Here is a 60948-nt window from a genome sequence, read left to right as displayed (position 1 = left end):
GTATTGGTTATAGCCCAAAAGTTTTAACTGACTCACGCAGTCAATCGTCAAAAAGATTTAGCAGAAATTATTCAAATGGCTACTCCAATTACTATAACAGCAAGCCAATTCAGAAAAGATATCTGCTGAACAATCAGTTGAACAAAGCTAAATCACATGTTGTCTCATCTGCACACTACACACAAAACACACACAAATCAAGAAAGACCATCTGGAATACAGCAACTGGACAGTCAGTCAGACTAATCCAAGTCTGGGTTCCTAAAAGACTAATCAGTTTAGGACCCAAATAAAAAGGGGTACCAAAATTATATCTTGTGTAATTGCAAGTAACAGGTACAAGCAAGGTGTTCTAAGAAGGACATTTGAAAATTGATATCTTAAAATGTATTTTAAGATGGTATTTAAAATGGTTTTCAAAACCCTTTTAAAAATTTTATATATCATGCGTTTATTGGAGAAGAGTGGATTGGCTCTGCAAGTAACATCGTAGCCACTTAACTCGACTCCGTAATTTTGCTGTTTGAGCAGCTTGCAGGGTTTTGAGTTCAACTGACAGCAGTTCAGCAAAACTGATCTGTAGACAAGACTTCAATTGCCAATCTACCAGTCCAACTGATCTGCAGAAGAAACCCAACTACCAGCTGAAACTGATGAGTTAAGTGGAGCTTAGTCATCAGAAGTGCCGCCGCTTCATTGCCATATCAGATCAAAAGAGATGATCAATGCGGTTCAGCAATCAGTTGAGTCCAGTTTGCATCAGTTAGACCAGTTAGCCATCACAGAAGTCAAGCTCATAGCAGCTAGCTGTTCATCTGGCAAAGAAATTCAAGACTATGCAGTATATCAAGCATTCAAGGTGACCAGTAGTTGGTACATTTAGTTCTACTATGTGTAAACTGATTGATAACTGATGTTGTTTAAAATTCAGCTAAGTGTAATAGCATTTTTCCATTACATAACCGATGCGCTTGATTATAATACAAGGGAAGTTTATTTGATTAAATAAACATCGTGTTATCCAGTTAGTTTAAATATAACTGAACTAATATTTCCAGTTTTTTGTAACCTTAACTGCTTGAATGATAAATGCTACTGAAAATATTTTAAAATCGCGTGACTGATTATATTTTTAAAGGGGAGTTTTTGATTCAGTTCTTGAGGGGGAGTTTTCTTTTCCCTCGAACTGAAAAATGTCTTTAAAATGTTTTCAACACGCTTTTAAATTCAGTTTTTGAGGGGGGGTTTTTTTAAACTGATTTTAATTATGTCATCCCTCAAACTGAAATTTCTTTTATTTCTTTTAAGTTTTTCTCGTTTTAACTGTTCAAGTTTTGTAAGCATCAAAAAGGGGATATTGTTGAAACTTTTCAAGTTCGCAATCTTTGCTTAATTTTGATGTTAACAAAACTTGTTATTTTGTTTCTAATAATCTACATTAAGTGCGCAGCAACTGTAATAGTCGAAACTGAAGCGATCGAGATGCTAACTGAAATCGCTAACCGATCGCACGAACTGACCAGTTAAACTGATGAATCGTAAAAGCAGTTCAACTGATAAAGAGTCTAGCTGACCAGTTCAACTGAATCAGTGAAATCAGTTAAGCTGAAGAACCAACTGATTTCACCTCACCACAACAAGACCAGTTCAGAACTTCAGTTAGGAGCAATCAGTTGCAGATCACGACAAGCTTACTTAATGGATTACAGCTGTGCGGAAAGGTACAAAAGCAATTGTACTATCACAGTACAATCATGAACGTTGTATCAGAAGCTTAAAGCCAAAAATTCCGAAATGGATTACAAAGAACAAATTCAAAATGCAACGGATACAATAATTGAGTCTCACTGTACGATCAAGCTTCACGCCTATAAATAGAAGATCAGTAAAGACTCAGACATAAAACGAAATACAGTGTTGTTAAAAGAGAGAACAAAAGAAAAGAAGAGAGGACACGCATATTGCATATCAGCTTTCAAGAAGCAATCAATCTAGTTGTGAGGGAACACTTCAAAGTTATATCAGCTTAGATTAGAAGCTTATTTTCCTCAGTTTGTGAGAACATTTTTTGGTAGTGTTCATTGTTCAGTTCTCACACACACGCACACATCACCACCCAAATTACAGTCTTGCACAAAGACAATAAACTTGTGTATGTAGTCTTTGACACATAGACGTTAAACAAGTGTTGGCTGCCTTCAGTCTAGACTAGGAGTTCAGTTAGGCAGTGGGTAAATCCTAAGCTGCATAGGATTTGTACAAGGTGTTGTATAAATCTAACTCTTCTAGTGTATCCTACCCGTGGAGGTAGAAGGGATGACGTAGGAGCAGTTGAAGTCTCCGAACATCCATAAACATATCATGTGTCTTTTAACAATTTAACTGCTTGTTTTATTCTTAACTGATTTGATCAGTTCAGTTGATATCAGTTCAGTTCTGTCCATAACTGAACTGATATAAGCTCTAACTGATTTTCCCGTAAATTCAGTTCTTCAGTTGTACAGTGTCTAAAACATATCAGTTTTCTTAACGAAAGATTATTTCAAGTGTTTTCTGCTTGGTTTAATACCAAACTTGCTCTAATTCATTGATGTATACATTCTTAGAACACGAGCTATTGCAGCTCATTGATTTATTGTGTTGAAACACCCCTAAGGTGCCGAGCACACGATCCGTCAAATCTTAATAAAATTATGGAAATTATATTTAAGCTCAAATAATTATTAGAAGTCTAAGTTTTTAATTTGGGAATTTTATGATAAGTTTTGGTTTAATTCGTGATTAAAACGCATTAATATGTTATATTTAAAGAATAATTTAAAAGTCATCGATTTAAGCCAAATAAAAATATGAGAAAATTCATGTAGGTTTAAATAATTATTTGGGACATATTAGAGTCAATGGAATTAAGAAAATGTCAAAAAACATGAAATTTTACGTCTAGGGGCAAAACGGTAATTTTGGGTTTCCAGGGGCGAAATGGTCATTTTGCACCTAGGGTGAGATTTTGGTCTTGGCAGCGCCCTTAGCCCAATTTTACTATATTTTAAATGTTTATGCATAATGATCACGTTTTTTAAGATTTTATGAAAATATACGTTGCATGCTTGGAATTAAGGAAAATTACTTATATGCATGATTTTTATAAGTAATGAAAATGATAATGTTTTAAATGACGGGAATTAGTTGTGGCTATGGAAGTATATGTAAATGTTTAAGACGTATGTCTAAATGCTGATGATGAGGACTAGGCACAGTGGATGGGTAATCCTGTCACTGATGTCCGACAGCCGTCGGGTATCGCGGTTCCCTGTTTGATGGATCCATCGTAAATAATGAATGATGTACGATAGTCACCTCTAATGAACTGAATTCACCAATGATAAATGATGAATAATAAATGATGAATAATGAATAATGAACGATAAATGATAAACGATGAATGATAAATGATGAATGATGATTAACAATGAGCTGTTTTGACACGTTATGATTTTACACGACACGTTTATGTTACGTTTTTAAAGTTCATGAAAGGTATGTTGAGTATGATGTTTTTCACTGTTGTGTGCTATGTATATGTATTTGCTATTAACGGTGCAGGTGTGTTGAGTCTTTAGACTCACTAGGCGTGTGTGATGCAGGTGAGCTTAATGATGAGGGGACTGGAGGTGCCGAACTCTGAGTAGACAGACATGATGCGGTGACACGAACCGAGAACCGCATATTTTCCGCATTATAATTTATGAGATTGAGTGGAGATGAATATTTTTCTATGTTGATGATTTTTAAGATTTTGACTGGTTCATGTTTACATATGATTTTCGGATGAGTTTGGTTATTTTAAACTGTACTATTTTTACTGTCAAATATTTAAGATCATTTTTAAATGTTATATTTTTCTGTACAGCGCATGCATGCGAAAATTTTAAATGTTATCTCGAAAATGGGAGCTTTAAAAAAAATATTTCCGCTCTTTTAAAAACGAGTAGACGTTACAATAGTAACCCAAATAAATATTTTCAATAAAATATAAATTTTAAAATGAAACATATGTGTGTGTGTGTCTCTCTCTCTATACACGCGCGCGCACACACACACACACACACAAGTATCATTTATCGGAAACTTATTAAACTAAATGGTAGCATTCCTCGTAAAGATATATATATTTTAATTACTCGAGTAGCTCGTGACATAGTCGATGAGATACAATTAAAACTCGAATTCAACTCGACTGAGAGATCAAACTACTCGAACTTGACTCGAGCTAAGTCAAATCAAGCTCGAGTCATTTGCTTTCAGCAATTTAATTTCTACAAACTTACTTAAGTATTTATCTATTGTCATTTGCTTACATTTATTTTGTTAAGCCGTCAAACTCTAACTCATAGCATTTCCGTATCACTTTGAAAGCTTAATCACATAAACTTAGATAAAATATATTCGAAGTTTAACAACCAAAAATCACCTTTGGTCTAAATAATTTTAAGTTGAACAAAATTTAAAAATAGTTTATTCACATAATCTAAACCAAATTTCTTATTTATTCAATCCTAACAAATAAACTTCCTCACTTTTCCATGACATCACAATCTCACCCACATGCTACATCTCTTCCTTTTAGATGCACACATCTCATTGTTGGTCAATGAAGCAAAGATTTTGTAACCTAATTTTTAGAATCCATAAAATTATGGGGTAAATATTATTTTTTACATAATGTCAGATAATGTTTATATTGCATGCACATATAATGTAACACTAGTTATTATGCACACGCGATGCGTGTGTACAATTTTTTTATTATTATCGATAAACTAAAGTGAAATTTGACAAATTATAGAGGGACTAAATTGATATTTGAATTGCTGAAATAAAAATAAAAGTGTGTGTTCAAATTAAAACAAAAAAAAACAAAAGTGTAATATTAATATCATATAAGGGTAAAATTGGAAAAAAAGTTGGTGTCCTCTCTAGATAGTTATTATCATGCCTTCACACTTAATATAATAGTATAGATATGTGATCTGAACACAGGTTCTTATAATCTAACATATTCAACTCTTAATTTTTAAAATTCATCGACTAAATCACCTTAATTTTGTCCATAAAGTAATGATTATCATATATTTATTTAGTCAGCTCGTAACATTTATGCATAATGCAATTGATATGCCATATATTATCACTATTTCAAAATAATATAAAGTAATTAAATATTTCCATACTTACCTATATATTGGTAACAATAAAATATTTAAAATAGAGTAAATCGGTGATAAATACCTAATTAAAACACTGAATTTGTGATCAATACCCACGTCATAAAAGTTTATTCTGCAGTTCCTCCATCCAATCTATTTTTTTAATTACTCCCCGACTCACTCTTGACCCATTTTATGGTTTATATTTGGGATTTCTTATCATTAAAATATTTGACTTTTAATTTATTTCCTGTTCCCGTCAGTCATGTCCCGAAACCTCCATTCCTAAAGTAAACGATGAAGAAGCCAAAACCTCCATTCCTAAAGTAAACGATGAAGACGCCAGCTTCACACTTCTTCATTGATCGGAGGCAGCCATCTTGACTCAAATCCTAAACTCACGTCAAAGAAACCCATCGATTTTCAAAGAAACAATCTCTTGGAGCTTCTTATTCCATCCCCGATTTTTGAAGAAACAAAACCCTTTTTTTTTGCGTAATCAAGATTCCAGTGCAGAAATTGAGCGAGAAAGCCGAAGAAAGTCGAAAAAAACATGGGTTCAAGATTCCATTGCAGAGATTGAGCGAGAAAGTGTAAGAAAACAAAATTCCACTGCAGAAATTGATAAGGTGCGTTTAAACATGCTTATAAGGGGTGTTTGTCGGTTCAATTATGTACTTTTTCGACCACACAACAATAAAGATATCGGTAAAGATAAATGAGCACGTATCGTTGCGTTGGTATTTTGAGTAGATAATATTATCTTGTGATTTTGTATCTGTAGCTTGTCGGTGTTTTGAATAGATAATAATATTACCTTGTTATTTTGTAACTTTACATTGAAGAAGGAATGTTTAATTAAATATTGAAGTTGTAATTACATCGAAGCTATTTTGCCAAGTTCCAACAGTGGCTTGTTGTTTAAAACCACGATTCTCGGTTCTGCACAGCATTATAAATGTAGACTGTATTTTCTTACAAAAATGGTAAATTTCAGCATATTTTGTATGAATTTCAGCCTTCATTGTATTAATTTGAGTATATATATGATTAATGCGAAGCATACTTCCTGAATGACAGTAGGATGAGATAAATGCAAACTGCCATGACAAATTGATGGGTGTGAGTTGGGAATCTATTTCCTTACAATGAATCTCGTCCACCCAACAATCGTTTTTTTCATTATAATTTTCAACCACTCATGAAACATAACGTTGTGTTCGATTTCTTGTAGAAATGGAATCTGGATCTGGATCAACAAATTTATCATTTCTGGGTAGCTGCGAGTATAAAGATGACCTCTATATGATTTCAATTTCTGATGGCTTCAGTGTAATGGAGCTGTTTCTCAATCTTGGAAGAAAATGTGAGGAAATTTCTCCACAAAATGTGACCTTGCAGTATCTAGCCCCTCATATGAAGAAGTATGTGACGTTGAATGAAGATGATGACGTCCGTATTATGACTCATCTACATGCCTCTATGAAACATACTATAATTACTATGAAGGCAATAATCAAAGAACCAATGGGATCCCACGATGTCGAGAGGTAATAACTTATAGCTTGATTTTTGATTTACTTATGAATTTTGTTGATGTTAATTATTATGTAGGCCTTTGTTCTGTTGGGTAAGTCATTTGTTGTGTGTATGTTTCTTTTGAATATTGATCGTGTGTAAGTTATATCTTTCAAATCATTAATCATTTGAATTGTTAAACATCACCTGAGTATATTCATTTGTGCCACATCAATAATTTTGTACTATGTTAAAAATGAACTGTAATAAAATTTTCGATTGATTATAATAGGGTTGAATGTGAAGATGGTACGCTGACTATTAATGATGCTCGTCTCGAAGTTGGTTTGTCAATAAATTCCATATACGCGTGGAGTAATTGCATCCGTGGGGCTGCTCAGATCTTCAAAGATGTTGTAGAATTTCGAACATTTGCTAAAAATTATGCAATTGCTACGAGACGATCCTTTTTGTATAAAAAGAATGATAGTCAGAAGGTTATTATGGTCTGTAGTGCAAACAGTTGTTCTTGGAGAATTTATGCTTCAAGACACAAATCTGACAATCTTTTTGGAATCAGAAAATGTAATCTAATACATACGTGTGGTGATGACAATCTTCGTAGTAGAGGACATCCTAAAGCTGATGCTGCATGGGTTTCCAATGTTGTGATGGAGAGATTAAGGGGAGAACCATCATATCGACCACGTATGATGTTGAAAGATATCCAAAGAGATTATGGGGTCGAGCTCAATTACCACAAGGTTTGGAAAGGTAAGGAATTGGCTATGCATGCCATTCATGGTGCAGAGGATGAGTCTTATGATAGACTGAGATGGTATTGTGGTGCTATCAAAGAAACTAATCCCGGAAATATTGTTGAGTGTGAAATTGATCATTGCAGTAATAAATTTAAACGGCTATTCATCTGTTTCAATGCATGTGCAACTGGTTTTATCCGTGGATGTAGGCCCTTAGTTTTCTTGGATGGCACTCACATAAAGAATAAATACAAGGGAAATATTTTGGTTGTTGTTGCTAAGGATGCTAACGATGATCTTTTAACATTAGCATATTCAGTCGTGGATGCTGAAAATGATGATAATTGGGGGTGGTTTTGTTTCCAACTTAAAGGTGTTTTGCTTTCGCATCACTGTACCAGATTTGACCAGTTCACCTTTTTCTCAGATAGGCATATCGGGATAATCAAGGCTGTTGAGTTAATGTTCCTAAGTAGTTATCATGCTTACTGTCTGCGTCATTTGGTAGATAATTTTGTGAATAAGGTTTGTTACATAATTGTATAATTGTGGTATTAATTTTTTTTTTGAAAAATATTACTATATGTATTGTTTTATAATATTTTTTTATGTAATCTGAATGTAGGTCATGCGGAAATACCCATTTCACAACAAGAAGTATTGGTCATCGGTTTTCAAGAAAGCCACATATGCCCCATCAAAACAGGAGTTTGAACAACATATTAACAATATAATAAAGTCAATGCCAATTGCTAGAGACTTCATAGTGAGATCGTCTCCATAAAGTTGGGCAAATGCATGGTTTCCGGGAAATCGATGGGGTGTTATAAATAATAACATAGCCGAGTGTTGGAACAATTGGGTTAAAGCAGCACGATTTCTTCCTATTGTTGCCATGGTGGACCAGATCCGCATTCAAATTATGGACATTATGCACAGGAGACGTGAAGCGTCAATGGGGATGATTAAGATATTGAGTCCATCAAAGGAGAATGTTCTTGCAAAAACATATGCAGAATCTTGTAGTTTGAAAGTGTTGAAAGCATGTTCTTGGAGTTTTGAGGTTGTGGATGGAGATAAATCATTTGCTGTTGATTTGTGTGCTACGACTTGTTCGTGCAAAGCCTGACAGCTTAAAGGCTTCCTTGCAAACATGCATGTGCAGCAATAGAGTCAAAAGCATTGTCTTTATATGATTTTTGTGATATATACTTTAAGACGATTCATATCATGAAACTTATAGATGAATTCTAAATCCGATTTCTACATTTGAGATGTATGAGCCCAATCCCGATCACCCAATTATGATCAATCCTCTCGATGTTCGTAGCCAACCAGGCCGAAGAAGAACACAAAGGATAGCATCTCAAGTTCTACGTGTGTCAAAGTGTGGCCAGTGTCATAAGCAAGGCCACAATCGACGCAGTTGCAAAGAACCCATTAGCTAGCTTTGCATAATGTTTTGTTGAATAAGTTTTTGACCTATTTGCTTGCAAGTAAATATCTTATACTCACTCATGTATTTGTGTCTTACAATATTATGATTGATGTCAAAACAACTAACATGTTTTCTAATACACAGAAAAATGAAGATAGTAGAACGAAGAATTTTTTATGGAACATCTACAAAAAGATGTACATGATCCAGTGGAAGTATTAGTGGGGAATCATGAAACTGATATTCATGTTATTTTATAACATATTTTTTTTGCTGAGTTATGTTTTGTGTCTTACAATATTATGAAAACTACTAATGTATTTATATCAAATTAACAGAAAAATGAAGATTGTAGAATGAAGAATTTTTGATGGAACATCTACAAAAAGGTATACTTGATTCAGTGGAATTATTAGTGGGGAATCATGAAATTGATATTCATGTTATTTTATAATTTTTTTTGCTGAGTTATGTTTTGTGTCTTACAATATTATGAAAATTACTAATGTATTTATCTCAAATTAACAGAAAAATGAAGATGGTAGAACGAAGAATTTTTGATGGAACATCTACAAAAAGGTATACTTGATTCAGTGGAATTATTAGTGGGGAATCATGAAATTGATAGTCATGTTATTTTATAATTTTTTTTGCTGAGTTATGTTTAGTTTCTTACAATATTATGAAAACTACTAATGTATTTATATCAAATTAACAGAGAAATGAAGATTGTAGAATGAAGAATTTTTGAAGGAACATCTACAAAAAGGTATACTTGATTCAGTGGAATTATTAGTGGGGAATCATGAAATTGATATTCATTTTATTTTATAATTTTTTTTGCTGAGTTATGTTTAGTTTCTTACAATATTATGAAAACTACTAATGTATTTATATCAAATTAACAGAGAAATGAAGATTGTAGAATGAAGAATTTTTGAAGGAACATCTACAAAAAGGTATACTTGATTCAGTGGAATTATTAGTGGGGAATCATGAAATTGATATTCATGTTATTTTATCATTTTTTTTGCTGCGTTCTGTTTTGTGTCTTACAATATTATGAAAACTACTAATGTATTTATATCAAATTAACAGAGAAATGAAGATTGTAGAATGAAGAATTTTTGAAGGAACATCTACAAAAAGGTATACTTGATTCAGTGGAATTATTAGTGGGGAATCATGAAATTGATATTCATGTTATTTTATCATTTTTTTTGCTGCGTTCTGTTTTGTGTCTTACAATATTATGAAAACTACTAATGTATTTATATCAAATTAACAGAAAAATAAAGATTGTAGAATGAAGAATTTTTGAAGGAACATCTACAAAAAGGTATACTTGATTCAGTGGAATTATTAGTGGGGAATCATGAAATTGATAGTCATGTTATTTTATAATTTTTTTTTCTGAGTTATGTTTTGTGTCTTACAATATTATGAAAATTACTAATGTATTTATCTCAAATTAACAGAAAAATGAAGATGGTAGAACGAATAATTTTTTATGGAACATCTACAAAAAAAGGTATACTTGATTCAGTGGAATTATTAGTGGGGAATCATGAAATTGATATTCATGTTATTTTATAATTTTTTTTTCTGAGTTATGTTTTGTGTCTTACAATATTATGAAAATTACTAATGTATTTATCTCAAATTAACAGAAAAATGAAGATGGTAGAACGAAGAATTTTTGATGGAACATCTACAAAAAGGTATACTTGATTCAGTGGAATTATTAGTGGGAAATCATGAAATTGACGTTCATGTTATTTTATCATATTGCTAATGTTGAGATCTATTTTTGTTTCTGAGATATATTGCTAATATGTTATTTTATCATATTGCTAATGTTGAGATCTATTTTTGTTTCTGAGATATATTGCTAATATGTTATTTTATCATATTGCTAATGTTGAGATCTATTTTTGTTTCTGAGATCTATTGCTAATGTTTGTTTAACTCTATTTTGTGTTGCTGGAACTATTTTTAGGTGTTCTACCATTCCACTTAAGATTTCTCAGCAAAACAATTTTTGTTTTGCTGAGATATGTGGTTGTTATATGAGTTTGCATTTTGTGGTTGTATTCTGGATTTAACATCTTTTATGCAGGAAATATACTACAGATTTATCAATTGTGTAAATGTCAATTGTTGTGCAGACTTGGTTCATTGTAATGAAATAGATTCCCAACGCTGAACCATGTAATAGAAGACAAGTTTGTATTTTTATTTAATTTTTTCTACTAAGGAATTATGCCCAAATTATGGAGATATGTACTCAAATTAATACGATGTACTCTGATATTCGTACTAAATATGTTGGAATTAAACATTTGTGTACCAGAAATCCTTATGTAAGTGTCAATTGTTGTGCAGACTTGGTTCATTGTAATGAAATAGATTCCCAACGCTGCACCATGTAATAGAAGACAAGTTTGCATCTTTATTTAATTTTTTCTACTCAGGAATTATACCCAAATTATGGATATATGTACTCAAATTAATCCAATGTACGCTGATATTCATACTAAATATATTGTAATTAAACATTTGTGTACCCGAAATCCTTATGTAAATGTCAATTGTTGTGCAGACTTGGTTCATGGTAATAAAATAGATTCTCAACGCTGACCCATGTAATAGAAGACAAGTTTGCATTTTTATTTCATTTTTTCTACTCAGGAATCATGCCCAAATTATGGATATATGTACTCAAATTAATACAATGTACGCTGATATTCATACTAAATCTGTTGTAATTAAACATTTGTGTACCAGAAATCCTTATGTAAATGTCAATTGTTGTGCAGACTTGGTTCATGGTAATAAAATAGATTCTCAACGCTGACCCATGTAATAGAAGACAAGTTTGCATTTTTATTTAATTTTTTCTACTCAGGAATTATGCCCAAATTATGGATATATGTACTCAAATTAATACAATGTACGCTGATATTCATACTAAATATGTTGTAATTAAACATTTGTGTACCAGAAATCCTTATGTAAGTGTCAATTGTTGTGCAGACTTGGTTCATTGTAATGAAATAGATTCTCAACGCTGACCCATGTAATAGAAGACAAGTTAGCATTTTTATTTTCATTTTTTCTACTCAGGAATTAAGCTCAAACTATTGATATATGTACTCAAATTAATACAATGTATGCTAATATTCATACTAAATATGTTGTAATTAATCATAGGGGTTTGCATTTATCTCGTAGTAGTGTCCACTCAGGAAAGTATGTTCGAATTCTCGATTTATATACTCGAATTGATACAATGTATGCTGAAATTCATATGAAATATGATGAAATATATTGTTTTTGTGCCAAAAATAGTGGCGTAAAAGACGATTGTTGGGTGGACTCGAATCATTGTAATTGTAAAGAAATAAATTCTGAACTCTCACCCATCAATTTGACATAGGAGTTTGCATTTATCTCGTAGTAGTGTCCACTCAAAAAAGAATGCTCGAATTCTCGAATTATGTACTCGAATTGATACAATGTATGCTGAAATTCATATGAAATATGATGAAATATATTGTTTTTGTGCCAAAAATAGTGGCGTAAAAGACGATTGTTGGGTGGACTCGAATCATTGTAATTGTAAAGAAATAAATTCCAAACTCTCACCCATCAATTTGACATAGGAGTTTGCATTTATCTCGTAGTAATGTCCACTCAAAAACGTATGCTCGAATTCTCGAATTATGTACTCGAATTGATACAATGTATGCTGAAATTCATATAAAATATGCTGAAATATAGTGTTTTTGTGCCAAAATAGTGGCGTAAAAGATGATTGTTGGGTGGACTCGAATCATTGTAATTGTAAAGAAATAAATTCCGAACTCTCACCCATCAATTTGACATAGGAGTTTGCATTTATCTCGTAGTAGTGTCCACTCAAAAAAGTATGCTCGAATTCTCGATTTATGTTCTCGAATTGATACAATGTATGCTAAAATTAATATAAAATATGCTGAAATATATTGTTTTTGTACCAAAAATAGTGGCGTAAAAGACGATCGTCCGGTGGACTCGAATCGTTGTAAAGAAATAAATTCTCAACTCTCACCCATCAATTTGCCATATGAGTTTGAATTTATCTCGTAGTAGTGTCCACTAAAAAAATTATGCTCGAATTCTCAAGTTATGTACTCGAATTGATACAATGTATGCTGAAATTAATATAAAATATGCTGAAATATATTGTTTTTGTACCAAAAATAGTGGCGTAAAAGACGATTGTCGGGTGGACTCGAATCGTTGTAAAGAAATAAATTCCCAACTCTTACCCATCAATTTGCCATATGAGTTTGCATTTATCTCGTAATAGTGTCCACTCAAAAAAGTATGCTCGAATTCTCGAATTATGTACTTGAATTGATACAATGTATGCTGAAATTCATATAAAATATGATGAAATATAGTGTTTTTGTACCCAAAAAATGGCGTAAAAGACAATTGTTGGGTGGAATCGAATCATTTTGTAAAGAAATAAATTCTCAACTCACAGCCATCAATTTGTCATGGCAGTTTGCATTTATCTCATCTTACTATCATTCGGAAAGTATGCTCGAAATCACCATATATGTACTCAAATTAATACCATGTATGCTGAAATTCATACCAAATAGGTTGAAATTTACCATTTTTGTACCAGAAATGGTGATGCAAAAACGAATGTTGGGTAGACGAGATTCATTGTAAGGAAATAGATTCCCAACTCACGGCCATCAATTTGTCATGGCATTTTGCATTTATCCTATCCTACTGTCATTCAGGATGTATGCTCGAATTAACCATATATGTACTCAAATTAATACAATGAAAGCTGAAATTCATACAAAATATGCTGAAATTTACCATTTTTGTACCAAAAATGGCAGTCTGCATTTATAATGCTGTGCAGAAACGAGAATCGTGGTTTTAAACAACAAGCCACTGTTGGAACTTGGCAAAATAGCTTCAATGTAACTACAACTTCAATATTTAATTAAACATTCCTTCTTCAATGTAAAGTTACAAAATAACACGATAATATTATCTATTCAAAACACCAACAAGCTATAGATACAAAATCAGAAGATAATATTATCTACTCAAAATACCAACGCAGAGATACGTGCTCATTTATCTTTACCGAACAATCCATTATCGTCAGATAGAATGGTTGCAGCAATACGTGCTCTGAAACTGTTGATTGTACATACCTTTTCATAGTTCCAAGCTTCATCGTCATCACGAGCATAACACTCCGCCCACAAACATGTGTAAATACCACAATTCAAATCAGCACCTTGTTGTCGGCAGAAAACGTGGTTCACCTTTTTATCCATTCTGTAATTGAACATTATCCTCATATACCCAACTAAGAAAGTAGCCTAACAATAACAAAAAACAATCAGTTAATATGAACAACATGCTCGTAATTAAATAACTATTTAAATATCAACTTACATAAGATCTTGCTGTTCCAAGTGACATGGATGTGTATATCGAGTTTCTAAATTTAAACTCTCTTTTCTCAGTTACGTATACAAGTAAGAACCAGTGATATTTAATGTTAATTGGGAACAACAAATATCTACAACGATCCTTCAACTTTCTATTTAGTTGTTCTAATTTTCCCCTCGAATCATTTGTCAAATTTGATAAAAAAAAAAATCACAATAGCCATCATCATTCAACTTCCGTTTTCTGTTCAATCTCTGTAACGCACCCAATACCTCATCTTAAGCATATAAAATAACAAATCATTACATTTACATTGAATATATACAAACAAATTATTCACTCTATTTTTATGTAAGAAAATACGAACCTGGACTGTCGTATCCATGCAGAATATTTCAAAACCATTTCTTACATTATACAAACTCACAATTTTCATATAGCAATCGATGATATTGCCTTTCAATGCATTACCAAAAATCAAATCACAGAAATCAATGCCAAATATTTTGAATCTTTCTCCCTCCCACACGCTGCCACTAAAAAAACAAGATTATGGTTAAATATCATAAAAAAATAATAAATAAATATAAAAAATACTGTGAATTGTACCTTAATATTTCCCCCGTAAGATAATTCATTATTACATTGCGCTCCTTCTCGGATACTTCTTCACAACCACAAAAATCTTCTCTACCCCTGAAATTTTTAAGTTTTAGCTCATCTTTATCAGCTGATATCTTCTCGTCTTCTATGTTTGTGCCCCCTATGGAACAACAATATTGAAACAAAATTTAAAATAAATGAAATAATTCTAAACAAACCATAACATAAATCATAACAATTAATGTACATGATACCTCATCACTAAGTACAGTGTACTCTTTGCATTCTACAATGGCCTTTGTTTTGCGTCTTGAGTGGAACTTGGAGGAGTGACAAACATGTCTGGCTTTCTCTTTTTCACACGATTAGTTCTTGTAAGTACAATCTTCACAATTGAAGATATAACATTACTAACTGTGTCATTTTGTGAGCCAGATACACAATTAACATCATTACTTTCATCTATTATCTCTCTCGAAGACTCCTCGGTGTGAACCTTATTTACTTCAACATCCACCTCAGTTAAACCAACACCGTCGCCTTTAATCACATTTTGAACGACATCAACATCATGGAATCCATTGTATCCACCTAAATCGATGTCAAAATCTTCAAACGAAACATTCTTATCGTCTTTTTTTCGAACATTCACCTCACAATCTACCCGACCACCAACAACATTCTTTTTCACCATTCCATCAGATTGACAACACATTTGTTTAAGCATTTGAATCTCGTTTAATTGGTCTTCAACAAGTTTTTCCAATCTTTTAATTTTGTATATTGTTTCTGCATCCTTCATTTTAGACGACACCTGAAAATTCAACACCTAAATAAATCAACACTGATTCTTAATACATCCTAAAATACATTTGGTGAATATATTTATATACCTTTATATTTTCCTCCTTCTGATCAAATAGTTCCAATTCCTCACCAAATAGAATGATGTCAAACACCTTTCAGATATTAAAAAAGAAAAATTATCAACTTTGAAATACTCAAAAATTATCTGAAAACAAAATACCTTCGTACAAGTGATTCTTTTGAGCAAAGCCTCCGCTTCTTCAACTTTTAACGGAATCTTGCTTTCACACCACTTGAACAAACGGGGATATGTACTCGGGGATCCGGATACTACTCCTAAGGAAGGAACTTTTTCGTACACCCAAGCATACATAAATAATGATAAAATAAAAATTATGATACAAAATATTTATATAAAAGTTGTTACAAAAAATAATACAAACTCACCATCAGCCCGACAACACAACCATCCAAGTATGTTTTCCTTCCAGATGCTCCTTCCGAATTCACAATATGTCCAGAAATTTTATCGCATAGAAATCTATGCGCAACATCTCCCCATGAATATCCAAAGAAATTGGTCAAATCATCAATGTAAGAAAATACAAACCGGGGAGTCAAATAGGTACTCAGCGGAAATACTATGCAATTAAACGCAAACAAGATAAACATTCTAACAAAATCATCCAAATGTGAGTCATCTTCAGATTTTCAGAAATCGACTTCTTCGTGGCTTTGATAAGCTTCCATGCAAAATAACGTGACAAAAAATCCGACTTTGTTCCGAGCTCTTGGTTTACAGGTTGGCCTCCATGAGGTAGACCAATGACGATAGAAAATTCGAATGATGTGAAAGGGACGACGATGCCCTTTCCAAAGATAAAAGAGAGTGAGTCAATGTTGAAACTCCTTAATACAACATCAAATCGGGTACTGTAGATAGACAATTTAGGCATCTTCAACCATTTACCAAAAGGAGTACTAATGATCCTTGCTCGTTGCCTCTCATTCAGTTTTGGTTCAAGTTTGTTTATTACTTTTCTAAAATAAGTACAAGAACATCGTGACATTGCATCTTTTCTGCTCTGCATATGAGCATCATTTTCATCAACTTTCTTTTTAACCATTTCTACATAAAAGACAAAAAATAACAATATCAATATACAGAATTAAAAACAACATAAACTTCTAAAATTAGTCCACATTTTTTGTACCATAAAATTTAGTAAAATAAAAAACAAGGCAAACAAAAACAGAAACACTGCCTTCCTATCAAAAAAGATGAAAAAACAATGAGATGGTGGTACATGATCGACAAAAATAATGGTTGTACAACCGACCGAAATAACTTATTTTGAAAATACAATCAAAGTTAATTTTGGAATTGAAATCATAATTGTATACATGACCACATATTATTTCAAACAGTCAAATTACAGCAAATACGAATCAATAATTCTGTACATGACCATAGATTTTTTGCATCTCTTTTGGTTATTGTGACAAGACGGAACCAACTAGGCCATCCAAAATAATACAAAAAATCATCCTATTTCTTGAAGCATTCATTTATAAGTTTTGTTTTGACCTTTATACATCCACTTCTTGTGAGGTCCACAAGATATATTTAATGTAAAAGTCTTTTACTACACTTTTTAGAACATTGTATTTATATCCACAAAATCAGATGGTAAAATGGAGAATTAAACTACGGAAAATATCAATTTTTTTTTGCACTTGAGCACAATCTATTAATTTATCATCATCCCCAGCCTTATAACATCGTGATACACGTACCTCTATATTTGAAATTCACACCAAACAAAGCCACTAAACTAGAAAAATAATCAATTAATAAAGAAAGGGAGAAAACTCCCCCAACAAAAATCAAACCATAGATTAATTTATGGCATTACATGACGTAAATAACATATATTTTTTTAAAATATGAATCACTAATCTAGAGACATACCTGCAACAGTCGGCGAGAAGGATGATGAATGAGGCAACGAGGGCAGATTCCTTCACAGCAGTCCAAACAAAGAAAATTTTTCTCGTTCTTACAAATCGACAGAACACGCAAATAATTTTAAAAAAATGGAAAAACTTACAGTTCTCGAAGATCAATGAAAATAACTTCTCCAATGAATAAACTACAAAAAATCGACAACAAACGTTGTAAGATCCACAAAAAACCACAAAAACATAAAAAAATTTCGAAAATGAAAAATCGGAGAAACTCACGGACTTTCTCACTTGATTCTGTTTGTTACCTCGTGCGCCTTACTAATGGTTCTCCGTCGTTGTCAGAAGACCCTTTCGGCCGATGGGTTTCTCCGATCAGTGAAGAAAGCGGCTGGGTTTTCTCAAACGAGGGTCGATTTCGTGGGTTGGGGGAAGGAGGGTTTTATCACACGAACAGAGGAGAGAAAATAGAAAAGGAATAATGGAGAAGTCCGGTCCAAACAAATCCTAATAATAGAAGTCTGGTCTACATATATTACTTAAATATTAGCTGGAAAAAAAAATTAAAGAGAAATTTAATTAATAATTGATTTAGGGACTCAAAACAAAATAAAATTGGATATAGGGAGTGCAGCATATGATTTTATTAATTGGAGACTGAGCACACATTTTAAGTTTTCATGAGGTATTTTTCAACAATCCTCCTTTTAAAATAACAAACTGAATTAGAAATTTATATATCTAATGATCATTTAAAAGAGGTATGCGAAATTTTAATTTTAAAAGTCCAAAAAAAATTATTTTTAAAAGTTTAATTTAATAATAATAATAATAATAAAATTTTAAAAGTCCAAAAAAAAAAATTATTTTTAAAAGTTTAATTTAATAATAATAATAATAATAATAATAACCAATAAAAATGAAATGAAATACGGTAATAGCGTGGCTCTGTAAAACCCATTGGTGTTTATTCAAAGGAGAAAAAAAGAAACCCTTTGGGGTGTGTGTGTTTTTCAAACCCTCCCGCGAAGCAATTTTTTCCCTTCTAGATTCCCACAAAACTTCGATAATTCCAATTATTTGAGAATAATTCGAGGGTTTGTATTCACGTACAGTTGGGTTTATTTGGTTCAAATCTTTTTGTTCGTTTCGATTGATCTTCGATTTGGTTGTTGGATTGGATAGATCTGATTTTTTTTTTGGCTCTTTTTTTCTCCCCTTTGATTCGTGTACTTTGGTTAAAATTGGTTGGGTTCCATGGAAGAAACGAATCGGCAGAGCCTCGATCGATTCGCCCCCATCTCATCTCCTGGTTCGTTGTTATTCACTCATCTGTTTTTATGTGATTATTTCTATGTTCTTGTATGTCTCAAATTTTATTTATTTTTTACTCCTTTAGAACTGAATTTAGATTGCATGTTTATTTGTCGAAGTCTTAGGTTTTTGGCGTGGGTTCGTGAACGAATGTTTTGATTTGAGGATTTCTTGCATGCACTGTGTAAACCGGATTTGAGACGTAAAGCCCAGAACTACTCATAAATTAGGGAAATTTGAGCATAATTTGTAATTGTTAGTTCTTATGTTTGCTTTTCTGCGTTTGATTTTTGCTTTTTGTTTAAATTNGCACTGCCACGTTATTAACTGGGCTCAGGTGTGCAAACCAAAAGACAAAGGAGGTTTGGGTTTGGGTAACATCCGCCTAAGGAATAGGGCTCTTCTTGGGAAATGGTGGTGGAGAAATGCGGTAGAGAAATATCCTTTGTGGAAAAGAGTTGTGGGTAGCATTTACGGGTTTCAAGATAACGGCTGGGATTTAAGAGTGGCAAGAAACTCAACTTTCAAAAGCCCATGGAAGTTTATCTCTCGGACCCATCCACTTTGTCAGCACTTGATTGGCTCGGTACTTAAGGGTGGGAATATTATTCGGTTCTGGGAGGATAGATGGGTGGGTTTGTGTCCTTTTAAAGAGTGTTTTCCTCGTCTTTTTCTTATCTCTGAGTCTACTAATAAACCAATTAATCATTTCTTCTCGGTCTCTAATAGTCAAGGTCTTTCAGTCGTTCAGTGGGATGTGCGCTTCAGAAAAGGGTTGAACAATACTGAGTTAGGAGAATTCACATCTCTAACTGGGGTTTTAGATTCAGTATCTTTGAGTGCGGGGGTAGGGGACGCCAGGGTTTGGTTAGGGGACTCTTCGGGGGTATTCTCTGTTAACTCGTTCTATTCTACTTTTTTTCACAATGTTTCTGATCCATCTTTCCCTTTCTCTTCTCAAATCTGGAAAGTACCGATCCCACATAAGGTGAAAGTGTTCTCTTGGATCGTTGCACTGGGAAAATTGCAGACGAGTGACAGAGTGCAGAAAAGATATCCGAATTATGCCTTATGCCCTCAGTGGTGCGTTTTGTGTAAGAACAATGAGGAAAACCAAGATCACCTCTTGATTCACTGCTCTTTTACAAGACGTTTATGGATTAATGTTATGCAACACTTGGGATTTGAATGGACCTTTCCTCTCAACTCAAGAGACATGTTCGTTATGGAGCACAGTTACCTCAAGGGAAAGGGCCTCAGAAACTTTTGGTCANGAATTACTATTTTGGAGGTTAGTGGTTTGATTTATTTCTATTGCGATGTACTATGTAGGCAGTATGTACGGAAACATTCACATTCAATGATAAAATAGGTAATTAGTCCTGTTCGTGCAAGGATGAGAGTTTTATTCTCATATTCACTGATGCTTACTGACCACTTATAGTAAGATAATTGTCTAGGCATTTCGTGAATAATGAAAAACATGATTTCTAGTGCATGTAATGCATCACAGTGTCACTGTTACTCACATAGAAAATTGGGGACTTAAAATCTTCCATCGATGAACTTCTATGTCGGTATTTGAGACTTCCATCAATTGACATTTACAGTGGGAAACACATCTTTCCACAGTTGTGGTCATAGTTATCTAAGGCGCAAATGTGTCCTGGAGCCTTAGGCACAAGACGCAAGGTGAAGTGTGCACCCCTTAGCAAAGTAAGGCACATCAAACATTTTCCTAGGCTATATTTTCATAACTTGACAATTTTAGTTGCAGGATAAAGTACTCGAGGGTTGGAGTGATTTTGGAATTGGAATTTTAGTATTTCAAACTGTGCAATCTGGTTGTCAATATGTAATGTTTTCAAATAGTGTGTAAAGAACTAACAACTTGAATTGGGGAAGGAAGAGATCAATTAATCTGGAAAAAAAATTAGAATGTCGTGGTAATAGAGAAAGATGATGCGCCTAGAGTTTAGGGAGGAGCCTCAACTTTAATCGCATATTTTAGGGAGGAAATCACACACGTTTTGGGATGGCTTACTGGGCCAGAGTTTTTTCGCACATAATTAAGTACAGTATTTGGGCTGGGCTTTAGGGTTTTCTTTTTCCTTTTTTTTTTTTAATTTGAGAAGAAGCATGGCTAGGGTTTTTTTTCCTTTTCTCTGTAAAGCGCGCTTCAGGCACGAGGGGGTCACACCTTTAAATGTGATTCATGTTGAACCTGGAGACTTGAATTTGGTTTCGTCTCAGTTTTTGAAAAAGAAAATAGGTAGAAAATCTTTTTGGGCTGTTATACTTGGAAACTATATTCATTTATTGGTGCCAACATGACTACATATTTCAAAATAGGAGGTACGAAATATAGAGGAAAAGCCAGTCAGTCAGGTGCTGCAGAGTGAGCACCATTATGTTTTTATATTTCTTGTATTGTTCCTGCATCTTCTTTGTGTGGCTTAGGTTTACAATCAACTTTCTCTTTTTACAGGTTTTGACAATGGCAGTGGTAGCTGGGACAACGCCAACAACTTGCAAATCATACCCACGGTGGGTGCAAATAATTTTGTTGAGTCAATATTTTTTTTACTGAAACATAAAACAGTCAGATGCTAAAATGTGTTTCATCATGTTTAAGGCAATGTACAACGAAAATTCTTCCCTCTTCTACCCTCCGGGCTATGGCTTTGACTCCTCGATGGCATATGGACAGTTTCCCCCATTGCCTAGCCCTCTATCGACAATAATGATAGATGGTCAGCTGTTTTCTCCACACCAAATGCCTGTGAATCCGCCCTACTATCCGCCAGCTGTTTCACCTGGCCCACCACATGCTACGTCGGTGCATTCAGTTCCACAGGCTGAGTTGATGCCCGCAGGAAGTAGCAGTCAAGAAAATCTGATTGACAGCACATTTTTTGGGCCAGCATCAGGTTATTATCTACCTTTTGGATCTTTTGGTGGAGGGGATATATCTGGAAATAGCGCACTTGGTCTTTACAAATTTCCTGGGGAGTTTGGATCCAGTGAACCATTGCCAAGTCGTTCCAGTTCTGTAGATACTAGCAGGTTCATGTCTCCATTAAGTTCTGGAACTGTATACCCTCAACCAATTGGCATTCTTGGATCATATGAGCAAAATGTTGCACAGGTTTGTCTCTAATTTCTTACAACACACATTCTTTTTATAGTGTAAAAATAAAAATTACTATACAGAAATGCATTCGAGAGTGTGCAGCCTTCACAATTGAGACAAATTATAATTATGAACTTTGTGTCTTTCTATTGTCATTGCTTTTCATTATCGATTGAGGCTGAGTAGATGATTTTTGCTAGGAACTTCAAATAAATTTTGACCGACCTGTTAAGCTATAAACTGTTAGCAGAACGGACACAACTTTCACTAAAGTATGTAGTATGTACCAAATATGTCATTCTTCATGTGTACCAGATCTGTTTATTTTTGGCATAAAGGTGATTGATTTGACTTTCCTGATAAGTTGCAGTATACTGCTTGCTTTGTAGTAACATTCTGTCAACCAAATGCCTTGTGATAGTCACTCTATGTGAAGCTTTGATCTTGTACCATTTTGCACAGAAAAATGGTCTGTTACTTTCCACACAGCAATTTATAGTGCTAACTATCATAAAATGTGATGAATTTTTTTTGGAGTATCGAATGCTAGTATGAGTTACCGATGCTTAGAACATGTTAATGGAAATTTAATATAGTCTGTAAGCCATTTGAGGCAAACCTATTTAAAGACGTGACTCTTTCTTGATTTCTAATATTTTATTGTCAGGCATTTCAGGGTTTTGGAGTTACGCCAAACTCCTCATCCAGACATTATGCTCATGGCAGTTCATACCAAAGTGGTTTTGGGTCTGGTTTTAGCCGAAATCGGTTTGCTATTGACAAAGGTGGAAGACGCGAAAGAGATCGTGACACTATCAATACTTCTGCTGATACACTAGGTATTTCAACTGACCGGAATCGTGGGCCAAGGGCGTTGAAGGCAAAAGACAAGAGTTCCCCTGACGAGGGGTCTGCATCAGGCACTAAAGATGTTGAATCGACTTCTGGGTTTCAAGTCAATGAGTTTAACTCCCCAGATTTCATAATCGACTATGAAATTGCCAAATTTTTTGTCATCAAGTCTTTCAGCGAAGATAATATCCATAAAAGTATAAAATATGGTGTTTGGTCCAGTACCCCTCTAGGAAACAGGAAGCTGGATGCTGCATACGGTGATACAGAGAAAATAGAAGGCAGTTGTCCTCTCTTTCTCTTTTTCTCAGTAAGTTGACAAAACTTTTCTGTTAATACCCTTTTATTTTTACTTGCATTCACTCTGACTGCGGAGTGCGGAGTACTCATTTCAGAATAAAAGGTTTGAAACTACGTATTGTGTGAACAATAGTCCACTTGGTGCAAGAAGAGTGAATACTATTTAGATTGGTTGTCTGATTTTCCTGGACATGATATGTATTTGCAGATTTTTTCCAAAGATGTGCATCTGAATTGTTTCCGCTAAGAATAATTGGCTTTTACTTTGCACTTAATCCTATGTTGTCTTAGTTTATTGCACTTTCACAAATTAATAGTTTTGGTTGAACAGTGTTATGTGCCTTTCTGGATTTCTACTAGATCTATGGTGCCACATTAGACAGTTTGGTCATCTGTTTGACTTTGTCTTAAGTAAATATTTTCCAGAAATAAAAGTCCCTCTCTGCATCACTAGTTGCTATTGACAAAGTACGACATTGCAATGCATGTTGGTGAATGGGTGTTACTTCCGGTTGCTCTTTCTTGATTTCTAATATTGTATTGTCAGGCATTTGAGGCAGACCTATTTAAAGACGTGCCTCTCTAGTGAATTGTTCAGATGGGGTTAGGATACTGAGCAAACCCCTCTTAAAGTTATTGTTTGAGTTGGTAGGCTCTCTTAGTCTGATTGCTCTAGGGCTTTCGACTTCGCTTCTGGGTTGTCAGTGTACCAAGATGTGGACTACCAATCACCTTATTGTTTAAAATTTTAATCATGTGGGCCTGTGGCTTTGCTTTGAGATTTTGTTTCCTCTGTTTTAACCAGAAATTGTTTGATCTTGCATAAATTTTTGGTGGCAGGTTACACATGTTAGTTTTGCCATTGATAATTAGCGTATTAACTCTTTTAAATGGCTGCGTAATTACTGCAGGTTAATGCCAGTGGGCAGTTTTGTGGTGTAGCTGAGATGGTAGGACGTGTTGACTTTGAGAATGATGCTGATTATTGGCAACAGGAGAGATGGAGTGGGCGATTTCCTGTCAAATGGCACATCATAAAAGATGTACCCAACAGTCTCTTCCGCCACATACTTCTTGAAAATAATGATAACAAGCCTGTTACTCACAGTCGAGATTCACAAGAGGTATTGCTGTGTTCTGAATTTTTTTTCTGATTTAAAAAGGTTTGTCATGTTTTCCAGATTTTGGTAACTTATAGTAATCCATCCAGAGATCCTTAAGCTATTCGAAAAAGTTCTGACTCAAATTATCGTCGTCGTCAATTGGTTTAAAGACTTGAGAAGTGCTAGGTTCCGTTCTCTGATATTTTCAGCTGTCTTCTAGATTTTTTATTTTGTTTTAAACTGATATTTATTGTTGGATAGATGGGAGGAATGAGAATTTTCCATTGTCTGAGGTGAGTGTCCCGAGAATATACTCCAGCGAAGAAGTCGGAATTTCATTTAGGATGTCGGTAATGATATATAGTTAATATGAATGCAATTATGTTTGACTTAGAACGAAATCGGAGTGCTGATTTTATTTCTAATTTTTCAAGAATTGATTCGGAACGCATGGTAGATGATCCAAGGTTACTTTTCACGAAGTTTATTGAATTTACTGGGACTTGTGCTAAAAGTTAGATAGCTTCTTGTCATTAGCAGTTCCTTAACCTTAACTGCATCATGGCAGATTATAGTACTTGTTAGAGAAAGGAAGTGTAGAAAACACTTGCTTTGATTTTTTCCTCTCTTATCCAAACTGCATGGACTAGCTGGATAATTGGCACACGCAAACACTTCTGTCATTAATTATGCATGTTTAATTGTAATAGACAGGGGGCACTGTGTTATGATGGTGGATTAGATTGGTGAGTGGACTTCTTTGGCTAGGGAGCATGGGGAGGTGTTCGTGCATTATGACGTTTTGAGTATTAGGGTGGGACTGGACCTTGGTGGGGAAGTGGGGAGGCTGGGAATCATGCAGGGAGCGTTCAATTGTTGGATCAATGTAATAATTGTTCTTTTTAAAAATCGTTTTAGCGCTGATTGAGATGTGGCTGATAGCTTCAGATGACTGATGGGGGAGGGTTTAATTCTTGTGAGGAAAGGGATTGTTCTCATGAATGAGAAAACCTTCAAAAAGCTCTACAAAACTATAAATTTTCTATTTTTAAGTGGATCGATGATGCATTTATTTTGCTAGTTAGATATCCATCTTCCATCAATTGTTAAAATTATGGACTAATTTTCTCCATGACTTTTCTCAATAACTTTTAACCTTCAGCATTTCCTGGAGTAAAAGCAAGGCCTCTTTTGTGGCCGTGTATGTTATATTAGTTTTGAGCACCACATGCACGACTGAACGTTCTGACTTTTAGACTGTATATTTCCAGATTTATTGTCTCCCGCCACCAGTTAAGTTTATTCACCAAATCATGTTAATTGTTACAAATGTTTTGAGTATGTATTTGACAAGTTGTAGGGCCGTGCCTGCTCAATTTATTTATCCATGATTCCTTATTTCAGGTGAAATTAGAACAGGGAATTGAAATGATCAAAATTTTCAAGAACTATGATGCGGAAACATCCCTTCTTGACGACTTCAACTTCTATGATGAGCGTGAGAAGTTCTTACTTGAGAGAAAGGCCAAGCAGCGAGCCATTTCAAGTGGAAATACGTCAACTTCTCTTTCTACTGAATTAATAAATCAACTATCTGATAATTTGGCGGACTCACTCCATTTGGATGGTGCCAAAAACCTGTCTAAAACTAAGGATTTAGAGTAGCAGGTACTGTATTTAACATTAGCAGACTGCAGCATTTGCTTCTAGGCATTCGAATTTATCATCTAAGTTGCTGACCGGGGAATGGTATCTCATACTAGCTGGTGTTACCCTTTTCACCGAATCTCTTTCTCTTCGTCTTATTTGGTTATTCGAGATTTTTAGGGAAGACTAGAGGCTGGACACTGGGACAGCTCTTGTGCTCCTCTTTATTTCCTGTGGTCATTTCATTTTTATTTTTCGCCATTTTTAATTTGTCGTTTCATTATTAAGATAGGGTGGTGTAAGCATGGGAGGATTGCGATATCCGCGTGCCGAATACTTGGTGGTCGTATTTTTAGCTTTTCTTCATTATTTGGAGGGCTGATTGTATTTGGATGGTATGTATCAACATTCTGTATAAGCCCCTCAAAAAAGGTGGCAGTAAAAATCCAATGAATGCAGTGACATTATTTACAGGATAGGAGGAGAGGCTCAAATAAGATGTTCCTTTTGTTTAATTTTAAATGTTAAATTGGTGATTATTTATATGAACGCTTTATTTAGATAGATGAATTTGGAGTTCTGTATATAATAGTAAAAATTTAGTGTGTGGATAAAATTCATGTTATAGTGGATTCGAGATTTTAAATCCTTATTTTGATTTCCTCTTCCAAGTTTAAATCAAAATCCTTCCATCAAAATATGAGGTTGGTTGTGTTTGGATGGAATGATTTGGATTTTAGAAAGGTATTCGATGGATGATTTCAATTGATTTTATGTTGGATGAATTCATTACAATGATTCAAAAAATAATTATTCCATTATTTGGAATTCGATATCTATTTTTGAGTGAATTTATTCAAACAAATTAATAAATTTGAAATTATTAGTTTTAAATTTATCAATTTAAATACACTAAAGGATTTGATTTGAAACACATAATTTGATTTTGAGAACTATTTATAGTATGATTTTCAAGAGGCATTAATGCTATCTTCTTAATTTGAATTTAGCTAAACGAACTATAATGTATTTGAAATAATAGATTTCAATTTAGCTAAAAGAACCGCGATAGTATATTTGAAATGATAGATTTTAAATCTAAATCATTCAATTTAAAGTATATTTTTGCCCTGGAAGAATTTGATTTGATTTTGAGGGCATTTGGTGGATGAAATTGAAATAACATCATCTTTGGTGTATTTCAACTCCATCCAAATTAACATCACAACTACATAGATTAGCAAATGGAAGAATTTCAAATATATCCGATAAAGATCCATCCAATAAGTGAATGTCACTTCAACGATGCTCATATATATGTTCATAGCAAATGTACAGGAGATCAATAATATAAATGTGTGTGTACCCTGTACACCTTTGTGAAGGTATCAGTGGACGCCTATCATGGATTTTATTATTTTTTTAATTTTAAATAAAATTGGAATTTGAAATAGAGTTTCATAATCTCTTGCAAAAAAATGTCTTCCTCCGCTGTGGTGCATGCTTGTCCCGCCGTCGTGCCATTGTTCAGCCGACCCACCACCGAGGTCCGGCGAAACTTTGACCATGGTATGCAGAAATACTCGGTTCTTGATTAATTTGTTGAAGATTTCTTGTAATTGAATTAGGGCTTCTTCACCTTGGGATCCCCACAAGTTCTTTATGTCGTGGCTTGTTGAGCAGAACAAGTTCTTGGTAAAGCTTGTTCCATCCACATGCTGTGAATCAAGAAGAATTGGATGGTACAATAAATAGTGTGTACTATCTTAGCTATTTGCCATTTGCCATTTGCCTCTCTAACTGGAACTCGGGATCGAGTTTATAGATGGGGAGCTTGGTGCTCATGAAGATAAGGGTTGATATGATGCATAGATAATGAAGCAAGCATAAATGTATTAGAACACCTACGATAGAGGACATTTCTCCAAATGTGCTCATACCACATTTGTGCTGACGTAGAAATAAATGTCTGGACACAAAATATTTCATTTTAGAAAAAATTTTAAAAATAAATATTTGCAATTGTGCGGCGTGAGCTGCATGCCCAGTGGGGATGTAAACGATCCAAACCAAACAGTATCAGACTTGAGCTTGGTTTGTTTAAGATTGTTTGACGCTCGAGCTCGAGCTCGATTCGAGCTTTTATTATCAGGCTCGAGTTCGGTTTGTATTGAAATTACTGAGCTCGAGAAAAGCTCGAGCTCGACTCGTTAAAAGCTTGTTTAGCATGTTAATCAAGCCAGGCTCGAGTTTGATTCATTAATAGCTTGTTTAGAGCATAGAATTGAGCTCGAGTTTGAGTTTGAATCGAGATTGTTAAAAATTAAATATATCTATAGACTAATTTTGATAGATGCCGACTGGTGTCTATCGGGGTTCTAGCCAATGCAGAGTCATCCTTATTGAATTTCTCAAGTATTTTGTCAACATAATATGACTGACTTAGAACTAGCCTTTCTGATGTTTTATGAATTTTAATTCCAAGGATTACATCGGCTAAGCCCAAATCTTTCATGTCAAATCTTGAGTTCAATAACTTCTTGGTGGATTTGATAATCTTATCATTACTACCAATGATAAGTATATCATCTACGTAAAGACATAAAATGACATATCCATTTTCAGTGTTTTTTATGTATACACATTTGTCACATTCACTGAATTTAAATCCACTTTCTATCATGGCTTTTTCAAATTTTTCGTGTCATTGCTTTGGTGGTTGTTTTAAGCCAATAGAGACTTCACCAGTTTACAAACCTTGTTTTCTTGCCCAGCCGCAGAAAATCCTTCAGGTTGTTCCATGTAAATTTCCTCTTCTAAATCTCCATATAGAAAAGATGTCTTTACGTCCATTTGATATACTTCAAGATTTCGCAAGGCAACAATCTTGAGTATCACACGTATAGAGGTTATTCTCGATACAGGAAAATATGTGCCAAAGTAATCAAGTCCTTCACGTTGATGGTAACCTTTGATTACCAATCTAGCTTTATACTTATCTATGTTTCCATCTGATTTCATTTTGCCTTTTGAAAACCTATTTACATCCTAGTGGTTTGCTTCCCGGAGGAAGATTCACTAATTCTCACGTATGGTTTTGTAAAATTTATTCCATTTCGAAATTGATAACCTCTTTCCATAGAGGTCCCTCAGATGAACTCATTGCTTCCTTGAAGCTTTGAGGTTCACTTTTCATCATGAAAGTGATGAAATCCGGACCAAAGAATTTCTCTGTTCTAGCTCTCTTGCTACGTCTAGGTTCAATATCTTGATCAAGCTCTTGTTCTTTATCAATTGTCTCATATAATCTTTTGGATGAACTTGGTTCTTCCTTAGATTTGCATGGAAACATGTGTTCAAAGAATGAAGCATTTCCTGATTCCATTATCGTATTCTTGTTAATATCAGGTATTTGATATTCGAGTACAAGAAAACGATAAGTGCTGTTGTTTTGAGTATATCCAATAAAAATGCAATCAACAGTTTTTGGTCCTATCTTTACTTTCTTCGGAGTGGCTACTACAACCTTGGCAAGACACCCCCACACTCGCAAGTATTGGTAGGATGGTCTTCTACCTTTCCATAACTCGTATGGACTTTTATCTTGCTTCTTTCGGGACACCTTATTTAAAAGATAATTTGCTGTTAGAACAGCTTCCCTCCACATGTTCTGTGGTAAACCAGAACTTAATAACAACGCATTAATCATTTCATTCAAGGTGCGATTCTTTCTCTCTGCAATGCCATTTTACTGAAGAGAATAAGGTGTAGTTCTTTCATGTTTGATACCGTGTTGAGCACAAAATTCAACAAATGGTGATTTATATTCACCTCCACGATCACTTCTTAGCACCTTAATTTTCTTACAAAGTTGTTTTTCAACTTCACTCTTATATTGGACAAATTTTTCAATTGCTTCATCCTTACTTTTAAGGAGATACACATAACAAAATTTTGTGTTATCGTCAACAAAAGTAATGAAGTATTTATTTCCACCACGAGTTTGCACACTTTTTAGATCACATATATCACTGTGAATTAGATCAAGTGGTTCACTATTTCTTTCAATTGTTCGAAAAGATGATCTTGTTAGTTTTGTCTCAACACAAATTTCGCATTTGTGTTGTTTATCAATTTGGAATGCAGGAATACTTTTCATATTAATTAGTCTACGAATTGTATCGTAATTAACGTGTCCAAGTCTACCATGTCATAAACAAGAAGACTCAAGCAAGTAAGCAAAAGTATTAACTTTATTCATCACGGGCTTAATAGTCATGACATTGAGTTTGAATAAACCATTACAAACATAACATTCCACTTTTCGACAAAAACACATTATCTGACTCAAAGACAATGCGGAAACCATGCTTGTTAAGAAGAGATCCGGACACCGAGTTCTTGTGGATGTCTGGTACATACAGTACATTATTTAGAGTCAGTTCTTTCCCAGATGTCATCTTTAGAACAACTTTTCCTCGACCCTTGATTTCAGAAGTAGCGGAATTTCCCATGAATAGCTTTTCCTCATTCTCAGATTCCTCAAGAGTTGCAAACATCTCCTTGTCCGAGCAAACATGGCGAGTGGCACCAGTGTCGATCCACCACTCCCTTGGGTTCGAACCTACCATATTAACTTCTGATATTACAGCACATAGATTTATGTTCGAAACCTCCTGATAAATGTTCTCTACCACATTCGCCTCTTGATTTCTCTTCGGCTTCTTACATTCAGAGGCCTTGTGACCCATACCATCACAGTTGTAGCGTTTTCTAGAGAACTTTTTCTTCGAAATGTCTCCTTTGGGTCCCAGGTTCAACCTTTTGTTGGAGGAGAAAAACGTTCTCTTTTTCGAGCTTTGATCATGCTCGACAACATTTACCTTAGCAGCAACAAGCGAAAACAATCGTCTTTCCGAACTCTTGTTGTCTTCCTCGATGCGAAGTCGAACAATGAGCTCTTCAACATTCATCTCTTTGCGCTTGTGCTTCAATTAATTTTTGAAATCCTTCCAAGCTGGTGGTAGCTTCTCAACAATAGCAGCCACTTGGAATGATTCGCTCAAAGTCATCTCCTCACTGTGAATCTCGTTAAGAATCACCTCGAGTTCTTAAACTTGGCTGATTACCGGCTTTGAATCCACTATTTTTAAGTCTAGAAAGCGGCCTACAAGAAATTTCTTGGCCCCGGTATCCTCGATTTTGTATTTTCTGTCAAGTGATTCACATAGCTCTTTAGCCGTTTTCTTTTTGCAAAACACTTTGTAGAGCGAATCGGCCAATCCGTTCATTACATAGTTTCGACATAAGAAATCAGAATGATTCCATGCCTCCACCGGACTAACATATTCAACATCTCACTCGCCCTCTTTGAGTTTAGGTGCATCCTCAGACAGGAATCTGACCAGGTTCAGCATCGTCAAGTAGAACAACATCTTCTGCTGCCACCTTTTGAAGTCCACACCAGTAAACTTCTCAGGTTTTTCATCTTGACCAGCTGGGACAGCAACCGCAGCAGCACGTGGGGTAACATGAGGGACAACTTGAGGCGGCACAATAGGGACAACATGACCAATTTCCCTTTGAACGCTGTTTTCAGTAGCCATATCTGAAACAAACCACGTAAATATTAAATCCGTTTTAAGTTTGTTATAAAAATGCTAATAACAGTGGCTTATGAACTAGTAAAGATCAGAAACCGAAACAAGTCTATTGTTTACAGTATGATTATCGTGCAAAAAAAAAAAAAAGCAAAACCAAACTGAGGTCTGTAGTGTGTACAGTTTCTTTAAAATAGATTCGGCTCCTCCGGTATGTGCTTCGAGGTTTCAGCGGACGTCTGTTTCCCAGTATACAACGGGCAGACCAGTAGTGATGTCGCACAAATCACTATGCTAGCGAACAAAACAGTACCTGAACTTTATCAGTGGACGAAGTAGGGGCAGAAGCGCAGCAAACAGACAGTAGCAGAGTGCAGAGATGTAGGAGAAAGTGGATTTAGTTGTGTATTTATCCTTGACATATCTCCTATTTATACATGACAATACCAGCCATACGAAAGGCCAAAGGTTGTCATAAAGATGGCAAACGAAGCACCATAGGTTGGAGCAAACAAAACACCAACAGTCAGGCCATGCGAAAGATCTCAAAGGCATGTGAAAGGTCTCAACCGAAAAAAAAATGACATAGAAAATAGTTAATTTAATTTACCATACGAGTACATTGTTACTTTTTATTAACCAATTTAAATACTCCTAGTCTGATATCCTCGTCCCAGCCTTCGATCCACCGGAACGTCAATCCTGGCATTTACCTAACCGATTGCCGATTGGTCAATCATCGACCATTATCATATATCGGTGGGCCAGAACATAAGTTCCCACCTATCGGTTCCCACTTTCATTCTAGCCAAACAAATACGATATTCCATATTTGACGAATAATATCATACAACTTTCATATTAAAAAATTATGATTTTCACATATGCAAATATTTTATATTTCTCAAGTAAGTTTATAACACTTATCGACTCAAAATTTTTGTATCGTATTTTACCAAAATATTTCTAGGATGTTGGATCATCTTTTGTTAGTAGGAAAGATATTGGATTGGGATGGACAGGACCTACCAAAACATGTGGAGGCACACCAGTGTTAAGCTTACACCATAATCGAATTTTTGGCAATACTCGGTGTAGCATAGGATATACCGTAAAAAAGGCACACCAGTGTTAAGCTTACACATATTTATTCAATGATCGTTGCTGGACTTTACATACAAAAATATTGTAAAGTGGTCCAACTTAAAATATAAACAATTTAATTTGTATTAATTTTTTAATAAGTGTAACCAGTCTAGTTATAATCCAAAACAAAACAAAAGTGCCATCAAACTGTAATGTGGTTAATTCAACTGATATTTTGATAAAACTGAGAAAAATTACCTCAAACCATACAAGTCCACTACCCAATACTTTATAACCCTCCAAATATCAATCCTGAAATTTCAGAAGCTGCTGTACTCTCCAAGGAGAGACCGACGAGACAAGCAAATGGCACAACTTCAAATCTTTAAAAACCATACAACACGAGTATCCAGTTTCAATTGCCGTATTACATAGGCAATAGCCAATAGAGAAAGATATTTCGATATCGAAAATGAGGTACCGAATTGTGTTGCCTAAAACCAGCGAGGATTATACAGACATAGCCATTATTTGTCGAGCAAGACTAGGATCTTGTTGCAACAGCTCTCTCAGGTTGTTCTCTGTCTCAGCCATCTGCTTTTCCAAGTATTCCTTCGACGTCTACTCCATGCATTAAATTTTAAACTCCCATCAATAGAAAGAAAATCCTTGTTCCGAGTATTTTGGGGGAAGTGGCAAAGTTATGATTCTAAATGGAATGCATGTGCATATTTTTGTTAGTTTCACCCCCAACACACAAGACTCGGTATGGAAACATTAGCTTTTGATAACAAAAGCATTTAATCAATTGTGGTGCTGAAGATAAAAGGTTTAAAGTAATCAGCAGATTAGTAACAATACTTGCTGGTTGCCACTATATTTAAAGAATAATAAACACGATCTTCTCATGCATTACCGGGAACTAGAGGGCCTTAAACTAATCTTGGAAAACTTTAGTCACAAGTTAGAAGAAATAATATGAGAGGTATTGGTTCAATCCCCGTGTCTTTCCCTCTTGTTTACATACTAGCAGGCATGCTAACCAACCGTCTTAAGTACAAATGGCATTTAAAAAAAAAGGAAAAATAAGTAAAGGAAACCAGTGACCTACCCCGAATTTAGATCCTAGGTTCAAGTTATACCAAGTTAGAGGGCATAGTAGAGAAACTTTATGTAATCATAAGATTTACACTCTCTAGCTAGAGTCTCTTCGGAAAAGAATTTTTACTTATCACTTGGAAGCCGTTTCATTTATCACATGTTCTTTTTTTGGAGATGATGTATGAGATTATATTTTCGAAATCTTGGTATATTAAATAATACAAAATTCGAAAATATTAAATAATATATGGTATTTAAAATTTTAAAGCAAAGCCAATAAATACATGAAATTCGAAATCCGGTGAAAGACAAGTATTAATTTCGAAAATCAAAGCAGATATATCAATCAAATTGCAAGAAAATATTACATGCAATATAGTTTTTGCTCAACAAGAAGCTAGCAAATTTCAGTGCAGTCTAGGTACATTATGAATCAGTACAAGAAAGCAGTCTACATTCAACCATTCAACCCAATATCAACTTTCAAAATTAATGATACTTAGTGAACAAGTTTCTCAAAATATGGTATGATATTAAGTATGGATGAAGCATATCGAATTATGAAAGAATTATATCAAAATTTTGAAATAAATATCAACCAAATTATGGTAAAATTTTCATCTCATCATCTATAAATACCATTCTATGACATTCAAAAATTCACAACCAAATTCAGTCATAATTTCGAGAATTGCTCTCAAGGTGTTCTCAAATTTTCGAATTCTGGTTCTTTAAGTTCTGCCGAGTATTGAAGCTCTACCGCAGTCTAAGTCCAAGGAGGATTTCGAGATCTGCCAGGCCAAGAAATAGTTGTTCTTCAACGTTTTTTTCAAGATCTAAAGTAAGTGAGCTTGTTTTAAAGTATAATTTCGGTTATGCCTTGTTTCGTTTTTTTGAAAGTTTTCGGTCAAGCGCAATTCTTCTTTTATCCATTCTTGATACGAGTATAATAAGTTATATGTTTTGGCACTGTGAGGATTCAACTACATATGAGTGAGAAATCTCAATATACGATAAGTTTATGACCTTACAGGGTGAGATTGTAATCGTTATATAATCTCACCCCGTTATATGAGTAAAAATTAGGGACTGATATCAGTAAACCATGGAAAATAGATGAATCTCAGTGTCTAGGCCAAAATATGCTTAAGTTTATGCTAATGATATGAATTATGTTCTGAATATTTTTTTTTTAAATAACGTGTATTTGTTATGTATGTGCTCGAACAGCCCCCACCTGCTGAGTGACGACCATATCACTCACTCTTTACTCTCCCTCCCCAGATAAGTCCGAAGACAGATAGAGGAAAAGGAACAAGACTAGTTTTCGGGTTGGTGATGGAAGAAACAACTAAAATGTAAATTTACTTTATGATCGTTATAAGCTTTATTTGATTTTCTATTGTAAACACTTTTGCATATTTTATCGTTGATTCTACGTTGTAAAGACAATTTTATGATTGATTATGAATAATAAACTGGTTTTTGGTTTATGTTGTACTACAAGATTTGTTGTTTTCAATTACGTGATTGTACAACAACGCTGGTTTCGACAAACCCTGATCTAACCATTAACCAAATTTAGATTTAGGTTTCATTGAATGCAAAAACATACCTTTGCAATTAGCTATATGGGCATGTGATGGACAAAAAATATCTATTAGCAATCTTGATCGTTAAGCTTAAAAGCCAAACTCAAAGAAGAAATTGATTTGAGCAGCTTTTTTAAAATGTCAGCAATAGGTACTCTCAAATGTGAGTTCAGGTCCATATAAGACACAATATAGTTGAAAGAATAAGTTAAGTCCCTGGAAAGTAGGATGGACTAAATTTTGTTCACGTCATTGACCTGCTTCATTTTCCCACCAGGAAACCAAACTATTCCCAAACTGTGCCCACCAACACAACAATCCACAAGCTTTCACCTTGGAAAACATGAAGACACATCAATATTCTATACAAGTTTTGAGTTCCACACTATCTCAATTCACTGGAAATAAAACCAATATTCCTCTATTTTACACCTTTTTGCTATTTTCATCATTCTTGAAATATGAATATTTAACAATACAACTAAAAAACATAAAAAACTTATATATGAAAGATGTGTCCTTATCCCGTTCTCAAAGAATAGATGCATCCAACCATTTATGATATCCTGTCATTAGCCATTAATGCTTTAGCTTGATAATACTAAGACCAATGTCATTATTTGACGCGTTGCCACCACCTGTAGCGCAGACTAAGAAAATAAAACTATGAAGCAAAATCAGACCTTTTTGCATCATTAAAAAGATATCATGAGGTTGGCCTCATGAATTTGAACTTATTCTGAAAATATTTACTGGCTAATGGTTTAACATAAATGCTTCTTATCACACTCTGTAGCCTGAATTTTTCATTCAATCTAAGACTTTAAAAATCCACAAACTGTAGTTCTTTTTCCTCCTCTTTGTCCCCCGTCCCCTCGCTAGAAAAATCACATTCATCAAGAGGACAAACCATTCAAAAATTTAACACCTACGGATTAAAATTGCACCTAATTCACATCTCAAGTAACACTAGAGTCCACAAAAATTCCCCGAGAAAAAACATTTGTTGCAAGAACAAAACCACACCTGCAAGGAGGCAATAGCATCCTCACTGTCTTTCATCTTCTTTTCTTGCTCTTCCATCAAAACCGGTTTGGGCTCCAAAATAAATCTGCCCACGTCATCTTAAATTTCAAACATTTATATTCCCACATGACACGGATTTATCACACATAATTCCCTCAAAACAAAAGGAACGAATGGGATTCAAAACGACTTACGTTCTGCCAACAGATTTATACGCATTGGTATCATCAGACAACTGCTTAAGCTCCTCCAAGGTCAAGTAAGCCCGCTTCTTCTCCCCCTCCTTGTTCCGCAGCTGATTCAGAACCTATATACGTCAAATAAAAAAATTAGTATAGTTACTTGGAATTTATGTATATTTTGGACAGTATTTGAGTGGATTTAAAGACTAACCTGCTTCAATTTTCCGGTAGTCTCGATCATTCGACCTTGGATTTCTAGAAATGCCTATTATAATTAACAAACAGATAAAATTAATTAACAAATCATCAAAACCAGAAAACAAGAAGCAAATTTAGGCTGATTACAGTTCGATTTGCTTCTTCGGCCATTTGAGACTTCAAATGAATTTTGGATTGAAAAGTTGGAAGATCACTGATGAAAGCTGGGTGAACAGAGAAGGGTTCAATCAAACGATATATTGTTAGTGTCAGCTGGGGTGGGCTGGACTGGACTGGGCTTGAGTGGACTAGTCCATCAATGACTACTGGGCTCGTATTTAATGGGCCTCCATGTATTATAGCTTTAAATGGGCCAGACAAGATGATCCAACATAATATCATGTCTTTCTAGTTCTTAATCCCAATTTTTTTTCACATAAATTGTGATTTCCAAAAAAATTCTCACATATTATTAATAATACAAATAACTGTTGAAAATAAAATTATTGAATGTTTAAAAATAAGAGTTGAAATATTTGAATATTGAAAATAAGAGTTGTAATTATTGAAAATTAGTGTGTGATGATATAGATAATGATGTATTTATTTTTAGATTATTTCCAAAGAAATTCTATAAATAGGTCTCTCAATTTGTGAAGAAAATCACAATTGAATAGAAAGAAAATTTTATAAAGTGTGTAATTTAATATATTTTGTGAGTTTGAGATTTTTACTTTTTACCGTAAATTTTTACTTTTAACAATAACATATTAGTTTGCTTTCTCAATACAGAAACACTATATATGTTTTTCCTTTTGTATTTGAATTTTTCTTTTGTCTTACTTTTGACTTTAATCTTTAGTCTTATTGATTTTTTTTTTCCCTTCTAAATTAGACTTATAGATTTTAAGATACTCTCCGGTATCCATTTTGTCTTTATTATTTTTAAATAATTAACTTAACAATTGAATATACTAACATTACGTATGTTTTTCCCTTTGTATTTTTCTTTAATCTTAGTCTGACTTTAAATCTTTATGATTATTGCTTTTTTTTTTTCATCTTCTAAACTAGTCTTATAGATTTTAAGATAGTGTAACATTCGAAAAACAAACCTACGTAAACCGCATGTATGCAAATTATTTTAATTGCTTAATTGCTTTAATTAATTACTTTTAAATGCTAGCATGATGTTTAATATATGATTAAATGTATGATTAAATGATAATATGACACGATTTCATGAAATTGAAGGATTTTATCCGAATATTCGATAATAGACAGGGGAAAGGAGATCGGTGACGACCGAGACGAGAATATTTATTTTTCATTAAATATGTGCAAGACTTCCTAATATGAATAAAAATGATTTAATTTTTCTAAAAATTTTGGAGTTCGAATTATTTTACGAATCTAGCTCGATTTTTCTCGAGAAGCCGGTTTTGAGCAAACAAAGAGTTTTTATAAGATCAAAATATTATTTTTGAAAAATAATTTTATAAACTTTTATGTTCTAATTAAATAAGTGTTATTGGGCCCAATTTAATTTAATTAAAGAAGGCCCAATTGTCCTTAAGCTTGCAAGCCCAAAACCAAAGCTCATTAACATGTAAATTAATTTATAAATAGGACACATAGGCTTTCAAAACACCACAATTAAACATTGTGGCAGCCGAAATCTTATAGCACACACATACAAGAATTTCAAAAATATCAAGGAAAGAAAAGGCTTGTGTTCATCGTCGTCTGGTCGTCCAACGTCGCACCCTCGCCAACGATCGTCTATTCGAGCGTTATAAACGTAAAAGCACGTTCTCTAAACTTTTTAAAACATCATACAAATCGTAATATGTGTATTTAATTGTTTATGCATGAAAAATATGATTGTTAGATTATTTTTACGGTAAAACGTTTATTTTCAAAAATACGGTGTTTTTATGCTTTTATGAAAAACGTTTTTAAATCCAACGAGTACGCTGCCAATACATGATAAAATATGAAAGAAACATGAACAAAACATGATAAAATTTAAGGAAATAACAAGCTGGAAAACCGTAGAGAAGAGAAGAGAGGCACCGTGGGGTTTTGCTTGGGTTGTTCAAGGTTCAAGGGCTCGATAGTTTGCATGGGTGCAAGTGGGATCGACCAAGGCTGGCTGGGGCTCGAGGAGGGTCAATGGTGAGGGCCTGATAGAGTCCTAGTGGGCTAGGACTCGCGCAGTGGGGCTAGGGAAAAGTCCTCGCTGCATAGGACTCTTCCCGAGGGAGTGCTCATCCGTCTATGGGAGAAGGCCCCCGAGAGAGTCCCGACGATCGTATTTCCACGGTGGAGCCTAGTACCCACCCCCATGGTCCATGGACCATGTGGAGCTAAGACTGCAGTCGATCAAAGGATAAAAGTTAGTCACTTTCAAGTATCAAACTTCACCGAAAATGATAAAAGATTGAAAGATTTACGATTAAAATGATTTATAATATATGATTTATGCTTAAAAGATTTTTAAATGATTTATTTATGCTTAAAGGATTTTAAATGATTTTAAATGGTTTATTTATGTTTAAAAGTTAATTTAAAATAAAAGTATGATTTTTAATTTCTTGTGATTATATATGTATTATTTGCTATCCATGTTTAGAACATGCTGAGTCATTAGACTCACTAGGTTTGTATGAGCATGATTTGATGATTTATGGGAGGCGTTAACGATTGAGTGAATCGAGTGCTGCAGTACACACCAGAAAGCCATTTATTTCCGCACTAGCTAGATAGATAAAAGATTTATGCTAATGATTTTATTAGAGATATTTTTATGCTTTATTTTATTGTTAATCAATCTTAGGTCGATTTTGGAGTTTTGGTTAGTTGATGATTTATGATTTTATTTGATGTACTTGAGATTTCATATGTTAATTTATTAGGATTGATGATTATGTTAAGTTATTTTATTTAGTTAGTATTTTCGAGTTTATGATTAGAAAAAAAATCGAGGTCGTTTCAAATAGCTTCTCAGTTTCTATTTTGTCTTTATTATTATTAAGATCGGAAATAAATTTAGAGCAGGTGAATAAATTTATCTCAACAAATATTTTGTTGGGTTAACAATCATGAAATTTTATTCTTGTCAGTTGGGTTGTCAATAAGTCAATCAGAGCGAACTTTATGAAAGTAGATTAACTGAAACTATTCGAATAGATGGCTTATCAAGAAAATTGGTTGGGCTCTACTATATAGTATTTATGATAGGTAAGCTGAAAGATAAATAGACACAAAGTTGTTTTTGGATGTTCGGAGACTTCAATACTCTTACGTCACCCCTTCTTCTTTACAGAATGATTGCACTAAAAGACATTGGTAATTACAAGTAATTTAAAATCACCCACTTCGGTAGGCCTTAAAATTGGCTAACTGAAACTCCTAGTAAAATTTACTCTGAACTAATTTGAGCAGTAAGACTACTTACTCTCAATTAGCAGATTTCACAAGAATATTCTAAGCACAAATTTGATCCTCAAAATTTCAGATAATAACTTATCAACATGTGTAGGATATTCATTTTGGCTCGTAAAAAGCTTCTCTCACAAGATATATTAAACTAATTCAACACGATGAAATAATTAAATGTCTTTAACTACTTATCATAGGTGAGTTGCATACATGATTCGTTGAATATCCTAACTTTCGACCTCTTGGACTATAATTATCAACGTGTATTTAATTTCATATGTCAATGCAAATTCTAAAACCGTTGATTGTGTTACTCATTCATGTTGCAATCTATTCTTTCGACTTCATTTACAAAATAAAATATTATCAAAGTTAGCTAGACATCAATAATCAAGTGAAAAACAATAACACAATCAACCATAATGCAAAAGTCAAACAGTTAATTATATAAAACAAAGTTTTGCGGTATGATCCCCTTATATCTTAACAAATAAAATATTTTAGCTCATAAACAACATATGAAATCTCAAAAAATAGTAAAGCACAAGTTTTTAAGCTAGAAATACTAAAAGAAATGAAGAAGGAAAAGAATGTTGTGCGAAAACCCCGAGTTCTTCACTTGCATCCTTGAATCCGGACATTTTTTTTCTCTTCTTTGTGCTTGGTGGCTACTGATAAAAACTGATATCTCCTTTAATTTTTTGTCCAATAAGGTATTTAACCCTATTAAGCCTCCAAAAATCATTCAAAGTTGAAGAGAATTCAATTATGGAAAATTTTCTTCTTTACTTGCGCTGCGACGGTCTGGGACAGTCAAGAAATCCCACCCTAGCGCGAGCTGTTCTGTCTCCGCACTTCGTCAAGTCCTCGGGAGCATAGGGGCGGTCGAGAAATCCCTCCCTAGCACGAGTTCTGTTGTCTCGTTCTTTCATTCTTCAACCTCTCGCGTTGGGGCGGTCGAGAAATCCTTCCCCAGCAGAATGTCCTCTGTCCCAATGTTAAATTTACCCTTTCTCGTGATGGGACGGTGGGGAATTACTATAAGGCACTCGCATCGTATTATCGTAAATCGTGTTTTGATTATCGATAATTCATGATATTTGTCAAATTATTGGGTATATGAAGTATATAATTGACAATGAAAGTGAGAAAATATGTTATGATAATGAAAGATTGTATTAATAATTAATTAACTCTAATAAAATTGTATTGTAATAACGATTATAAGTTAAAGGCCCCACAACTACCGCCTTAGCGCGAGATTTTCTGTCCTACTTCTTCATTTTCAGATAAATTTCCATCTTTTCCACCCATTTCTTGCACATCCATAAACTCGGTGAGCCGTGACCATATGCCAAAATTAATGACAAAATGAACAAAATGTATACTCAATACACACAAAATTATGCAAACATAGACTCAAACAATGCAATAAAACATGTAAATATGACTCTTATCACACAACACAACGTATCTCACATACTTGATAAGGCGGTTTAGTTGGATGACGATGTAGCTCCTCTGTGCATTGTGCTCGAGCAGTATTCGTATTGTTATCGTACCGTTTATTGTCTCATGTTATCATGTTGTTATTGAGTCATGTTCATGCATTACATATTCCATTTTTTTAATTGTTTATGCATTATTTATTATTAGTTTTGTTGTTTAACTGTTTCATACCAAAATCATGACATAATATTTTTCACTTGGGGAGGGGGGGACTACTGTGGCTGCTGTTGGACGCCAAGGTAGGTCACCCGAGTAGTTTTGCAGCACTAGACGGAGGTTCTGTCCATGGAGCTCGTGAGTTATATAGGATTACTCAGTTGTCAGATGTTAGAGTCTCCCAGTATGTTTATATATTAATTTTCAAGTCCTTATCAGCTTTATGTCGTGTTTTATTTACCGGAGAGATGCCACGTGTATATGTATGCTTATTTGGAGTTGTTATTGTGAGTTTTTGATTTAGTTTATGTTTTTGTGAACCTTATCGACTTTATTTGAACGGCTATTTGTGAATTATTGATTTGTGTCATGTCGACACTTGTGTGTGACTGTTTATGAATACAACAACATCGTCCTTGAGTCATTTTTTATAGGTATTTTAAATTTCTGGTATGTCTTATTTACGGAGAGGTCGTGACATAATTTTTACAGGTCTTGAGGTCCATTTAAGTATTTTAAACAATTTTCCGCTAGAATTTTAAATTAATCAATATTGTTTAATAATTAACTGTAATTATAATAACTGGCGTCACAGATTGAACTAATTCGATAATTTGACTCTCACAAAAAAAAGGTATATAAAGATAGTACAAGATAGAGATGCAAAACAAAATGAAACAAGTTAAATAGAAATATTGATAATCAAGTTCGAGATCGAAAAATAGGTTGAATATTATATACTACTGTTCTGTCTCAAAATCGGTTTGAAATGAAACTCAAGTTGTTTGGACCTTCATTTGAGCACTATCGAACTACCGCTAGAAAGAGCTCAAACTCACATTATGTTCGAGTTATTCGATTCTTGATTTAAGCAATTTCGATCTAAAGCAGTAAAAAAAAATATTAACACTAAAACGCAAGAAAAAGTAGCATTTAGGCAGCAGCTTGGTTGCCAGAGTGTGCAGCGGTAATATCCTATAAGAAAATATATTATTCTTGTTTCGTCTTTGCTAAGTTTTAACCTCCAAAAAATTTCTATCAGGAATTATTTCACGTAATACAATTGGTTGATATGCCATAGCACCACAAAATAGAAGAAAAGTTGGTGGAACAAATATGGTATGGTTTAATTTGGTTCGAAAATTATTAGAATATGTTAAAAGTTCACCTCGAATTCGATAATTTTAAATATAAATAAAATATTTGTCAACTCGTCGATTCGTTTGCAGTTGTTGTAAAAAGGTACTTCATTTTCAAAACTTTAAAAAAAATAGTTAAAATGAACTTGTTGTGAATATAATAAGAATAAAAGTTGAAATACTATTATTTAATTTAGTAAATAAAATTGTGTTTGGTTTACCAAGTGGCAGTAATTTTGTTTTCTTTTGGAATTTTCTGGTAAAAGGAATTTTTAAATCTAGAAAAATAACAAGTATTCAACTATAATAAAAAATAAAACGTTACAATCAAATGACCCCTTCTTTCCCTCCCCTAATAGCGTCCTGTCAGTGTTCACACGCTCTTGTATTCCGTGTCTGGTGTAACCTATGCGACTGTAGGTAATTTCCCGGCGATCCTAATCAGATTCCGGCGGATATTGTCCCCTCTCCGCCAACCCATCGGCTTTTTTCATACCTCAGGTTTACTGGAAGCCTTGCCTTGTTTTGTTGAGGGAAATGGAGTTTATCCAGTGTGTGAAAGTCCAATCTTTTCATTGATTTTTGTGAATCCGTTGAAGTGGGAATGTGAATCTGGTTTAGTTTTGTCGAGAAAATGGGGTCTTGTCTTAGTGTCGAAGAAGAAGTACAGCAGCCAATGGAAAACAAATCTTCTCATCATAAGCCAGGTTTTGTTTTCAGTAATATTTCCTTACGGTGTTTATATATATCGTGCTTCAACTGTTAATATGGGATATTCATGAATCACAATAGATATATCGAGAAATGGACTCGATATAACTGGAACTCTTTGTGTACCACAACTGGACTAATTGACTGGTTGGTACATGGTACTAGTCTGTCTTAGATATCATCCATTGAAAAGTTTTTTGTCGCTTAAATGTTTAGTTAAGTCATTGGATGTACTCGCCAGAAATAAGAAATCATAGGTTTGCTGTGATTAGTGAATTTGCTTTTGGACATTAGTTTGGATTTTGTGTAGGTTTAAACATAGTTGGGAGATTTATATTTGTTAAAGATTCGGACTTGGAACTTAACTCAATCCCAAAAACTAGCTAGGGAGATGATTGTCCAAATTCATATATGCAACTCTACGAACTCTATCCAACCGATGTGGGAAACATCTTAACACACACTCAGAAATGAACTGGAGCGTGGAGACATTAACAGGTGACCCGACTATGGACAGTCCAACACATAACTGTGAGCCTGAGTTTTGATATCATGTTAAGAATAAGACTTGGATGTCACTCAACTCCAAAAGCTAGCTCAAGGAGGAAGATTGTCCAAATCTACATATGCTACTATCAGGAACTCTATCCAACCGATGTTGGACATCTTAACAATGTTCTTTGTTGGTCAGTGACTTCAGGCTTTCAAATAAAATAAAAAATTACATTAGTTGATACGAAAGTTTATTGCAATTAGATTGTAGTTTGGTATATATGTGATTATAACAGTGTTCTAAATGGCGGTCGAAGCGGTCGCCTAGGTGGTGCCTAGGCGGTAGGCGGCTCTCGACCGCACCGCCTATGCATGAGGCGGGTGTTTTAGGTGCTCAAGCTATACGGCGTTGGGGAGACGGTGAGCAGGCGGGCGAGGCGGGCAGTCACGATTTTTAAATTGTATTCAACAATTTTAAAAACCTAGTCAACAATTTTAAAAATCTAGTCAAAGTCAACTAATTTTAAATATCGAAACCCTAACACACCTCATTTTCTTTATTTTATTTTTGGTTTTCAATCTCAACTCTCAAGTCTCAACCACCACACACAGCCCGTCGCCCGCTACCCGTTGCCGCCGATCGCCGCCAACAGTCAGAATATTTAGGTTAGGCATTGCATATTTATTATTTATTATAATTTTTTTATAATATGCAATGCCTAACTTAAATATTCTGTTTAGTCTACTACTTGTTCTAATGATGGATAATTGATTGAAACTTTGAAATTTAAACTTAGTTTTTTGGTAAAAGTAAATATATTACTTTGTTAGCATAATAGCATTAATATTATTACAAAGCTTCTTTGTGTTTAAGCATTATTTAATTGCACATTTTATATAAAAAATGATGACTATTTGTGATTATATTGCATGATTATCTATAAAAAATTATTTTAAAAAATTCAACCACATAGGCGGCCGAGGCGGTAGACCGCCCCGCCACCGCCTCCCGCCATTTACAACCTTGGATTATAAATATATGGCCAATGCAGGTAAACTTCAGTTGGATTTTGATATGCCAGATAGAAAGTTACACTCTAGTTGCATTAATAGACTGTACAAAGGGGTAATTATGTGATATAAAATCATAGAATTCATTCATTTTTCTAAGACTTAGGATTTCGTTAACTATTATCAGGTGTAACTTTATACTTATGCAACAAAATTAACATGCATAATTATTTTGGAATGCTCTGAATCATGGACTCAGTGCAGATACATAGAAAAGAATAGTATCCATTGTCAGTGCTAACCTCTTTTGATAAATATTTGCAGTTATGTGTGCAGAGCCCTCATCTCCAATGAAGATGGGTTTTGTGAGTTCAAACCCGGTTATAGTGATATCCAAAAATGTGAGGGATCTACGTGTAAGTCCTGGGCATGGTGATCTCTACATATTCACCTATGAGGAGATGAAGCTGGCCACCAAGCACTTCCGACCAGATCAGGTTCTCGGTGATGGAGGGTTCGGTATTGTCTACAAAGGAGTTATTGATGAGAACATGAGACCTGGTTACAAGACAACTCGAGTAGCCATCAAAGAGCTTAATCCCGAAGGTCTACAAGGAGATCGAGAGTGGCTGGTAATTTTCTTGATTCCTCAGGCTTTTAAATTCTTGGAACTGAGTTTTTTTCCCTGGGAATGGAGCTACAGTATAAAGAAGTGATAAAAGGCAGAGAGTTAACTAGCATGACTTTCTGAATATATCTGTAGAGTGGATAAATCCATTGTGACAAGAATTTCATTTGTCAGATGGAGAAGGTATTGACCAAATAAGGTCAGGGTTATTACATAGTACTCTGAATAATATGGTCCTTTTGCGTTAAGATTATAGAGTGAAAGCAAACTTTGTTTATTCTACTTACGGTAAAAATAATGCCTCGCTGCTGGTAGCATCTTAGTAGGAGAGAATTTCTCAAGTTCTCACCATATAACTTCTGCCCCTCGAAATTTCCATATAATATTTGTTATTTAAGCACACTTTTTTCAAATACTCCCTTTACATCTTTCATGTTATCACTTCCTTCTATCCAATATGTCTCTATTCAGCTGATATTTCCTACATTCTGTTTCTACTCTCTTGACTTCTGTTACTAAACCACTTGTTGAACTCTTGAAAGCTGGCGCATAAATTATTTTTTTAAAATTTCTAACACATCCCTTCACTTTTTTCGCTTTGGAGACTATATATCTCCATATTTAATATCTCAAGGCGTCCATCCATGCGTCTGTTGGTAGGGTGCCGGATCCGACGATCCGTTCAGGTGTCTGTTGGTAGGGTATCGGACAACGAAAACGCTGAAAGAAACAGTAGGACCAACTCACTGAAATATTAAGGGGATTGCTTTTGGGTCTCGAATTTATGACTTCCTACATTTGATACCATTTTAGTAACTTCTTGGCTCTAATGCAAAGGTCAAATATGCAGAAATTGTTGTCAATTAACTCACCGATGTGGTTTTCACTTGCAGGCGGAGGTAAATTACTTGGGGCAGCTTCGACACCCTCATCTGGTGAAACTCATTGGCTACTGCTGCGAGGGTGACCATAGATTGCTGGTTTATGAATATATGGCTTCTGGGAGCTTGGAGAAACACCTCTTTTTCAGTGAGTACAGTTGGATTTCTCCATGCACTATTGGTAGATGATGGTTAAGTGGTTTTCATGTGAATGTAAACTATCATCCTTTTATTTACTTAGTCTGATATTTTGGTTTAATAACTACTCAAACATTGCTTACTGAGTTTAGAACCGATCAATAGCTATATGAAAATAACTTTATCTATTCAAGAATTTGAGTTTCTGTTTGTTCAAGATGACACCAACAATCATTAGTAATTTATCCCGTATGCTGCCTAACATTGATTAGTGACACTCAGAACCAATAAAAATGCATATGAAAGGAACATTAGCACAAATATTCCAAAAATTTTGGATTTTGAATTCTACTTGGTCAGTATGATGCTGAAAATGAATTATATTAGTCCAATGTGTTACCGATGAAAACAAGACATTTTCGACATACCCTTTTCACAGTTGTATTCTTTTTTCGCTTGTAGGAGTACGTGCTGCTTTAACTTGGCAGAAAAGATTGAAGATTGCTTTGGATACCGCAAAAGGGCTTGCTTTTCTTCATGGTGTGGATAAACCAATCATATACCGCGATTTTAAGACGTCAAATATTTTGTTAGATGCGGTAAGTCAAGCCTCCTCCTCTTCGTAGATTCAACAAGCATATTTAGCGATTTTGTTACACAATAAAAAAGAGATGTCCCATTGAAAGAAAAGGAGAGCATGAGAATTCTATCCTTTTGAAGTTACTTTGTTTTTGTCGAATTTCATTTTAAGTTGTCCATATATACCGTAATTTGTGCAGAATTCCTGCAGGATTTTAATGCAAAGCTTTCTGATTTCGGACTGGCTAGAGTTGGTCCAACGGGAGATCAAACTCATGTATCAACTCGAGTTATGGGTACTTATGGTTACGCCGCTCCTGAGTACATAATGACCGGTGAGTCTTTCTTTAATAAACAAAACCACTTTGAACCTCTAGGCAAATTATGTGAAAAAAATGATATAGGATCAAGAATTGATAATTGAAAAAGGTCGATTTTCTGAATTTCTAATGTGATATTGTTACCTTATCTTCATTGTGGAATGCTTGATTCATTCTGTATGCGCATTCTTTATAAAATCAATTTAGTTTGTTTTATGCATCATCTGGAAACTTTTCTACCAATCACTCTTGAACAGTCCTTTATTTTGTTGGCATTTTTCGACTTTAAATAACACAAATGACTGAACATTGAACAGCTGCAGTGTTATCTAACGTCTTCTAACCAGTTTTACATGATTGGTCAGGACATTTGACGGCAAGAAGCGATGTGTATGGCTTTGGTGTCGTTTTACTTGAGATGCTCATCGGAAGACAAGCCATGGATAAGAGCAGGCCTAGCCAAGAACACAATCTAGTTGAGTGGGTCCGCCCAATCCTTAACCACAACAAGAAGCTTTTGAGAATAGTGGATCCAAGAATGGAAGGACAATACTCCACCAAAATTCTTATGAAGGTGGCAAATGTTGTATATCAATGTATAAGCCAAAATCCAAAAGGTAGACCTGCAATGAGTCAAGTAGTTGAGATACTAGAACCCCTTGTAATGCAAGAAGTGAACAGGGAGGAGACAACGCCACAGAGCGGAAGTAGCAGTGTAACACGATGAAGTTCCAAAAAGTTGACCCAAACTCCAAAGACACTCTACAGAAAATGAGAATGGATAGTAACTTAGTGGAAGTAGCAAAAGTGAGCCTCCAAAGAAAAATGATCTTTATAGTTCTTTTGAAGAGTGAAGACTTGTGTTTTAACTATCCTTTACTAGTGTTCCATTCGATTGGATTCCTTTGCTGTAGAAATAATAAAGGAAGAACTGCAATCATGTCGAGGAACTTCAGATGATTGGAGATTTCCTTGTATAGAAATAGAATATCGGACATGGGAAACGTTTACCGAAACCAATTCCTAGAACATTCTTGGTTTTCTATAATGTTTATTAACGAGTGTTATGCATGATCTGATGCGAATTCAAGGGTTAGCTTAAAATGTCATGAAAGAGGGCAGTGTTAAATATTCGGATACATTCGAAGGTAAAATTGATCTATGCTACAGGGAGAAGTTCGTTTTTCTATATAATGTAAATGATTGGAGATATAAATACGCGTCAATTCTAAACCAAGTACGTGTGATAGATTCCTCTTTATCACGACTGGTTTTGAAGAAAGAAAGCACCAGGCTTAGAACGGCCCGCTTTGGATCTAGCAGTCTTAGGTTCGAATCCATAGTTGGGCTTGTTTAGATGTGTAAGGTTAAGGCAAAGTAGAAATCTTTACTCCCCGGCTCAGGGTAGCACGACCTTTTCATGGATCAAAATTGGATTCTTACATTATGGAGGATTCTGTTCCTAACAATTCCAGCCTGGTTCAGTTATGATTCCATCGGATTTGAATTGAAGGATATTTCAACGGTGAATAAAAGATGATAAAATGTAGCGTAAATCATGGAACTAATTAAATTTAATTACCATACACAATGGATCCAAAAACTGATTGGTCTGAATCCAAAGATCATGTCTCGTTCTTTAGAAAATAATCAAATTCCGCACCTTTCATCCAGGAGCACCATATCCATAAATTCCTTCAAGAAATGACAAATTAATTTCTTGAAAACGCATGGCTAGCTTCTTCCAAGTATATCTCGAACATCAAATAAAGAAAGAAGGTTGCCTTTTGATCCGGAGAGAACAAGCATTCTCACATGTTATAGCTTAAATTCCACCGACTATAAAAACCAACCTTTTAAAAATCTGGAATAGAGGAATGATCCGTAGTTCTTGTTCTGTCATATTAATTTTCAATGTCGAATAATCTTAGGAAGCCAATGGAACCTTCACATATCCATCGAACATGACAGAAAGAAGAACACAAGCTGTGAAGCATCCGAATATACCAGAAAACCAATATCAGAACAAAGAGCAGTAACAATTAACAGATAAAAAAACCAACTTCAAGATTCACCTGCATTAGATTCACTGGGGTAGTAAAACGTGGCAGCGATATTCTCCAAGAGCCCAGATTGGGAAAATATTCCTGTATGCAGCATACGTGATCATACAATTTTTATTGAAAACCCCCGTGATCTCCTGGAAGAAAAGATGTTACGCAATGAGAAATATTAGGAAATGATAATTTATCGAGTAAATTATTGACATAATTTACACATTCTGTGTGCGCTTAGGGTGAACCAGATACGTGATCACACAATCTCTTCGACAAGAGTAGACAGGAGAGTAAAACTTCAGATTGTAAAATGCAAGTCTTGTCGTATTTCACAAGAAGGTTGCTTTTTATGCCTTCAGAAATCACGAATCAGCTGTTTGGTGATAGGGTACCAAACATCAATCGCCAAAATATAGATTCAAAAAGAAATGTTTTTTTTCCTCACATTTTTTCATCAGAAAATAGCTTCAAACTGAAGTACAGAAATGGGGGGAAACTGTGAGATACAGCTTTGTTGAACACTTACTTTTTTAAAGACCATACCCGTAATATCGTGAACTTTCATTAATAATCAAAATTTTCAGGCATGATACATAATTGAAAATAAATCAAGTCACAACTATTAAGCTAAAGTTAGTACTTCTTGTGGGAAATCTCCGTCTTCACATTGAGAATTTATAAGGACTTTGGCTGCACGGTGCAGTGGAGAGGGATCTCGCTCAGCCTGAAAGTGAGCAACATGATGAAGAATTAATAGATTTGTATTTAACTAAATAAAAAGAAGACTTGTGTTTATTTTTTTCGAGCAATAAAGAAAATTAATTAGTATTTAAGTAAATCAAAAGACGTGTTTATTTCTTTCTAGCAGTAATAAAGAAATTTAATTAATGTTTAAATTCTGTTGAGGGAAGTCAATTTATACACAACTATTTATGTTTTAATTTTTCAAATATTTCCAGTAAATGCATTAATTTAGCCTCAAGTTATATCAGAATTTTTCTCTCCATATGTTGATTAAAGCTCGGTTTACTTTGCTGAGAGATATCAGCTCAGGCCTTCTTTTTACATATTTCACCGTACGGGTTCATGCCAAAACCTCCCAGGCACATCTAGGCTTTACGAAAAAAGTGATCTAGCAAATCATTTTCATTCTGAAGATGAAACTGACATCAAAGGGGAGAACACATTAAAAAAGACCAGGGAGAACACATTAAAAAAGACCACTGTATCGTCGTTGCTGGACATTGTTTACCTGCCCAGCATGAATAAGAGCCATCAAAGCCCATCCTGTGCTTACTACATGAGACCTGTTGCCCTCAAGATTTGAATACACCTGTACAGAAAACAATTTCTATTAGTCTCAGCTCTTTGATTTCGAGCTAAAGTAATATCTGGAATGTTTAGCAACTCAGCAAAATTTGATATTATTTCAGTACGCTTGCAGCATATGTGTCAGTTTTAATCTCCATTTTCTTGCTGAAGTAAAAAACGACGAGTTATTAATTACCATTTCAGAGCGAGAGTTCACATCTTATTTGTTCTACGTCCTTTGTTGTCCCATCACATCTCAGTTATATAAACTATTTCAGAGTTCACATCTTATTTCTTCTTTTATTATTTCATTTTTACTTAAAAATTGGATCAGTAATTAACTTGGTATACTGGATATAAATGGGATTCTACAACTATGAACATAGTTGGTAATATTGTCCAGATTTTGGCATTTGAGCCCGAATCCTTACATTTTCTCTTGTTAACATGCATTCTAATGAAGACAAAGCAACAATACTTATATTTTCTTGTCTCTTCCCGATTTTAGCTGAAGGACTCGATAAATATGCGCAATAAGCAAGTTTCAATTGGATAATCTGTTTAGGCAGAGCAACAAAGTATGCAGGCTAAGGTAAACAATTACATCATAATCTTTCAACTCATTGGTTGAAAAATGCTAAAAAACCAGCTAATTCTCCAGAACTTTCTCAACAAATTATCATCAAAGCCAGGTCTTCCCAATTCAGTGTTCAAATTTTTAACATTATTTAGTGCAGCCAATGTGTTGCCCATTTCTCTGTATATGATCATATGCATTATTTTAAACATGGTAGAGAAATTAATAGACAGAATGACCACAATCTTCCATAAATTATCAATTTAGTTCCATTTCTGTTTCCCTGAAGTATTCAAGGTTCCCTTGGCTAGACACAAATTAAACTCATACCGACTATTACAGATGAGATTCGACCTAAATAGAATTCAAGGAACACAATCAACAAAAGAAAAGTTCTCGGACATCACAAGAAGCCATAAAGGAAAGAAATAGAACAAACAGATCATAAAAATTTCCAACCTTGTCTTGACATGACAGATAACTCTCTCCCCAACCACCCGAAGGAAGCTCTTTAGACAACATAAAATCACAAGCCTTACGAACGGCAGAGCAATTGTTGAAGTTTCGCCCCGCCATCACCAAGCCTTTTACTCCAAACCACGTTCCATAATTGAAGCAAACTCCCCAAGAGCCATACCTATAAAAAAAACTCATACATTAAAAAATATCAAATCAGAACACAGCATTATATTTAAATAACACTCATATTTATAGCTATATCTAACAATAAGCGCAAAAACTATGGCATCGTGGTAAGGGAGTACACAATTACATGTGTTACCAAGTTTGATCCATTATTAAACAATCCATTGGAAGAGAAGTGCGATATAAGGATAAACTAACCAGGAGCCATCTGATTCCTGAATCTTTTCAATGAATTTAGCACCTTTTTCAATAGAACGTTCCACTTCTTCTTTTCGGCGTCCAGGGTATAACTGCTTAAACGCTGTTAATGCTTGAATAGCAGCTGAGGTGCATTCGACGTAGCTAGAAAGTCATTGAAGTAAAAATGTATTAAAACATTTCCAGAAAGTAATGTCTGCAATTAAAACTTTGGAAAAACATCCCAGATTGTATTAATGCATCAAAAATTGTCCTAGTGTAGCTCCTCTTATTATATTTCATCAGGATACCATGTAACAAATACTGGAATATTTAAAACCTTGAGCAGGACAAACTGTAACCCACTTTTGGATGGTTTCAACAACACAAAGGGTTTAAAACAAACTTACGATGAAAGTGATGCATGAAGAGAATGATAAATTAAAAAGCGCAGATATCTTACGGATAGTCAATGACAATGTCACCAAATGTTTCAGCAGGGTTGAGTAGCTGAGAGAATAACATAAAAGTTAATAATAGAACACTCAAGTGCAGATATCTTACGGATAGTCAATGACAGTGTCACCAAAAATGTTTCCACAGGGTTGAGTAGCTGAGAGAATAACATAAAAGTTAATAATAGAACACTCAATGTGCCACGTGATTGTTTCAGACAGCGACTATGACTATTTACTAAATCATAGACAAAAAAATGTGAAAGCTTGTTTCTAAAATGAGGCTGTAGAATCAGACACCTGTATTAGCCCAAAAATGCGTATATAATTAATCTGCCAGATCACGACAAAGCATGTACAGAAAATTAGCTGCATCCCATTTACAGTAAAAAATGTTAAAACATTAGAATCAATTAAACCATATTAGATTTCAGGAAACACATCCCCTAAAACAAACCAAAATATGGATGATGAAAGAAAAGTATGTGTAACAAATAAATACATTTCGTATACAGGGAATTAATTACCTCCAACCAACTGTAGGATCTCGTGAGTTCATAGGTAGCAAAGCCGCCATCATCATTCTGCAAAGAATGTCAGGAAACACTTTCTTTGGATTCCATAAAATTCTAGAAGGGATGGAGTGCAAAATATCATGACGGTAAATTACTAATCTCTGTGATCCAGAATAAATCATCTCAACATCAATTGGAAAAAAATTAATACATAGTTGTTCCATGATTGACTAAAGTTTTACTTTAAAAGGAGTTTTCTGGATGTTTTATGGTTCTACAACAAAAGTTCTGCTACTGTAAAAGTTCTTACAAATTCCACTTTTTCCCTAATAATTATATTCATATGTCAACCACACAAAATAGTGGTCTTAATTGCTAAAACTTACTCCAAAGCCAAGAAAGGACTCAGTATAGTCAAGTATCCAAAGTGCACGTTTTTACAAAGAAATGAATCGATTTAAGCATTTTCTTTGGCATAATCCCATATTTGTGTTCAAGATTAATATATTATATCGTCTCCAACGTTTTCAGATCAAGTTAAGTAGCATTGCTTGCCATTGAAGCTATGAAATGTAAGATCAAATCACAAATTTGTAAGTACCTGCAAGGAAAGAATAACATTCACAGCATCACACAACCGCTTTACTTCTATTGGTTCTCCAACAAGTTCTGCTGGTAATTTTGACAGCAACAAAGCTGCCTAAACCAACATGTACAGGTTACCAGGAGGACTTTACCATGGAATAAATATACTTTCTTCAGGTTAGGAAAAGTTCTTACTTTCAGCCCCTCGGCAGTGCAATCCGAAATAGGCCAACCATGGTCGGCAGTTGAAAATGGCCAAGCACCTTTGGAGATGTGACGATACCAAAAATTTAGATTTCCAGGGCAGTCATCCAATACCTTAAAACAAAGGGATGAAAACCTTTTAAAATTAAAAAGCAAAATCAGAAGTCAGAGTAACAAGAAAATATCACCATTCAAGACATCCTCACAAAACATAAAGTAGACCTGTGAATTCTTTATGTATGCATGAGCCTTATTCAAAGTTGGGCCAAATTCTTCACTGAGCTTTGTTGAAGCTATGGCTTGAACAGCGAAAGCCGTGTCCCATAACTGGCTTCCATTATAACCCTGCAAAAATATATTTTCCTAAGAATATTATTTCTGCTACGGTCATTTAGTCAAAACTTCACTCTGACTATCATCAAATGTCAACCACAATTACTTAATTGTTGAGTTGAAATAGTATGCATTCTAGATTTTAAATCTGCCAACTTCTGCCTCAAATAGGTACATAACTATTTGTCATGGGCATCGAGGAGTTGTATCTAAGCAGGAATGAAAAACTATTTGTAAGGAAGCAGAGCAAGATATTTAATAAATGCGATATTCAAGAGCTACATTTAGCGAAGAGCTGGCCAGAAGAAATGGACTCCTACAATCTACAACAGATCTTAGTGACACATTGAACATTATTGCCCAGGTAGAAGATAATATTGTTCCAATAATTGACCTGCATCTTCATGCCATCTTCAGCCAACCATAGGTAATCATGGATTCTGGGAAGATGCAACTTGAAAGCTTCTGAATTTGGATCTTCCACCCAACAGCAAAGCATATTTAACACCTGCAAAGTTCGTTATTGGAAAACCACAAAAGAAAGAGGTTATATTTGTTGGCAATGGTAAATTTGGCTTTCACATCAAATCAGAGAGAAATATTTAGACGTGACTTGAAGAACTTCTAGTTACACACATAATGAACATCAATCATTAATCGTTCTCCAAGCTTTAGTTCCAAACTAATAGAAGCCAAATATGAAAAATAATGAGGTTATATGGGCCTACATCTCATTTCCAGGCCCTTCGCAAGGAGACATGCAAAAGTCGCATATCAAATTCAAATACAATATCATTGAAATTTATAACAATAGTGCTCCCTTATTTTAAATTTATAACAGTAGTATTCTCAGCAAGAAACCATCCTTTTATTGTTTCTGCTAACACTGGTAAAAATCTTATTCTCCCTCACTTTTTGAAAGTAATGTCAAATTCATCTCTAACATTTCAAATTACTTCAATTTCATCCCTCATCATTTTTCTGGTGGCCTAGTTGTCCTTTTGAGTTGTTTTACTTAAATAATTATTCGGTTTATTAATATAAAATTAATTTAAATATATAATTTTACAAAATTAAATATTATTCTCGCAAACTCAAGTATTTATTTTTTGTCAATATAAGTTTGTACCCACATATAATTACAAAAAATACTTGAGTTTGCAAGAATAAAATTTAATTTTATAAAATAAATATTTAAATTAATTTATATAAATAATTGGCCATCAAAAAAGTGAGGAGGAATGATATTGAAATAATTTGAAAGGTCGGGGATGAATTTTACATTGCTTTCAAACGTGGACATGAATATGAAATTTACCCCATACATCTATTTTTTACATTTAAATGATTAATTTAGACAATTACAATCCAAATATAAACGCATAATAACTATAATACTCTTTGATTTTTCTTTAAGTATGCCAGTATCATTGAATTACTCCATTTTGATATGGTACCTTGAAATAAGTTATTAAAAAATATCCAATCCAGTAGGAACTCAAGTTTCAACAAAATACAAATTACTGGCAGAAAATGTCTCAAGAATACCTTGTTTACAGGGCCTATGCAAATGTAACGGGTGTTTTCATCTTCATAATGTATGTGCTCCATAACTGTGTGAAGAGCCTTATCTCTTAACTTCTTCCCAGGCCATCGTGTCAAAACAGGCTCAACAGCCTTATCAAGAGAAGCCCAAAGTACATCCTGTAACAGAGGGTGTGGATAGTACAGATCCTCCTGCAGAGATGTCACAACATGAGAGATTGTCTAGAGTAATTCACGGAATACTATCAGTGAAAAATCAGGCAGTTGTTGCATCAGTCATGATAAAACTTTGTAAAATTGATTCCCGTCACTTGCAAACCTCTTTAGGAACTCTGCTTGTAATTCCCATGACCAGCTATCACACTTATCATCTATGTTTAGAAGAAATTAATAACTCTCTTTTTACATACCTTTGCACATTCATTCCGTGATCTATTCCAATCTATTTTATGATACGGAACTGTATAGAGCTCCTTCCTCAATGACAGAACAGTTGGTGAAATTGAGCCAACAAACCTTTTCCCATACAAGTATGACATGGGGAGGTAAACCATTCGACAATGACACCACATCCGCCCTGCAACATAAATGGGTGAAAGCGCTTATTTCATCTTCAAAAATTCCAAAAAAAAGGAAATAAGGTAGAATCATTTGACTGGTTTCAATAGGCTTCTTTTGTGAAGAGAATGCTTTGATGAATACATCCCATAACCTGTTGTTGATAGATTAATTAAATTATCATAATTCGTTTTTCAGAAAACACACACAAGGATTTCTTGAATATTTTGTCCGTAGTCTGTACTCACGTCCAGTACGTCTCAAACTCATGGATAACCATGAGAAAGCAGCAATTTTACCACTTGAGCTAGTTGGTGGGTCACATGACAAGGGATAGTGTTTATCAAATGCTTTTCTTAAAAATTAGATGTCAAGAGACGTGACAAGCTGATGCCAAAAAGATATCATCAAATCCTTCACGATGATAATAAAAATCTCAAAATCACAGTATGCCAAACAATTAATTAGAATACCTCTCCATTTCAGAATCTCAGTATGCGAAATGATATATAAAGATAGTGTCTGTTTATAAATTGCATTACATAAACATCATCACACCAATGAGTGTGAAATTTACTCCAACTGGTTATTCATATTTTAGGAGCATATAAATTCAAAACTCGGTTTAATTACTGTATTGACTCAACAATGTGGAGGTCAGATTAAAGACAGAGATCAAGCATTCTAGGTCACAGAAGCACACCATGATATACTAATGTGTGAAGAGAAAAAAATCATTAGATTCTTTTTTAAGTAAACAAATCTATAGATTAATTTTATCAACACTTGCAAACAAAAAGAAAGGGAGGGGGTTGAAATACATATACAAAGAAATATTACCCGGATGGAATGGAAGAATGTAGGGAAGAAGCCATATCTCAGGTGGCAAAGGATTGTTCCCAGCCCACTCAAAAACTCCAAGCAACTAGTATCATTACAACAAAAAAGAAAAGAGAATCAGAAGTTGCCACGCACAGAGTCCAATTGAATTCAAATCTTATAAACCAGTGGGTGAAGGATGCATTCTGAACTGAGAGCCACATTTTTCCCCATGATGTTATTGCTGTGGCACCACCATGATCTAAAATCCACATTCGTGCATTTTCCATTGCTCCATCTCCATCATTTGCTCCTTCCCCAAGTAACCTTAATGTCACATAGCTCAAGACTGAACCAAACATGGTGCTTGGACCCTCAATATGCAAACCCCATCCACCATCCCTGTTCTGTTGCATCGTATAAATGGGAGTTAGCATGTGCCATCCCTCATGTATTGGAGATAACTAAAGCAGAAGGTGACCTCTAGACAAGTAAAGGCATGGAAAAACTGAATGCTAACTACAGACTCACCTGATGATTGTAAAGATAGCGACACATTTCACGTGTATGCTCTTTTGACAATATAGCATTCAATGCCCCAGTAATGGATAATACAATAACCTGTTGATTCAACACACTAAATATTGAAAAATGCAAAACAGATAGGAGCGAAGCAATTATTGATTGGTGACAGGTGCCAGACATTTTGGACAGTAAACTCAATTTCTTTTACCTTCTGGCTTGTAAACAACTGCTTTAAATCTTAAAGTTTCATCCAAATCTTAAATTTCATCAACAGAAAAAATCTTTATTACGCTTTGAATTCAAATGAGATTAAGTAGTCAACAAAAATAATCAACGAGAGCATTAAAAAAATTATTTACATTTTAAGTTTGGGATAAATCTTCAAGAGCATTGATATTGTGCTACTTTCTCTCTTCCTTTTTCGAAATCATCAATATAGAACATAAGAAAGTGTCGGGAAAAAATCAACACACCAAGCCAGGCATTAGAAACATTGGGGCCCCATAATCTCCTGGCCAATGACCATCAAGAGCCTGCAGAGTTGAATGGAAATTTATGGCCCTCCTCAATGTATTGGCTACCTTGTCTTCTGAAATATCTTCAACGTCCTCAATTTTTTCTCGGGGCAATTGTATAGGGCTGGAGTTCTTGGCAAACTAAATCCAAAATGAAATGAAAACTGAAAGTCACTCGATGTTATAAGCATCTTAAAGTTTTGATAAACCTTGTATTTGGCAATCCATCGTTGGAATAACAAATCAAACATCATCGACACTTCAGAAATTGAAAAGTCACACAAAATACATAATGGTCCTCTACAGTGTTTTTTCGCCAAAAGTGTTTTATAATCTTGCAAACGATTTTTCTAATTCTGACGGAGAAAACTATAGTCAAATTGGAATAGAAAAGTAATACCAAGATGCATTAGATTAGCCACTTGAAATCCTCAGAGGACTGTCATTTAGAATAGAATGACTTTGCATTAAGTATTGCCTGAACTTCATCTCCAATTTTATGCTTGAAAAAAAATCAGTCACGGTTCTAAAAATACATAGTTAAATGCTGGTGGCTTGACCAGGGTACACCTAAAAAATAGTTTTTTAATATATATATCCAGGAAATTTTACATGTGTTTTTTAACATATGGGAAGTGTATTATCCACAGGATAGGTTCAAACAAAACTCAACCTTCATCGCCATTTCAAAAAATAAATACAATTATGCCTTAAGCGATCAAATTAAATAAAGTCAATTGACATGTTATTCTTACATAGAGGACCAATAGACAATTAAATGAAGCATCATTCTCTTATTATACTTCTACATTGTAATGAATGATGCCAAGCAATCCACATCTAAACCAAAACATCAAAGGCCAATACATTATATCATTCCAAATAAGACTTGCAGAAAATCTCCAATTCTTCACCTTTCAAAAAAGGTACCCTATTTTCAGAAAACTATCACTTTCTAATGGTGTAGAGGTTCCATTAATTTTTGAAAATATCTACTCCAGATAGTTGAATAAATCCACTCACACAGTATTGATACATCCTTCTGTCTGTTCGCCATTAAATAGCTTGCACCACTATACTGAATCAAGAGTTTTGAATTTGATCGGTAGATTAGACAAAAAGTGAACTTTCTGTGAACATGCATTGGATAAGGAATTGTTCATGAAAGACATACAAAGGTTAAATATGGCATTCTGCGATGAATACAGCAGAAGAGTGAGAAGCTCCAACTAACTTTGGGCTTGTGAATACCACTGGAATATAATGCAAATTTGTTAACCATATTCCTTTGCTTTTAGTGGGTTTTGAGGTGTATAATATGTTCCAAAATTATAGTCTTGTTCCAAAGAAAAGAGATTTCTCCAAGTGGATACAAGACCTGTCACTCCTCCCCAATACTGCACAAAAAGAAAGATATATTATAGATCTTATTTAATGGATCATATTTCCTTCTGATCTTGCTGATGCCAAATAATTTCACTAGAAGAAAGAAACACTACAAACTAAAAATTCGACTGCATGGGTATTGATGCCACATGATCCTAAATCCCGATAAAACTTCATCCACCTTATTAAGCCACTTACAGTCAATTGAACTGTTATCAACCTTTTTAGAGAAATATTCAGCCACCCAGAAAGTAAGAAGCTGATGCATTGAATAACTAATTACCACAAAGTTATCTGTTCACAAGTTGGTGATTTCCAATTCATAAAGGCAAAGTCACTGCGAAACACCAAAAAGATATCCTAACGAGAAAAGGCCGTTATCTTTGGTTTCCACATCTCTTGACACAAATAATAGCGTCAAACAGGAAAACAACTGACAGCAATATCAAACATTTAAACAAAGATAACTATATTAGTGCCTCACTGAACCTGATATCTCATTAGAAGATCAGAGGAATGCTTCTTTTCAAAGCGATGGTTATGAAATTGCGCTCGAAGCGTCTCAATCTCCACCAACTCTTCAGGAGACCCAAGACTTGGATCAAACTCCCACACTTGGCGGCCAACATGTCCATTTACAGACCGCAACCAGGGGTTTGATCCCTCCCCAATTTTAAGCTTCCACATTTCAACTTTTACCTGTCAGATATGATGACTCTTCTCTCAGATTCTTGCATATGCATTTCAAATTGCAACCCAAACACAATATGAAACAGAACATAAGGCAACATTATGCAATAATAACCAAAAAAGTAAAGATCGTCA

The 60948-nt window shown here is 34.4% G+C and overlaps 6 protein-coding genes and 1 long non-coding RNA gene across 14 annotated transcripts in view; 2 read left to right on the top strand and 5 right to left on the bottom strand.

Moving 5' to 3' along the window:
• Window positions 1–13889: 13889 nt before the first annotated feature.
• Window positions 13890–15287, bottom strand: LOC140962640 (uncharacterized). Its single transcript, XM_073421589.1, has 4 exons — window positions 15272–15287; window positions 15009–15162; window positions 14827–14935; window positions 13890–14326 (listed from the first exon to the last, which is right to left on the bottom strand). Exons 1-4 carry the CDS (start codon window positions 15285–15287, stop codon window positions 14072–14074), a joined length of 534 nt encoding a protein of 177 aa, XP_073277690.1. The 3' UTR covers window positions 13890–14071.
• Window positions 15287–16526, bottom strand: LOC140963526 (uncharacterized). 2 transcript variants are annotated; one of them, XM_073422883.1, is made up of 3 exons: window positions 16030–16526; window positions 15896–15961; window positions 15287–15816 (listed from the first exon to the last, which is right to left on the bottom strand). In XM_073422883.1, exons 1-3 carry the CDS (start codon window positions 16180–16182, stop codon window positions 15289–15291), a joined length of 747 nt encoding a protein of 248 aa, XP_073278984.1. In that variant the 5' UTR covers window positions 16183–16526; the 3' UTR covers window positions 15287–15288. The 2 variants fall into 2 exon arrangements, with proteins under 2 accessions (XP_073278984.1, XP_073278985.1); XM_073422884.1 differs by lacking the exon at window positions 15896–15961.
• Window positions 16527–16570: 44 nt separating this feature from the next.
• Window positions 16571–18468, bottom strand: LOC140963640 (uncharacterized). The gene is made up of 4 exons (XR_012172719.1): window positions 18054–18468; window positions 17921–17962; window positions 17782–17831; window positions 16571–16938 (listed from the first exon to the last, which is right to left on the bottom strand). It is a non-coding gene; the product is annotated as an uncharacterized lncRNA (long non-coding RNA).
• A 1900-nt stretch (window positions 18469–20368) lies between these two features.
• On the top strand, window positions 20369–26599 carry LOC140962901 (YTH domain-containing protein ECT4). Of its 2 annotated transcripts, none has more exons than XM_073421981.1 (6): window positions 20369–20379; window positions 21577–21635; window positions 21724–22236; window positions 22898–23383; window positions 24285–24497; window positions 25881–26599. In XM_073421981.1, exons 3-6 carry the CDS (start codon window positions 21727–21729, stop codon window positions 26139–26141), a joined length of 1470 nt encoding a protein of 489 aa, XP_073278082.1. In that variant the 5' UTR covers window positions 20369–20379; window positions 21577–21635; window positions 21724–21726; the 3' UTR covers window positions 26142–26599. The 2 variants fall into 2 exon arrangements, with proteins under 2 accessions (XP_073278082.1, XP_073278081.1); XM_073421980.1 differs by having other exon boundaries at window positions 22889–23383.
• A 6425-nt stretch (window positions 26600–33024) lies between these two features.
• LOC140963644 (prefoldin subunit 1) lies at window positions 33025–37181 on the bottom strand. 2 transcript variants are annotated; one of them, XM_073423043.1, is made up of 5 exons: window positions 37056–37181; window positions 36922–36975; window positions 36723–36835; window positions 36529–36613; window positions 33025–33430 (listed from the first exon to the last, which is right to left on the bottom strand). In XM_073423043.1, exons 1-5 carry the CDS (start codon window positions 37077–37079, stop codon window positions 33320–33322), a joined length of 387 nt encoding a protein of 128 aa, XP_073279144.1. In that variant the 5' UTR covers window positions 37080–37181; the 3' UTR covers window positions 33025–33319. The 2 variants fall into 2 exon arrangements, with proteins under 2 accessions (XP_073279144.1, XP_073279145.1); XM_073423044.1 differs by lacking the exon at window positions 33025–33430 and adding an exon at window positions 34201–34701.
• Window positions 37182–43482: 6301 nt separating this feature from the next.
• LOC140962964 (probable serine/threonine-protein kinase PBL17) lies at window positions 43483–49051 on the top strand. Its single transcript, XM_073422106.1, has 6 exons — window positions 43483–43863; window positions 45695–46002; window positions 46892–47027; window positions 47480–47616; window positions 47808–47931; window positions 48282–49051. The coding sequence occupies exons 1-6, from the start codon at window positions 43791–43793 to the stop codon at window positions 48641–48643; spliced, it is 1140 nt and encodes a 379-aa protein (XP_073278207.1). The 5' UTR covers window positions 43483–43790; the 3' UTR covers window positions 48644–49051.
• A 481-nt stretch (window positions 49052–49532) lies between these two features.
• LOC140962963 (cycloartenol Synthase) overlaps window positions 49533–60948 on the bottom strand; it is an 11895-nt gene continuing 479 nt past the window's right edge. For 3 of the 5 annotated variants that reach the window (XM_073422102.1, XM_073422104.1, XM_073422103.1), the window contains exons 2-20: window positions 60613–60822; window positions 58696–58878; window positions 58229–58318; window positions 57910–58104; window positions 57719–57803; window positions 56731–56897; window positions 56324–56512; window positions 55170–55283; window positions 54665–54787; window positions 54434–54556; window positions 54255–54353; window positions 53666–53722; window positions 53147–53193; window positions 52705–52848; window positions 52321–52498; window positions 51226–51306; window positions 50614–50697; window positions 49992–50116; window positions 49533–49902 (exon numbers count right to left, since the gene is read on the bottom strand). In XM_073422102.1, coding sequence (XP_073278203.1) covers window positions 50003–50116; window positions 50614–50697; window positions 51226–51306; window positions 52321–52498; window positions 52705–52848; window positions 53147–53193; window positions 53666–53722; window positions 54255–54353; window positions 54434–54556; window positions 54665–54787; window positions 55170–55283; window positions 56324–56512; window positions 56731–56897; window positions 57719–57803; window positions 57910–58104; window positions 58229–58318; window positions 58696–58878; window positions 60613–60810 — 2271 coding nt within the window. In that variant the 5' untranslated portion in view covers window positions 60811–60822 and the 3' untranslated portion in view covers window positions 49533–49902; window positions 49992–50002. Of the gene's footprint in view, window positions 49903–49991; window positions 50117–50613; window positions 50698–51225; window positions 51307–52320; window positions 52499–52704; window positions 52849–53146; window positions 53194–53665; window positions 53723–54254; window positions 54354–54433; window positions 54557–54664; window positions 54788–55169; window positions 55284–56323; window positions 56513–56730; window positions 56898–57718; window positions 57804–57909; window positions 58105–58228; window positions 58319–58581; window positions 58660–58695; window positions 58879–60612; window positions 60823–60948 lie in introns of those variants that run through there. The other 2 variants (XR_012172639.1, XM_073422105.1) reach the window with 2 other exon arrangements.

This window comes from Primulina huaijiensis, chromosome 17 (genome assembly GCF_012295235.1).
Source record: "Primulina huaijiensis isolate GDHJ02 chromosome 17, ASM1229523v2, whole genome shotgun sequence".
Taxonomy (NCBI): Eukaryota; Viridiplantae; Streptophyta; class Magnoliopsida; order Lamiales; family Gesneriaceae; genus Primulina; species Primulina huaijiensis.
The sequence above is the reverse complement of the archived record's forward strand: the minus strand, read 5'-3'. Positions and strand labels throughout refer to the sequence as shown.

Excerpts from the sequence above, each read along its gene's own strand:
- LOC140962640 (XM_073421589.1), bottom strand. Across the intron at positions 14,936-15,008 it reads CTTACGGGGGAAATATTAAG|TGGCAGCGTGTGGGAGGGAG; the intron begins GTACAATTCACA and ends TTGTTTTTTTAG. Across the intron at positions 14,327-14,826 it reads TCGATTGCTATATGAAAATT|GCTACTTTCTTAGTTGGGTA; the intron begins GTGAGTTTGTAT and ends TGTTATTGTTAG.
- LOC140962964 (XM_073422106.1), top strand. The coding sequence starts at position 43,791 with ATGGGGTCTTGTCTTAGTGTCGAAGAAGAAGTACAGCAGCCAATGGAA. Across the intron at positions 46,003-46,891 it reads AAGGAGATCGAGAGTGGCTG|GCGGAGGTAAATTACTTGGG; the intron begins GTAATTTTCTTG and ends TTTCACTTGCAG. Across the intron at positions 47,932-48,281 it reads TCCTGAGTACATAATGACCG|GACATTTGACGGCAAGAAGC; the intron begins GTGAGTCTTTCT and ends ATGATTGGTCAG.
- LOC140963526 (XM_073422883.1), bottom strand. The coding sequence starts at position 16,182 with ATGTATGCTTGGGTGTACGAAAAAGTTCCTTCCTTAGGAGTAGTATCC. Across the intron at positions 15,962-16,029 it reads AAAGAATCACTTGTACGAAG|GTGTTTGACATCATTCTATT; the intron begins GTATTTTGTTTT and ends AATATCTGAAAG. Across the intron at positions 15,817-15,895 it reads AGAAGGAGGAAAATATAAAG|GTGTCGTCTAAAATGAAGGA; the intron begins GTATATAAATAT and ends TTGAATTTTCAG.
- LOC140963644 (XM_073423043.1), bottom strand. The coding sequence starts at position 37,079 with ATGGCCGAAGAAGCAAATCGAACT. Across the intron at positions 36,614-36,722 it reads TATAAATCTGTTGGCAGAAC|ATTTATTTTGGAGCCCAAAC; the intron begins GTAAGTCGTTTT and ends TGACGTGGGCAG. Across the intron at positions 33,431-36,528 it reads ATGCTATTGCCTCCTTGCAG|ACGTCGAAGGAATACTTGGA; the intron begins GTGTGGTTTTGT and ends TGCATGGAGTAG.
- LOC140962901 (XM_073421980.1), top strand. The coding sequence starts at position 21,727 with ATGTACAACGAAAATTCTTCCCTCTTCTACCCTCCGGGCTATGGCTTT. Across the intron at positions 23,384-24,284 it reads CTCTCTTTCTCTTTTTCTCA|GTTAATGCCAGTGGGCAGTT; the intron begins GTAAGTTGACAA and ends TAATTACTGCAG. Across the intron at positions 24,498-25,880 it reads ACAGTCGAGATTCACAAGAG|GTGAAATTAGAACAGGGAAT; the intron begins GTATTGCTGTGT and ends TCCTTATTTCAG.